Source organism: Camellia sinensis, chromosome 12 (genome assembly GCF_055761805.1).
Source record: "Camellia sinensis isolate YWXY chromosome 12, ASM5576180v1, whole genome shotgun sequence".
NCBI lineage: Eukaryota > Viridiplantae > Streptophyta > Magnoliopsida > Ericales > Theaceae > Camellia > Camellia sinensis.
This window is the reverse complement of record NC_138972.1, coordinates 105,526,725-105,598,813: the sequence shown is the minus strand read 5'-3', so window position 1 is coordinate 105,598,813 and position 72,089 is coordinate 105,526,725. Positions and strand designations below refer to the sequence as shown.

The following is a 72,089-nucleotide window of genomic DNA, read 5'->3' as shown; positions in this document are numbered from 1 at the left end:
CATCCACATTATTCTCATTAAATATTTCCAAGCCGTCAGATTCCTCTGTTACAACAGACTCAAAAGAAAATGAAAATGACGACCTAGACAGGACTGTGGCATCCGGGTTATCACCCCCAAGAATACCGGACTCAGACTCAGTCGAGCTGGAATCTGATTCCGACGCACGAGATTCTGTGGAATCAGATTCCGGCTCACTACCTGACCCGGAGCTGCTAGATAAAAAGCCTTCTTCATATTGCCAGATGAGAGAAGGTGCGATAGATGCATCCAAGATCGGCGCTGGAAAGCCCGCAACTATTTCATCTCCAATCATAGAAACCGAAGAGTTATCCCCCAAGCACTCTTGGTCGATCGGAGGATCTGAAAGTAAACACGCCAGTGCTACCCCCATTTCAAGCTCTGTGCTCTCAGGATCCACTGCTCTACACTGCTCAACCTCAGTTGGTGGGTCTGTCTGCGCTTCGGCAACGTCATCCCCAGGTAATTGTAAATCGAAGAAGATTTCGAAACCAGGCACGCGCTTCTTCTCCGCGTTCAGCCATGGTTCTGGGAAGCCGCAGAATGGAAAGTCTTCCCCCTCCCGGACGAAGCGTCCGTTTAGGGTACCCCAGATGGGCCTATGCATTAACTCAAATGGCTTCCCAGCCTTCTTTGCTCTGGCCCTTCCGGCCATTTCTTTCCTTTTCCTCACCCAGTCCTCTTTGGTGGGCAGATAACCCAATCCAAAGGTGTGAGGGTTATGTGGCACTTCGGCCGATTCCGCGACGCCCTTCCGGCCGCTTCTTCCTAATCCCATTCCGGGGATATATTGTAGCTTGTTCATGAGGTAGACAGATTGAGCACTGACGTACATACCCTCATTCACAGCCATGACATTCTGCACCACTTGAGCCTCGGCCAAAGTGAACCCCGATAAAAACACATCCTCCGTGCCGTGCTCGAGCATAAGGTATGCTAAATTAAACATGCCCTAGTCTACCATCATAAACAGGTAAATAAAATGGGAGAAAGACGTGGGATTGGAAGACATGCACACACGCACTCACACTTATTACAATTTTGCCCTCGCTCGGAGGGACCAAATAAATATTACAGATAATTAACCTACAAGCTAATTAAATATTACAGGCCATCTAATTAGCTAAGCAAATTAACTAATCTAGGGAAAGCAGATAAATCGCCTCGGGAAGAGAGCCCAATGCAATGCATGCTCGGTCCTGCTCGGAAGTACATTGCCATGCGCAAGCTGCCTCTGTTTTCCCTGCTATACTCCTCTAAAGACTGCCAAAGTTTCAGGATGTGCTTACTGGATGTCGAGGAGTGCCACCGGCTAGAGGGAATCATCACCGGCTGTGGTTTGGTGTCCTTCAGCACACAATGAATCCATCGGCCACCTATTTATTGCCGGTCGGCACTCTATGCAGTCGATCGGCAAGAAGTTCCTGCAGAACTTGTTTGACAGCAGCAGAGGACAGAACTTTGCATGGCAATGCAATTCAAGCCATATATGCACCAATCATGTCCCTTATCATGTGAGTGACTCAAAGGGACATGGTCCTTGGTTCTTGGACCATCAATCGCGCATTTCCATGCGTGATGGCCCAAGGGACCAAGTGTGCACACTTTGATGTCAAATGCAATGCAAACCAACAAACTAAAGCCCAATTCTTATCACTAGATCAAGGAACAAGACATGCATGCTAGATGCAATACAACCTAGGCATGCAAGCTAAGGATGCAACATGGGAATGCAAGATGTACATGCAAGCATGCAAACAAACATGCAAGGTAAGCATGCAAGCAAGCAAATGATGGACTTAAGCATGATTTAGGCAGCTCTAATTAGGCCCAAAACAGTGGCCATAAGTTCTATGGAATGAGGACTAATGGCATGCAAACATGCATGCAAATGATCTCCAACACTTCAAGCATTAAAGAGCAATTCTCAAGCACACTTAAGAGGATGCAAACATGGACATATGGTATGCAAGGTAAGCATTGAAAATCATGTTACAAAAGGTGCTAAGCCAATTAAACAAGATAAACAAGGCATGCAAACAAAGCCAAAAACCCAAGACAAGCCAAGAGGCTTAAACCAAGACTAAGTCAACCAAGCCTCACAAGGCTAAGAGGACTTAAAATAGGTCTAATGCGAACCTAAACAACACCCAAGGGACACCTAGATGGCATCTAAGTGGCTCAAATTCAAAAGCATACACAATGACCAAAACATGGAGCATGCAAGACAAGCTTTCAAAGCTTCAAAGAGGCATCCAAAGCAAACATACAAGCATGTTAAAGGGACTGAAATATCATGGCAAATGGTCCCAACCCACTAAATGAAGGCAAGGATGCATGCAATGCATTCGCACACTTAAGGCCAACAAACCAAAAATCCAAAAGGGGCTATACTAAGCATGCCAAAGTCGACCCAAACAACTAAGGACAGACCTCAAACATAGCAAAATAAGCACAAAAACTTCACAAAGCCAAGCCTAAAACATGCTAGAGCAATGGTTTACAACCTAAGGCATGTTAAGGCAACAAAGTGGCATTACAAGGCATGTATGCTAAGCAACTATGGTGTACCAAAACCAACATACAACAATGCTATTTCATGGCAAAATAAGCATAAATAACAGCCAAGGCATGGTCAACATGAGGCTTAGCTAGGTGCTCATTAAAGAGGCAAAAATGGCCCTTTTCAAGGACAACAAGGAGAGGGGGTGACCCTCTCCTTCTTGGGACCTCAAGGCACCATCCTCACCTCTGAAATCCCTCAAGATTTCAGTGGTGAGGAGGCCCAAACACCAAGGTCTCGAAGCTTACATAAAATAGCACAAAATGGAGCCTCTCAAGGCTTAGGAGGGGTCAAACACCTCCAAACCACAAAACACTCTAAACAAACTATTTAGAGGGCCTAAAAATAGAAATTTTTTATATTATACACTAAGCTCAAAAACAGTTCTAAGATAGGCAAAAATACAATGCAAAAATGGAGAATAAAGGGACAAACTTCTTACCCTTGAAGACCTTCTTCACAAATGGTGGACCAGCCCCTTCCTTGAGCTTAAACCAACCCCAAAACTCCAAGAACAAACCTCTGGCCCTTCAAGAATCAAGAAAAGGTGTAACACTATGTGTTTATGTGCAATAGTAAGACACAAATACACTTAAACACACACAAGAGAGAGATATAGAGATAGGATATGTATGAAACCCTAACCCTAGAACTCAAACCCTAAAATGGCTGTCTAAAAAATGTCTAACCTAAAGCCAAGAGGGGAGGGCTCCTCTTATAGAGTTTTTTGTCTTGTAAAGCTTACAAGACAGGCTTCTAAAGAGAGAGATTCCTCCATACAAGCCAAATGCAAGACAGCTGTATTAAAATATCTGCAAAAGCAGATGAACAGTAGTCGGCTGCTCAAAATTGCCATTTTGACAAAATTGACTGCCGACCGGCAACAAAGAATGCCGACCGGCAATATACATTGCCGATGGCAACAAAACACCAGCCGGTGGCCTCTGGCCATGGCCGGTGATGTGTGGGGATGCCTCACAAGGCATTCCCTGCCCCTTCAAGACAAAACACAAGTGTTTGGTGCAAAACCAGACACTAAACAGTCGAGTTCGGAGATCCTGAGGCAAGGCGCGTAGCCGAGACCTCCGGGAACTCTAAACGAACACAAACATGGATGATCACCGGGTATTCAAACGGTGACGTCCAAGTCTTGAGGACGGACAAAAATGGGGTGTCTACAACGAGTAGAAAATTACTTTGGAATCAAACCAGAGAAAATTGAAAATTTCTCTGCATAAAATTGTTCATTTTTGAAACTAGACTTTACAAATACAAAGCAATTCACTGTACTCCATTTGGAATACTTGTATATTCACCATTACAATGGCCCAGAGAGTAAGAGAGAGAGAGCTTTACATCAATGGTGTTTACTTACAAACCAAATTTTTTTTCTCTGATTTAATTTTCTTTGTGTGATGACCAGAGAAATTTGTTCTTTTTCTCTGGCCAAATCACATCCTCACCCTGTGATTTTCTCTGGCCAGACTACATACTCATCCCTCATCTCTGTATTAAACAACAATCAATAGCAAATATTGAAATCAATTTTCTTTTACAAACACATTCATATAATCAAATCCTTTATTTTTGTAGAATCAAAATCGATCAACAACAAGAACAATTCACAATTCATCAAACACAAATAAGTCATCAATTTACACAAACATAAAATTCCCTATTTAAATTTGAATACACAAAACATATTCAAGCATGTTTTTATATACAAATTTGTATGTTAAAATGCAAAATTAAAAACTATGGTAGCAAAAGCAATTAGAGGAAGAGCTGTGTGACCTGGGTTACTTCTGCAGAGGAGACCCAGATGATAACAACAACAGCAATTAGGAACAAACCAGCTTATATCTCCAACTCGTCATGAATCCACCAAAGACCCAGAAATTAAATTTGCAAATTTAATCAAAACTAACAAAGGTTTGTGTTTTTCTCTCCGATATTTGAGTAAATTCATGATCTTTCACTTTTGTCATCGACACAAAACCCAAGTGTAACAAGCCCGCGGGGGACCTCGCTACAGCTCGGACTCGATTTGTAGTCACGGTTCTAAGTCTGAAATAAAGAGTCCAAATCCGGCAAATCGTTTTGAGAAAACAGATTTTTGAAAGAAGTGCCAAACATGGACTGCTTTGCCAGATACAGAGTCGCCACCTAAATATTTTATTTTGGGAAATTTAGGAAACCCTGACTCGGTGCCAAAAGGCCACGTGTCCGTCATCACCAAAGTTGCCTCGGCTTGGGAACTTGGGTACGATTGGGGAAGGTCACTTCGTGAGCACCCCTGCTCGCCCGATCAAAGATCGGCCTCTACTAACCATGATATCTATTTTTGAAAACATTGTGAGTTCTTATTCCGGTTATTAGCCTAGGTTACTATGTGATGCGCACAACATACAAGTATAGACTGGATCGCCTAAATTGGAACAAAACATTTCATGTTCGCTTTTTGAAAAAGATTTGCTACCCGCAGGTAGGCTTTAAAATGCAGATTTTGCCACCCGCAGGTGGGCTTAAGAAAAGATGGTTTTGCCACTATCTAGTGGGCTTAAAACTCACAGTCAATGATTTGTTCCAATTTAAGTAACCCAACCTCCACCCACAGGCATTCAGGCAGATATATCACATAAGCAATTAGCCTCATGGTAAGCATGCTATTCATGGCAGTCACTCACACGCATGCAAGGATGCTAAAGCATAAAACTTACCGAGTACTCCAAGCCAAAACAAAAATTCATTTAGAAATCATGCATGAATCCTAAGTATACAGAAATGCCTAATGCAACACATGCAAGAATGCAAACTATAGCAGGCTCGGCTATTCTAAATATGGCATATGGAATGCTACAGCTAACATGTATTCAACTTGAAATTCAAATACAAATGCAGTTAGTATGATGCGCCGAGCCCGGTGCATGCAAAACAGATGAATGATGCAAACATGCTGTCATACTGTATGCTAATTGAAATATGCCCTAATCTAACCATCGTAAGTAGGTAAATAAAAGGGAAGAAAGACGTGGGGTTGGAAGACATACATCACACTCACGCACACTTATTACAATTATGCCCTCGCACAGAGGGTCCGAATAAATAATACAGTTCCGAATAAAAGAATATTACAGTCCGAATATTACAGTCCGAATAATATACAAATTCCTAATTAATTAACAAATTAACTAAGAAAGCTGTAAAACTGGCGTGCAAGCCAGGGACTGCCTTGCTTCTGATGAATGATGTATGTTTAGGCAGCCTTGCGCGGAAATCCACCGGGATGCCCCAATTAGCCTCTGTTTAGCAGTTATTCTTGGAAAGCGTGCCAAGCTCTGAAAAGTTACTGATTCTTCATTTTGCTGCAACAGAGAGCAAGAAAGGGGCATGGCAATGTATTTTCACAGATATATGCATGCCTCGATCCTCGTGCCACCAATCACGCATACCGAGGCATGATGGCAGAGGAGTCGAAATGCACAACTCAATACAGAATGAATGCACATGAAAACACAACAAGACCTAACTCCATCATGGATGGTCCGGAGTGTCGGTGACTGGGGAATTGAGATACATTCCGTCAGTCGGAGTACGAAATGCACCTCGTTTCCCGTGCCCTATCCCGAATACGATGCAATATGCATGACATGCATGAAATGCAACTAAGATACAATCCTAACATACACAATGCTATGGAATGACATGTCTCGAAATGCGTGCACACGGGCACACAAACCGAGAAAATGACAGAATGCGATCTAAGATACAACCTAGCATGCACTATGCTGTAAAAATGAGATGTCTCGAAATGTGTGCACACGGGCACGCAAACCGAGGCAATGACATACGCAATGCAAATGACATGAAAATATGATATGGGCTTACACTAACATGAGAGAGCCTCAGCCACACTCACATAAGAGGCCGATAGATGAAAATGAAGTGCCTCGAAACGCGTGCACACGGGCACGCAACCCGAGACAATGGCATACGCAATGCAATATGGCTAAAATGGCATATAGAATGCAACATGGACTTATACTAACATGAGAGAGCCTCAGCCACACTCACATAAGAGGTCGATGGATGAAAATGAAGTGCCTCGAAATGCGTGCACATGGGCACGCAAATCGAGGCAATGGCATATGCAATGCAATAATGGGCTTACACCAACATGAGAGAGCCTCAACCACACTCATATAGGAGGCCAATGGATGAAAATGAAGTGCCTCGAAATACGTGCACACGGGCACGCAAACCGAGGACCGACCCTCAGGCACCGAAATGCCACTCTAATGAGACATGGCAAAGACATGGAATATGATATGCAAACATGCAATTTTCAGTAGCAAAATGAGGGGCAAAACAGCCCCAAAACGAGGCGAAATGATACCCAATGCATGGAATTTCTCCCGAAATGCAAGATTAAGTATGTGAAATGGCTTACAGCTATACAAAGCATGCATAATATGGACGTGCAATGAAAATACAGAAGCAAGGCAATCCCAAGATAAGCATTTTTCCAGTTCAAAACATGGCCAAATAGCAAGCAAAGACAGTGCAAAACTAGCATGCAAGAAATGGCCCTAAACATGGGATTAAGAAGCAACTCACAGCTGCTGTCCTCAAACAGGTTAGGGCCCTTCAACAAAGTTGAAGAGGGGGCCAAAATATGATGTTTTCCAGAACTGTAAAAACCCCCAAAACAAACACAGGTATGGATGCACTCCCATGCAAGAAAAAGGGCCAAAAGGTGGCCAAAGAGGCAAGTGGTATATGCAAAGCCCAAACTGAAAAATTCCCTTCTACAACATTGAAGAGGGACCAAAAATATGACTATTTACAGAACTGTAAAAACTCCAAAACAGTATAAAAACATGCTAGAAATGCAATGCAAAATGAGGCTCAAAAGTGGCTATAAGACAAAGTATGCAAAATATTCATCAAACAGCCAAAGACCCTTAATGAAACATGAATAATGGGCCAAAATAAGACTATTTTTAGTACTGTAAAAATGCCAAAAACCGAAGAAAGATAGGCTAACAAATCATGCAAAAATGGGGATTAAAAGAGAGATATAACATGAAGTGTATAAAATATGCCTCAAACCATGAAAGGCCCTTAATGAAACTTGAAGAATGGGAAAAAATAAGGACTTTTCTAGCTCTGTAAAATGACCAAAAATGGAACCCAGATGGGCTGCCAAGTCATACAAGAATAGGGGACCAAAGATGGATATAAAGACAAGTGGTACATGGAGGTCCCAAACAAAGATGAGCCCTTCTTAAATGTTGAAGAGGGGCTCAAAATAAGCCTAATATCAGTTCATGAGAAACTCCAAAATAGATCACACGTAGGCTAGAAAAAGCATGCAAAATATTGACATACAAAGAGGGTATTGAAGCAAGTGCAAGATGGAGGGCTCAAACAGGGTTGAGCCCTTAATGAAAAATGAAAATGAATTCAAAAAAATGACCTTTTCAGTTTTGGTCGGAGCTCAAAACAATAAGCATGTATGGCTTGCAAAAGATACAAGAAATGGGCCAAAAGGGGGAAATTGCAACTCACCCTTGAAGACCAATTCTTTTGTTGCTTCTTGGACCAAATTTGTTGCCTTTTAGCTGCTGGAATTCCTCCCCTTGCTGCTGGATTGGAGTGGTGGTGGTAGAGCTTGGTGGTGTAGAAGAAATGGTAGTGTAGAGTTTGAAGGTTTTCAAGGAAATGAGGGAGATGGAGAGGGAGTTTTGTATTCAATCTTGAGGAGCAAATTTTCTAACCCTTGTATGCAATGTTGCCAGCTGATTATATGGACAAAAAAGGGGGAGTAAAGGAGGGGCAAAAGGTGGGGGAAAATAGGCAAGTTTTCCCCCACAAAATATCCCCCGGATTGGGATATTTTCTGGGGGAAACAGCTATACAGCTGTAAAGTTGATGTTGCAAGGAACATGGCCGGCCCCTTTTTGGAGCTCCAGGTGGCCGGCCGGCCACCCCACCTAGCCGGCCGACTAGGGGTCAAAACGGTCAAGTTGAAATAGTGGCCGGCCACCACTTTTTAAGGTCCTCCCATGTGTGTACATCACAGGTATGTGGTTCAAAGTTCAGGAAAGTGGCTCCAAGGTGTTCAACATTAGCCCGGAAGGAGGGGTTCAAAAGGGTCAGGAAACATTACTGGCCGGCCATCAACTTTTAGGATCCTCCCAAGTGTGTACATCACAGGTATGTGGTTCAAAGTTCAAGAAAGTGGCCCCAAGGTGTTCAACATTAGCCCGGAAGTGTGAAAAACGGGCGTCGGAGGGCGTCGGAGGATATATAACTGGTTGCTGCAACAATTACTGGCCTCCCACCCTTCAGTGACCTTCCCAGTGATAAAACAGAGGTACCTGCCAAAAATGAACGAAAACCGTTGCAAAACGAATGTTCGGGGGCCAAAACGCGCAGTTCGGGGCCCCGAAAATGGGCTGTTAAGCACCGAAAGTGGCATTCGGCCACGAAGTGGGTTTCTCAGACCCCAGTGTCCCTCAAAAGGGAGAAAATAAGATGTATGCCAAAAATCAGAGCAAATGGAGATGGTTAAGCGGTCCCGAACCAAGGCACACGGCCTAACGGCTCCGAAAACCGGGAATCGGGCCCCGAAATGGGCAAAATGGCCTATAGCCACAAAATGTAGCCCACGGCCACTGAGAGATGGTCTACGGGACTTCTCCCTCCCCTCAGGAAAAGAAACAGAGAAAACCGAGTCTGGTTCGCAAACCGAGGCAAGGCACAAAAGAGGGTTCGGAAGTCCGGAGGCAGGGCTCGCGGCCGTGACTCTGAAACTTCTGAACGAGCACATTATGCAACATCACCAAGCGCTCAATCAGCGACATCTGAGTCTTAAGGTCGGTCAAAAATGGGGTGTCTACACCAAGAAAGAAAAAGAAAACGAAAACCCAATGCTAGAATAGTTGGTGGTTGATTTGGGCTCTTGTTGCCGCTCTAGCTAGAGAGAGAATGAGAGATTTAGAGAAAAAGAAAGAATGGAAGTAGGAAAGGTCGACAAGTAAAGACGCCATGATCGAAACTCTAGTTTTTACCGTCTCTATCAAACCCTAATCTACCACTCCTTTCTCTATCTTTTCTGTTGTTCTCTCCGATCTCTCTCCACTCTATTCGATGAACATCTTCGAAATCTCCAACCAGACTTGTAATTCTCGAATTTGAAGACAAAAATATATATAGAGATCGAAGAGGAGAAGGAGGTGGATCCTTGAAGTCGGAGATCATCGGTGCTTTGTTGGATCGGAAACGAATCAACGAGGCATTAGATAAACAGTTGGACAAATTTCTCTGTAATATATGGGTGTAGGGTTGAGGGATCTTAGACATCATAAAATAATATTGTGAATTTTTTCCATTACTAAAAATGGGAGAGGAACCTTAGACTAATTTTCTTAAAAATTAAATCTTATATCTAGATTCTCTCTCTATTCCATACTTAAACACAATTTTATTCCCATATAAATTTAATCATATCTATACTATATATAATTTTTTTTTAAAATCTCACAATTTATTATTTTTTATAATGATTCCATAATTTATAATTTAGAAAAGGAAAGATGAAAAAAATTATTTTTATGCACTCTTTCTCTAACTAATTCTTTAATCTATCAAAAAATCCTAACCATTATACATTATATTTTTTCCAAGTCATTCATCTCTTTCTCGCCCTATAAATATTACATTCATGGAAAGATGAAACTCATTATTTTTAAAATTTCTTTTTATGAAACAATTTGGAGGATAGTTTATGTTTAATCTATTGTACTATTTAAACAGACTCTTTTATTCTTAGGTACATTATTTTTTCTTCTTTTTTATCTATGATCATTTTTTTGTTTTTGTATTTCATATTTTGTGTGTCATTTCTTCCTCCTCTCTACCAACCATTATCTGTTTTTTGTTTATAATTATTTTTTGTTGGTTAATATTGTTTTACTAGAATTTTTATACAAAAATGGCGTAATATGGTCTTTTGTATAATAAAAAATATGTCACTCATTATAAAGTGATAGATCAAAATCTAAACATAATCATTATTAATACATTTTTTGTATTGATTTTATGTTTGTATATCATTACTTTTTTTTTAAAAAAAAAAATTACTTTTAATATTTTTTTGATATCATGATGTGTTAATTGACGGTTGGTGCAGAGCATTACTTCAAAGGCATATAATAGTTTTCCAAAGCTATAAAAAGAAAATATTAATTTTAATCAATTTTTTCAAAATTATTAAAGGTGTTAGTCAATTATTTAATTATTTATCTTTAATATGTGTAGCTTCTCTCTTTCTTTATAGTACTTCTCTCTTGATGCCATTGTGAGTTCATATGTTTTTAGAAAAAAATCATATGTAATTTAAAATTTTGAACCTTTTTATATAGGAAGTTAAGAAATAAATTTTGAAATCTAAAATATAGCTAGCTATACAAAACCATATCCTTTTAAATATAGTTATATTTATAATTAATTTTAATCTATCTATTACCTATTCAAAGTCCTAGTGTATTTTTTTTCAAAATTTAAATTTGTTAAAATGCATATGTTGCAATATCATTAATTTCTTCTTATTATAAATCTTTTAAGATTCGTTCAATGACTATATTCAATTTTTGTAAAAGAATTCAAATATATTTGTCCTTCCAAAAGTTAATATAGCAAGTCTACAAAATCATATTTTAAAACTCAAAATTATTAATATTTTTATTTTTGTTTTAAATAAGCATGTTAAATTATAAATAGATATTCAAATGAAATTATACTTATTAATAAATATGACATTAGTTTTAATTGTGATCACATCTTTTTAAAGTCTTTATTCATTTTTTAACTTTTTATTTGATATTTTAAATTACATGTTACGTGATTCTTTTTTACTCATTCAGTTTTTAAAATTTCTCTAATTATGTCCCTTTCAAAAACTAATATAACAATTTTTTAAAATTCATATATTTTTATTCTAAAATAGTGAAGTATTAGAACTATATCATTTTTTTTAATAACAAAGCATAATTTTAATTGTTAATTGTCAATACAACAATTTTAATCTATCTATATTATATATTATAGTAAAAGAATATTTGAAACAAAACTCTTAAACTTATATATGAAATTTTATTTATGAGAGACAAAATACAAAAAATTAAATATAATTATTGTATTATTAATAAATAATATATTATTTTATCCCGTGTATAGCACGGGTGACCAGTGGCGGAGCCACATGGGGATTAGGGGGTTCACGTGCCCCCCTGGATTTTTCAATTTTTTTTTTACATATGTATATAAATAAAATTTTAAACAAAAATAATATTTAGAATAAAATATTAAGGGTATTTTTAAATTTATGAAAACAATAGTGATTGTTTTATTGAAAATGAAGTGACTACAACAAATTATATTTTTATGTATGAAATTTTTTGTAAAAAATCTCAATATAAAGGTATTATCCATCATTATTGATATGCAAATATAATTAATTTCACTATATATATGTAAAAATTACTAGAGTATTAGTTATATTTGCATGCATAGTTCACCCTTTATATGTTGCTTTACTATTGGTTGGTGATATCATATGTCAATAATGACGTGATATCACTATTATCTAAAAGTTTACTCAAAATTTGTAAAAATTTGATTTACCTTACCATTATATAATTTATTTTATGACTTAAATATATGAATTTTTTACATTGTTCATGATACACTAGTTACACGCAATACTTTCTTTTCGATTTTATTCGAAGTTCATTGTAAAATTTGATGTGAAATACTTTTATAACAATTTATTTAATTTTTTGTATTTAATATTAATTCAAAAATTATTATTATCTTCTTATTGTTGGTTATGGAAAAAAATAAAAATAAAACTGCAATTAATAAGTGCCCCTTATGATTTAATTTTTTGACTCTGCCACTACGGGTGACATACTAGTTATGTTATAAGTATGAGACTAATTGTATTTTTCTCAAATCTCAAGAGCTGTGAGCGCAATTTACCATAAACTTTTTTATTTTAGTTTGATCGGACTACCAATTTTTCAAATTTTTTTTTTTTTTTTTTACTCTAAGTTCATCAGTATGTCAAGCACTTGTTGAATGAAATATAAAATAAGAAATGATATGCATGCCTAATTTTATACATAATAATTTAAGGAAAATGGCCTAGACCCCAATGCGGGTGACCCCTACCACCCCCACTGTTTTTTTGATTGGTGAAAAATTATTTATTTATTTATTTATTTATTTATTTTTAAGTCCTGCTATCACAGTCCCCCACGTGGAGGTGGGGGTGCTGGGGGTCACCCCCACCGGGGTCCCCAGCAGTACTGATAATTTAACCACACACTCGTATAACTCTAGCATTGTCCATAAAAAATAGGACACTTTTATTGTGTATCCAATGTGTGTCCGTACCTAACAAAGTTTTTATTTTAGCTTAATGGCACTAACAATTTTGCAAAAATTAGTTTTGACCCAGCTTGAATGTATTCCAATGTATCTTTAGTATGTCTGTTGCATGTCCCTAAGGTGTTTGCGTGTCTGTATCCCAGTACGTGTCAAACACCAATAGGTAACCTCAAGAGTTAATAATATATTGTCACACTAAAACTTCACTAAGTCCTAGGTATAACCTCAAGAGTTAATAATATATTGTCACACTTAAACTTCGCTAAGTTCTGGCATGCCTACACATGATACATACAACTAGTTGTTCGATATTCACCACTCTTAAGGAAGTTCACTCCATCTTAGCCTTCACAAAAGAGGAAAAATGAGTGGCAAAAAGGATATGTAGAAGGAAATGGGGGTTTTGATATTGAAAATTAAGAAATAGTGATAAATAGACAGATTTGAGACAAAGATCTAAAAGAGATAAAAAAAAGTGAGAGAGACATACATGATTCAATTAAGGGTCTTGAGTGGTCAATGGTAGTCGATGATAGTGTTAGCATGAAGGTGAAGTTGGGGTAAAGATGGATGGGTGAAGGTGGCAATGACTAAAGCTTCAAAGAGAGCTTTGAGAAAATGATGGCTATATGAGAAAATGAAATGGCGGTAACTCATGATATGAGGGATATTATGATTAGAAGAGTATCTCAAATAGTTATGTTAAAATTGTTTGTTAGAAAGTGTGTTAAAAGACACAAATATGCAGAATTGAGACTTCATTTTATTTACTAATTATTTGCCAATTTATTCAGTGCATGGATACTTCAATACATATATGTTTAAATGTGTATTAGGTAAGAGTGGATTCCAATTTAGTATGGATAAATGTGTATTTATAGATAATAAAATGAGTGAATTTTTACAAAAAAAAATACGTTCAACTCATTGTGTGTTATAATGGGCAGGGCAGGCTTGATGGTAGGTTGGGGCCCGAAACTTTGCTCAAAAAATAAGACTCCCACCTTGGTGAAACCCTTATATGTATACTGATAAAAATATTTTTATTAGATCTTAATTAAATGAAGGGCCCCAATTGAAGTGAATTATTTTAAAAAATGTATGGTTGTTTCTCAAATGTATATATTATTTATAAAATTTTATTATAACTATAGAGGCTACAATTTTCTCTGAAGAAAAAAAACTTGTTAATAAAATATTACCTTCAATTAATATTATCATAAAGAAGATTGACAATATTAATTATTGTGTCTGCTGAAAAATAAATGGTTGATAAGATAGATTATATAAGTTTAATCATAAAATACAAGAAAAGTAATATTTAAGTGTTACTTTCCTACCATTGATTTGTTTTTATTTAGTGTCTCTAGATTTTGTTGGTATTTTATTTATTGTTTAAAATTAGATTTGAGTGGCTTTTGAAATTGCCTTTAAAATCACATCTCTAAATTACGATATTTTACTTACTTAGCCAAATTCTAACTTCACATCTTTACTAACATGACCAAGGTGAAAAAGTATGATATTAGTTTCAAATCACATGTTAGATTTGAAAATTTACTTTGGTATCTGAACAAGGGTAGAAGGGCAGAATTTAAACAGTTAACCTAATTGTGGGAAGGCACCTTTATTAGGCAAATAAAAAACATTAAATGAACTTGGGTCAAAACCCAAGAGAAATGGGTTAGCTAGCAAACCGAACCATATTCGACCTGTTTGGGCCAAACAATCCAAGAGCAAGTGTCTAAGGAAAGTTAGTAAGGCCTTATTTGACGCAGCTCAGTTACTGATGCAAACCCTACCTTAGTCTCGCCATCCTATCAAAAGATTATTGCAACGCTACCTTTGATACTTGTTGAGGGAAACGAAGCCGAGGCAATTTAAACCTCCGCAACTATCTTCTGAGGTGCAGCTCCCCAAGGTGATAGTAGCCTTAGAGGGAGACCTCCTCCATATAGAGCAGCGTATAGATGCTTGACGTCGATAGCAGACCCCAAAGCATTAGCAGCGTAAGACTGATAGCAGGTCGGAGACACATATAGATTGGGACTTATAGTAAGGCCAACGCTTACTAGTTGGAGTCGACAACAGCCGCCAGAGACACCAGTATACTGCGGCGACCCCGCGAAATACAAAAGTGCAACACCCACCTCATATCATTCCTCTCTTATTTCTCTCTCTTTCGTCTAAAAAATTCATGTATTTTGACTTCATTCCATTATTCTCTCTTTACAAACTTGATAACCACCAATTCTTTCTTATTCAATTTGTCTTCTTACCACACTTCATTTCTATCTTCAATGTCCTATTCCCTTTCTACGAACCCACCTCAACTAAAGTTAGGGGTGGACATCGGGCTGTTGGCCCGCCCAATCCAACCTAACCTTATTTTTTTAGGACTTGGGAATGGTACTTTTGGCTAATAAACTGGGCTGGATTACTTGTTCTTAGGCCCATTGCGATTGATGTTTCTAGTTAGGCTGACCCAACCCACTTATAAAATTTTATAAATATATTATTTATTAAAAAATAAATAAAATACTTATATGTGTTTAGTTCATTTTAGATTTTGCCTTTGTTTGTATAACAATTTTACAAAATGAGAACATGTGGAATTTTTTTACTCATAGAATAGATCTATAGATCTAAATTTGAAAGTAAGGATTCGTGTGGACCTACATTTTTGTTTTCTTATACGACTATAGCCCTTATTTTGCCTCCCCATCTCTATGATACTTGTAATGCTCCTTCTCCCTCAAACTCTATGTTTTGTTTTCATTAATACGTTGTTTTTTTTCTCTTTGCATTTGTATGAATGGTTGTTACACCGATGTTCGGTTATGTCTGATCGATAGTTAAGTCAAAATCAAGTGTCAGTTATAAATTTTCTTGTGTATAGTTCAAAAGGCACTATGTTTTTAAATGTCAGTTGATACATCATGCCTCATTAAGGATTTTGATACATTGCTTGGTATTTTTGATGAAGTTGTTCAACTTGTGCGACTAAGTAATATTGTGTAGTCTATTACAAATAAATTTTTCTTATAAAGCTGTAGAAAAAAAATTGCAAGCAAATTATGAAACCTTCTTTTGGTCCCCTCGTGCAACTCATTCTTGGACTCAATGTTAACTTTGCCAAGTCAAACTACTTTCTTCATATTGACGTTACCATTCAAATAGTTAAACATATTAGCAAATATATCTACAATCATGCATGGGTTTTTAATATAATGAGGAAATATTTCACAGATGGTAGAGATTTGTGTTACTCCGACATTACAAGGTTTGCAACCAACTTTTTAAGTCTCCAATGTTTTCTCACTTTTAAGAAAGAGCTTAGACAAATGTTCATAATTGATAAATGGCTTGGTTCTCGTTATGAAAATGTAGTATGGAGAAGGAGATTAGTAAAATTATTGTGGAATCTAGTCTTTGTTTGTTATAACTTGAAACTTCGAGAAAGGTATAATTTAAATAAATTAATTGTTAAAAAACTTGAACAATAAAAGTATTATGAATATCAATGTAATGAAAAATGTGATCTTATGTTTGCAAGAATATTAGTTAAAGATAAGACGCCCTTGATCCAATTAGTCTTGACAACATTGATGTAATGGAGGATTTGGTATCCGAAGAACATACTTTACTTGATGAAGAGGACCTTAACCTTGAATGAGAGACAATTGAACCACCACATTTACAAACATTGACATTGGAGAATCGCGAACCTTGTTTTGATGACACTGATGACGACCTTCCAAATGGGATGAGAGCCAATATGATTGGGGTGGTGAAAATGTTTACTTTGATGGAGAGCAAGATCCTTATAATTATGTTGATTGATATATTTTTTTTCCTTTCTTATCTCTCTTTCTAGTAAGACTTGTTTGGTGATGGCTTATTATATTAAATGGTGGGAACTGGTTTTGGATATGTACAATGGTATGCGTTTTGGTCTTTTTGAGGTACTTGGAACATATTATTGGTTGTTTTGAAACCTAATTTTGGATATGTGTTTGTGTGTGTTTTGATAATTATTTATGTTATGCATAAATTATTCAGTATAAGGTAATATGTTTTTATAAGCATATAAAATTTATAGCGATAAATCTAAAACGATACAGAAAACTCACCAGTATTGGTATATACCGTACCACTAAACAAAATGGAACCTTGAGCGTTATGATTTTTGAAACCTAAAAAGTTAAGGAAAATATATATGTTGTAACAATAATTTGATTTTTCTGTTGACTGGTGTAGAGGATTGATCACATAGTTGTTGCACAATAGGGTTATCCTCAATTTATTAGCTTAACCAAGTGCTACTTGTATCATTTTATTAGATTTGACACAACATTGTCTTATTCATTGTAAATTCAAGGATATGAGCTATACAATAACAATTGAAACTATCAATTCTACGGCTAATATACAAAGTAAAGCATGCTACAAGTGTTTTAAGATGATCTTTTAAATTTATTTTTGATACTATATTCACTTAACACCTTTAAATGCCATGGGTAAGTTAATCAATAAGCTTCCATCTAATTGAAGGGAAAAAAATTAAATGCTAAACATTTTCATAGGCTTAAAATTGTATGTGAAAAATACAAAATAATAAATATATTTGGTTTCATAAGTTAAAATTGTGATTAACGACGGGGTCATGAAAGATAATGGATGAATTCACTCATTTCAACCATAACACTATCTTCTATATCTTAGATCTCTCTTACACTGTTTTTTACTTTAATATTTTACTGGAAGTAAAAAAAATTGTGTATTAATTATTGTAGGGTGGGACGATTTTGAATATGAATTATAAATTTCAAATTGCGGATTAGACCAACCTGTGATTAACAGCCAGATTAACAGCCAAATTTGTGCGAATTGGGTAGTTTTAGTGGATTGGCCAATATTTTGCATAACCCTACTACATTTCATGAAGTAGAATGGTCAAACCTACTACAATGGAAATGTTGTTTCCATGATCATTCAACTTAAGATATCCACAAACTAATATTCTTTGATCTAGATTGATCATAGTACATACAATCAAAATATAAAGGATTCACGATTTTTTTGGTTAATGAGACATTTATCAAAAAGAAATACAAGCATACTTTGTGAAGATGTTCATCTTCTTTAACATTGTAATCAATAATTTTATAACCAAATCGAATCCGATTTTCACGATTCTCAATCCACTAGATTCATATACAAAGCTATTATCACATTTGATTCAGAAATTGAATGATGGTTCCAAGCATTTTTCTAAAACAACTAAGAACATCAAATTGCATAATAGGCATACTTTGTGAAGATGTTCATCTTCATGACCATTGGAATCAATAATTTTACAATCAAATCTGGTCCATTTTTTGTGATTCTTGATTCAATGGATTCATCTACAAAGCTATTATCACATCTGATGCAAAAATTGTGTGATGGTTGCAAGCAATTTTCTAAAACAATTCCGGACATCAAATTTGATATTAGGCACACTTTATGATGTTCATCTTCATGACCATTGTAATCAATAATTTTACAATCAAATCTAATCCATTTTTAGTGATTCTTGTTTCAATGGATTCATCTACAAATCTACTATCACATCTGATGCAGAAAATGCATAATGGTTCGAAGCATTTTCCAAAAACGTGTCAAAACCTCAATAAACTCCAGGTAAACTTCCATCCCGACCATCATAGCTTTAAATTCAAAATTCTCCCAAATGGATCATCATCTAGATCCATGTAAATGCTCGTTAGAAAGCTTACATAATTTCCTAAAAAACCATCAAAATCCCATAAAAATCCATTCAGTGTAGCCCAAGTTATTCCAAGATCAATTGAGCACAAAAACACACCTCAAAGTCACCAAAACAGCATACTTTCCAAAATACCCATCCAAGGCTCACATATCTAGCACTCATAACCGTCGATAGCAACTAATCTAACGGCACACATTTAAAATCCAGTGATCCGCGTGCGAGTTATTCGACCAATCAGCATTCAGCTTCTGGGATGGCCTTTCGTACCCTTTACTATTTAAATCAACTCGTTTCTATCTTCGTCTCACACCAACGAGAATACCAGTAAATGCTATACGGTCTTATAGATCTAATCCCTCTCTCTCTATTCTTCTCTGCTTCACTCTAGCCCGAGCCGTAAAGTTTCCGATCGGAATCATCAAATGGCGACCGAAGAAGTAGCTGTAGCGGTTGAGTCTGTTCCCGAACCGGAGGTGGCTGAGCCGGCGGCGGAGGAGGAACCGGCGGCGAAGGGTGGAAAGTCGAAGAAGGCGAAGGAGCCAAAGGCAAAGAAACCGGCCGGTCCGAGAAAGCCTAGAAACCCGCCTTTGCATCCTCCATACATTGAGGTACTGAAAAAGCTTAAATTTTTTCTGAATTTGTGTCATTTGAGTTTGTGGTTTGAGGTTTTGGATCTGAATTTGTTGTTTTTCGTGGTGTGTAGATGATTACCGACGCAATTGTGACGCTGAAGGAGAAAAATGGATCGAGTCAATACGCGATTACGAAGTTCATTGAGGAGAAGCAAAAGCATCTTCCACCTAACTTCAAGAAGCTTTTGTTGGTTCAGTTGAAGAAGCTTGTTGCTTCTGATAAGCTTGTGAAGGTTAAGAATTCGTTTAAGCTTCCAGCGACTCGGGCTCCTGCACCGAAGCCAGCTGCTAGTGCTCCAGCGAAGAAGAAGCCGGCTGCTGCAAAGCCGAAGGCTGTAAAAGCAAAAAAGGAAAAGAAGGCTCCGGTTAAGACAAAAGCTGCTGCGCCAAAAGCTAAAGCCGCTGTGAAGCCTAAGCCAGCGGCAAAGGCCAAGCCTGCTGTGAAGCCAAAGGCTGCCGTGAAGCCGAAAGCTGCAGTGAAGCCCAAGGCTGTGGCGAAGCCCAAGCCAAAGCCGAAGGAGAAGCCGGCTAAAGCGTCGAGGACGTCCACTCGGACATCTCCGGGGAAGAGAGCCGCGGCTCCTAAGCCGGTGCCGAAGAAAGCCCCGGCTAAGAAGGCGCCGGCCAAGAGCGCGAAGGCCAAGACAGTGAAGTCGCCGGCGAAGAAAGTAGCCACCGCAAAGAGGGGAAGGAAATGAGAGGGTGAGAGTTGTATCTGTAGGGGTAGTCATGTAAATTTCTTTTATCTTTATGGGTGTGTTTGGGTTTATACACCCATGCAAATTATAGCATCGGATTTTTATTTCTTTTGTTTAATTTTCTCTATTTAGGTTTTGTTAATCCAAAATCAGTTCTAGATGTACTAATCAGTTCAATCAATTCTGAAGCGATTCAGAATTTTCGTTGTTATATTGCAGCATTTCAGTACTTTCATGCAAATTCTGAGTGATATTGTTGGTGTCATGTGTGATTATGTGAATTTGTTGTTCTCACTAGAAAGTTTGAAAAATGTTCTGAATGATAAGGGTTTACTTTGTTAGATCTGAATTGAAGCGCATGCCAAGTGGTTTGACGACTGATATGAGCTGGTGGAGGTCGCTATTGGTTTATGGAAGGTAAATAATTATTTTCAAATTTTTGGTACTTGAAATGCCTAGCTTGAAGCTTGGGAAAAAATTAATTTATTGTGTTCTGCTTTGATTGTCAAGTATATGGAAGAAAAGAGTTGAATTTCGGGGGCTGTGCTGCAAACAATCTGTAAGGATTTCGCATCAAAGATAAGTGCTATCAATTTCTTTATCTTGGTTGTTAATAACATGTTTGACTGACTTAAATTTATTTCATCCTGGGTTATTGGTACCTCTAACAAATATTTGATTCATGCATTGCTATATATAGATGAGATTTGGATTTATTTAGTTCATAGTTATCTTTTTTTTTTATTGAAAAAGACATATATTCATTCAGTGAATTTTGGGCAGTTTAATAAATAGAATTAATGGAAGATTAAATTATTCAATTGCAACTTCACATTTGATCAAAAGTTGGATGTATCTTGTCTACCTTACTTGCATATGTTCATTTAAGGATGGATCTAGGAGGGGGTTGCGGGCAGGGAAACTGCCCCTCCAAAAATTTGAAAAATATTAAATATTATATTGAAAAATTTAAAATTATAAGGGTTTTGCATCCCGCACCCTCGGTGCTAATCCTGGACACTTCCTTAAAAGTTAGCGGGGTGTGTGTTAATATTATGGTTACTACCCGTATATATATACCCCTAGTTAGGGTATTATGGTTAATATGGTTAATATTATGGTCACTGTCCATTACCATATATATATATATATATATAAGTATATCACTCGTGTTATGTACGGATTATTTTTATAATTATCTATATATGTGAATTGTAATTTTTAAATATTTTTTTTTAAATGACTTTTTTTTTTTTTTATATTATATTAAAGTTTAATATTTTAATAATAATCATATGTGTTAGATTTTTCACAAAATTTTTTTTATGTTTGTTTTTAATGGATTAAAGTGTTATTATGAGTGATAATAATCATATGTGTTGGGAATTTTAAAAGAATTCATGTGTTGGATTTCAAAGAATTTTTTTTATGCTTGTTCTTAATGCATTAAAGTGTTATTACGAGAGTAAGACTTGGGAGTTGAGAGAAGTTACTAAATGTTAAGAATTTTTTTTTTAAAAAATCAAAAAATTAAGAAATTTAGATTAAGAGATTGGAGCTCCCACAAGGCTTGGAGTTAAAAACCCTTTTTACTTAATATATAGTATAGATATATATATATGTATATAAATACCCTAGATCAATTCAATGTGATTATAAAGTTATGAAGAAGATCAACAAGCCATTTAATATGGAAATCCCTACAGAAGCTGATTACTCTATACGAAAAACCGTGATCCCAACACCTAAATCAAATGAACTAATGAATGAAACAGTTACTCAAGATGAAGGAATTACAACTTGTACCCAAGTTTACCTACATGATAAAGTACACCACAAGCTTTACCAAGCTTGATCTCTACTTTGAAGCGGCTTTGACGGCGTCAACTTCTCTTGATTCAATAGCATCCATGAACCTCCTCACTTTGATATTTGTTCTTGAATGAGGCTATTTATTACCCAGTGACTATGGTATTAAGAAATAAAAGAAGTGATTGAACATTTTTGTGTGAGATGATACAATGAAGACAGACAAATCAAAATCAATTCATGATCTAAAGCTTTAGATTGATGAACAACTGAGATTGACATTTCAAATTCTTGATAACTGAGTAACGAAACGTTACATTCCATTTGAGAACTTAGTGAACTTAGGATATAAGAAAAGAAATGATTACATTAAGTAGGAGACGAAACAAAAAGAAGAGAGAAGATTGTGTTTTCTCTCCTATCTTGTTTTGACATAAAAGATAAGAAAAAAAATTATTTCATGTTATATTACCAAAGTAATTTTTTATGGTTGTTAGTCTTTTTATTTTTCAACGTTTATAGGGATAGTTTTGGTATTATGAAAAAAAAGTAATTTGTTGGCTTCTTTTTTCTCCATCTCTCCTCTTTTGGAGAGACTCAAAATGAGGGTTATAAAGAAATTATCTATTTCTTACCATGTCGCCCCATTTCTTTTCTCTTTACTAATCCAAACAGGTAATGTAAACTAACAGAAATGCATTTAATTTCTTTCCAAATCACTGAATTCAAACGGGTTAGAGAGCGACAAATTGCCTCTTAAATGCCCATTAACCATCTCTTACTTGTTTGGCTTTTTACAGCTCAATAACCAACTGACGCTTGAGCGTTTGTCGAGCATTTCTGTCAGGGCTTTTAGAGCTTGAGTCCTTATTGAGTGTGTGCGTCAAGCGCACCTTTATGAGTTTGAGCTAGGGGTGTTCAAGGAACCGCAGAGCGTGACCCACCCAGCCAACCCACACACCATATGGATGGTTTCGATTGCAATTTTGGTCTCCTGCAATTTAGGCTGATCAAGTTTTGTGGGTTTTAGTTCGGAGACCGGGGTTAGGTATTTTGAACTCGTTGAAACCGAGCCAACCGCCATAATACAGATTGTTTTTAATGGCCACCTGCTTGCATCCCACCTAACCATATCTAATCTCTGACCTAACCATATCATCTAACCCGTTGGAGATTACTCCTCATTTACTCACTGAACCTTATCATATCTCACAACTTTCAAAAGTCTTACAACTTCCAAAAATTTGAAACTCTACAGATTCTACCGTATTACCATCTCTCTCTCTAACTGATGTATTTGTCACTTTCTATTTTTTTTGTTCAGAAAATATTATTTTGCCCCGCCCCCAAAACTATCACTCAAAAATCAATTTAATTTCTTTTCTTTTAATAATATCAATTTTTATATCTAAATTGAAAAACTTAAGTGATTCGTGATTAAATCAAGAACTAATTGTACCAATTCTCAGACAACAAAACTTACCAATCTAAATCATCAAGTACGTACGAATGTAATTTAGATTGTTGTTTCCGAAATAATAAATCGACACAAACAATTTTTACGTGAAAAAATCAAAATTGGACTCCAATTGTGATAAAAAAGCCACGGGCGAAACGTTACAAATCAATCCACTACTGAAGAAAGAAAGATTATAAAGATACCAAACAAATTACCCAAACGCTTTCAATTTGTCTTCAAATCTTCTGTATATCTTTCACCGCAACATTCGTCTCGAAATTGATTAGACTGATGTTGAATCCACAACATCCATTGTCGAACCAACGACTGCACACAACATCAAACTCCTTTGATTATTCTGATTTTGAATCATTCGGATTTCACTGAAGAAGAATACTCTCAAAGAAGATCAACCAAACTCCTTGATGTGTGCTTATAAGAACATGAGTTCAAAACTCAATCAAACATCAAGGAAAATCAGAAAAATATCCCCAAAATAAAACCCTAAAACCCTTAAAGAAGATCTACCAAACGTAACCCTAGATTTGGAGCAACTTAAGGTTTGATAGAATCTGAAATCGCGAGGCATGCTCGAGCGTAGAAATGGACGCTCGAGCGGGGACTCTATATCGCATGTTCCAAACCAGGGTTCAGGCTCGAGCGTAAGATCCCACGCTCGAGCGTAAAAACACACCACTCAGTATATTTTGCAGACAAACCAAAATACTGTGATAATGGAATCTCCGCTCGAGCGCTACATTCCCCGCTTGAGCGGGAAGACAAAAACCAAAGGAAAATTACGACTCAATAAACCCCAAGTTTGTCCACAAAATTTGACAACAAGTAGGGTCCTAACAATCTCTCCCTTTGTCAATTCCCGGACAAAACTTTTCTAACAATTTTCCTAACAAACACACCCACTAAACACACTAACTAACACAATCAACAACCCGGACGTTAACGGAAAAAAAAAAAAAAAAAAACCACTACAAAACCACAAGAGCTGAAAGCGAATATGAAACACTTAATCCTTGAACAATCCACTTGTGGAAACAACCATACAAACCAAAACCGTGGAACCGGATAAATAACCAAACATATATCTAAACATAATTCAAATATATATCTAAACAAATGTCAAAAGTATCCCAATATCCATGTATCAAAAATATCTCAATATCCATGCCCAAAACCCAACACATCTCAAAAAATACTCCCCTTTTTTGTTCGGGAGGAAAACAGAAGTGAAAATAGAAGTGAAAAAGAAACAAAAAACAAGAAAAAAAAATTGTGCAAAGAGTATACTAGCCAAGAAAACAGATATCACGAAGCTGGTGGCTGTGGAGGTGGCTGCATCTGAAGGAGGGACAGGATCTGGGAAAGATGAACGGAGGACTGAGCTTCTGACTCCTCAATGCGCCTGGATGAGGCCTCCAATGCTATGAGCCGAGCATCAGTGGTGGTCTCAAGATCAGTAAGCCGGGCATCGAAGATATCCATCCGGCTCTCCAGGCAATCAAAATGTGAAACCATGGACTGCTCGAATTGAAGCAGCTGGTCTCGGATAGTACGAACCGGAGGAAGCTGCTTCCCCCTTACTAGTAGCCTCACCTGCAGCAGCAGCATCATACTTGGCCTCCTCGGCCACAGCAGCATCCCCTGCACCTGCACCAGAACTACCAACTCCAGAGGGGACCCCCTAACATGAGACTGACTCTGAGAGACAGTTTTTTTGGTGAAAGGCCGGGAAGGAGAAGCAAAGTCATCCTCATCAAAAGAGGGAACCTCAAATTTGGCGAGAAGCTGGTTAATGAGGCAACTGTAAGGAAGACCAAGGTTATTTCGCTCAAAGGCAACGACCATTTTTTGAATGATGAAGGTGGCAAGGTCGATAGAACGGTGGTGAGCAATGCAATAAAGGACAAAACCTTGTTCTTGATTTATTTCGGAGCTGTGGGTGGTCACAATGATGTTGGCATAAACAATGAGATTGAGTAAACGAAACTGGGGAAGGAGCTCATTTTGTTTGATCAAAGAGCCCGGGAGCCACGAACGAGATGCACCACATAAAGCAGTGGCCACCTCGTTGAAATCACAGGTGGGTCGAATAGGGAAAGGATAATAAATAGGAAAGACTTTACCAATACCTAATAGCTCACGAATAAAGTCAGGGGTAATTGTGATAGACTTAGACTTGACTCAAGTCTTGAATGAAGGACCAACATCGTCAACCCCCTCCATATTACAGTAAAATTCCCGCACCCAATCAAGATTTTGACGGCCTAAGAAGGAAAGAACCAAATCCGCACCCATAGGATCAAACAAAGGGCGAATGTAGATGGACTCAAAAGTGTTTGGCTGGACATTGCGTTCAAGATGAATAGTCCTAGAGGGGTAGGACTCTCTAAACAACTTGACTTTTTCACCTGAGGGAAACCGGTCTGTATTAAAAGAGGGGCGAGAGGCAGTTGACTTCTTATGTTTAGAAGTGGACATGACTAAACCAAGGATTACCTATGAAAATCATTAACGGTTAAAAAAAATATATCTTTTACCTCTAATGCTTTCAGTGCGAGTGGGTCCCATAAGATCTATATGAACCAATTCAAGAGGACGTTTGGTTGTAAAGCTGTTCACTTTTTTATGAGGGGCACGAGTTTGCTTCCTAAGTTGACATGGTCCACACATGGTTCAAATTCTTACCCAGTTTAGATACTCTTCTCACAAGCTTTTTGTTGGCTATCTTAATTAGGGCATTGAAATTCATGTGACCTAATCTTTGATGCCACAGATCAATGTTACTTATGATGGCTGAGTGGCAAGTGAGATCATTAATGGTAACAATCCCGTAGCAGTTATCAGATGTGCGAATCCTATGCATGACAGTATTTCTTTTTTTATCTAAAATTTCACATTTATTTTTTGAAAATAATACTTCATGGTGGGAATCACACATTTGACTGATGCTCAAAAGATTTGCTTTAAGGCCATCAACAAGTAATGCATTTTTGAGCTTGGGAAGACCAACCACACTTATAGAGTCCTTACCAATGACTCTAGAAGTGCCACCATCTCCAAAGGTAACAATTCATTCTTCATATTTTTCAAGGGAAGAGAAGTAGGATTTTTCACCTGATATGTGACAAGAGCACCCACTATTAAGGTACCACATGTGTGAGTCACGTGCTTTTAGAGCAGTGTGAACAACAAAACAAGTCAAGTTATCCTTTTTCACCCGTATCTTTTTGGTCTTAACAAAATTAGGACTGACGGTCTTGGTAAATGTCTTAGCGTTGTGAACACCCTCATGAATCTTGGTGTTCCGCCTAGACAAGTAAGATTGTCTCCTAACCCAAAAAGTATTAGAATTTCTACCCTTTTGAGACACCTTACCAAACAACTCAAAGCAATAAGGACGAATGTGGCCATACCTACCACAATGATGACAAACAAAAACAGGTTTTACCTCATTTTTGTTGATCTTACCCTCCGTTAGGCAGATGATGAGAGGGATCACCCTGGTGCACCTTCAGCTTTCCCTTTGCTTGAGTCTTCAGGTCATGTGATGAAGAGGCCTGTCCCTTGTGAGCTGTTGCATTACCATAGCCTAGCCCACTTTTGTCACAACCCATTTGTTGAAACCCAAGGATGTCTTCTAATGACTTGGAACCTTTGTTCCACATGGCAATTGTGGCTCTAGCATCTCTGAGTTCTTCGTGGTTTTGACCAACCATCTCTTCCAATGTAGTTTGTGACATCTCAAGGCTTTCAATCTTCTCTTCATATGTGGCATATATTTTCAAAGTTCATTCCTTTCGGTCTCACAAGATAGAAGTTTCCCACAAAGGTCTTGCCTGTCATTAGAGATCTTGATGACATTCTGCTTGGCTGTTACAACTTCTTCTCTCAGCTTGACATTCTCGCTTTCACATGCTTTGAGCTTGAGAGTGAGACAGATTCAGAGATTCATCGTAAAGCTTTTCGTAAGCTTGTTGTGGATCATCACCATCAATCTCATTATTGTCGGCTGATGTTTCATCATCTTTTTTTTGCTCCTCTTTCTCTTGGACCCCAACCAGTCGAGCAACTAAGGCAGGAAAGGAGATAGATGGTGGTGAAGATGACTCCTCTTTCATGAAATTGACTCAGAATGTCCCATGCATCTTTGGCCTTTGTGCAGTGAGCAACCCGCTGCTGTTCTTCATCAGAAATTGCTCTACGAATGGTAGTCAGAACTCTCTGATTGCTCGGATTGTCAGTACTTTCAACATCCTCTTCAATGGCTTGCCAACCCTCAGGGTCGTAAGTTCTCAGAAATGCCCTCATTCTGATCTTCCAGTACAAGTAATTACTTCTATCAAAGGTAGGAGCATGGTGCAAATCCTGACCACGAGCAAATTCCACTGGCTCTAGAGGAGGTTGAGTGAAAGTGAACCAGAATGCCATGAAAGCACTATCTCCGTCTTCACCAGATTCGGTTTCTTCGGGTTCTTGCTTTGACGCGCCTTCATCATCCCAAGTCACTGTATAAACTTTTTTCGAATTCTTTTTCGATGGACATTCAAGAGCAATATGTCCAAACCCTTGACATTCATAACACTTGACCCCTTGCCCCTTCACAATCTTCTTTTAAGTTTTTGGAGCAAGCTTTGGTGGAAAAGTTTTGGGTTTTTCATTACTCTTTATCTTTTGAAATAGGGTCCTTGAAATTAGGCTTCTGTTTCTTTAATTTTTTTTTGAACTACTTAGTAAACATAGCCGTCATCTCGGACTCTAGATCAAACTCAGTCTCAGGAGTTTTTGTAGTCTCATGAGCACTAGTGAAAGCCATACTATCTTTTTGTTTTTTCTTAGAAATCTGGTGGGCTTCATAAGTCTGTAAGTTTCCAACCAACTGATCAAGCTTGAGGGTATCAACATTCTGAACCTCTTTAATAACTGTCACTTTTGATTAGAACTTCTCAGGTAAAGACCTCAAAATTTTTCCAACAACCTTAGTTTCAGGGATTTTTTCACCGAGTGTGAAACAGGAATTCACGATGTCACTAAGTTTAGCATAAAAATTATCAAACGTCTCATCATCATGCATAAAAAGAGTTTCAAAGGCAGAGGCGAGACGCTGAAGTTTTGACCTTTTAACAGAAGTAGTACCCTCGTGAATTGTTTCAAGAATGTCCCAAGCCTCTTTTGCTACCTCACACGTGCAAATACGACGAAACTCTTTAGGTGTGACAGAGCAAAAAAGGGAATTGAGAGCCTTACTGTTCCAACTCGAGTTGTGATAGTCGAATGCGTCCCATTTATCAAGGGATTTGGGAATATCAACACCATCAATGGTGACAATAGATTCACTCCACCCATAGATTACACAGTGCCAAATTTTCTCATCGATAGATTTTAAAAACGCTCTCATACAAACTTTCCAATAAGAATAGTTTGTACCATCTAGTAACGGAGGTCTATGGGTCGAGTTACCTTCGCGGATTGAATCCATATCACCAATCACACAAAATCACACTCGTATAGTTTTGATAAAAACAAAGAGTGACCTGCTCTGATACTAATTGAAAAACCTAAGTAATTCGTGATTAGATCAAGAACTAATTGTACCAATTCCTAAACAACAAAACTTACCAATCTAAATCATTAAGCACGTACGAATGTAATTTACATTGTTGTTTGTGAAATTATAAATCTACACAAACAATTTTTACGTGAAAAAATCACAATTGGAGCACCTTCAATTGTGATAAAAAAAATCATGCAACCTTCGTCTCGGAATTGATTAGACTGATGTTGAATCCACAACATCCATTGTCGAACCAACGACTGCACACATCATTAAACTCCTTTGATTACTCTGTGCTTGAATCTTTGGATTCCACCAAAGAAGAATACTCTCAAGGAAGATCAACCAAACTCCTTGATGTGTGCTTATAAGAACATGAGTTCAAAACTCAATCAAACATCAAGGAAAATCAGAAAAATATCCCCACAAGAAAACCCTAAAATCCTTAAAGAAGATCTACAAAACGTAATCCTAGATTTGGAGCAACTTGAGGTTTTATAGAATCTAAAATTGCGAGGTCCGCTCGAGCGTAGAAATGGACGCTCGAGCGGGGACTCTATATCGCATGTTTCAAACCAGGGTTCACAGTTGAGCGTAAGATCCCATGCTTGAGCGTAAAAACACACCACTCAGTATATTTTGCAGACAAGCCAAAATACTGTGATGGTGGAATCTCTGCTTGAGCGCTACGTTCCCCGCTCGAGCGGGAAGACAAAAACCAAAGGAAAATTACAACTCAATAAACCCTAAGTTTGTCCACGGAATTTGACAACAAGTAGGGTCCTAACATAACTTATTCGAATAAAATAAATTTTAGGGTCTAATTGATATTTTAAAGATAGTTTGAAAGGTAAAATGAAATTTCAAATGAAATTTTAGTGTTATGCTACGCGGCAACTTTCGTTTGATTATAAACGACAGTTAATGACAAGGTAAAGTTGATCCTATTTAGGTGTAAAATTGATATTATTAAAAGAATATGAGTTTGAGAGGGTGATTTATGATCTGGAGTTGGGCCGAGATATCGACCGAGCAGGTTGAAAGCCCAGCAGTGCATTGGGCCGAGATGATCGACTGTTCGCCCAGAGAAGGGCTGCCAGAACATTGGGCCGGGCAGAGTTCGGGCTGTGTGCCACCCCGGACCGGACAGAAACTGCTCGGCAAGGCAGTGCTCGGTCGGACCAGGATGCTCGGTCCGAGGATGGCCGAAGCCAGATAGGCCGAGTGACCGGCGCCCGGGAAGGCGCGGACATCCGAGGAAGTTGTCTGACCGGCAGAAAGGCCTACCCCAGGAGGCACCTCGGGCTAGGCTTTGCCGAGATGCCGCCTAGCCCGGTCCTCCTCAGTCTTGGCCAGTGGAGGCACCTCGGGCTAGGCTTTGCCGAGATGCCGCCTAGCCCGGTCCTCCTCAGTCTTGGCCAGTGAAGTGCTAGGGTATGGAGCACGGCATGGCACAACAACGGATAGGGCAGCTCGGCTGCCGAGCTCCAGCTGTGATGACAGGCAGTTGAGGTTAGGTGATGAATGGCATGGTTTATGCTGACAGATGGGATAGCAGAGCCACGTGTCAGGAGATGACTGGGAGTGGATATGGGGCTCAGAAGGTATATAAGCATGTCTGCGCCCCCCATACGCAACACACGAACATCTCTGTAAGGGATTCTTACACTCAAACACTCTCTCCCTTCTCTCTATCCATCCTAAGGTGTGTGCTAACTTGATCGTCGGAGGGTTTTTCCGGCCACACACCGCCGGGTAGCTCACCGTTACTTGCTCGCAGGTGATCGGACATCGACGGAGCTCGGAAGAAAGGAGTACGGGCTTGCCGGAATATTTGCTCCCCGTACAGAGTTGAATTGATTTTTGAGTGATAATTTGGAGGACAGAATGATATTTCCTCTCTTTTGTTTAACTATTACAATACCCTAACCCTAAAACTCCTACAACAAACCGTCTTTGTCTCTCTCTCTCTCTCTCTTACAAAATTGTAATTCTAAAACGATCCACACTATCATGAATTTGAATATTAAAGCCCCCTTAGAAGCTGAGTTTCAAAGCCTCCCAATCTCTCAATCTATTCAACAATCAAGTATGCCATTCATTTTCTCTTCTGGTGTCAATGGTGTATTCATCCTAGACTAACAAGAACCCTAGCGTTTTATTTATTTAATTTTTTTTTTTGGGGGTCTCAAATTTGATGTTCATTTTGAATCTTGGCTGTTGATGTAGGACTGACGAACCAGACCGTAAACTTGAACAGTTGGTGCGGTCAGGAGAAGTTTACACAATGGGCAACCCAATCAGTTTAGTTTGAGTAATGGGTAATAGCCAAACCCGACTCGATTTGAATTGTGTGCACCCCTAGTTTGAGCGCTTGTGAGTCTGTTGAGTGCACCTCTCAAGGTTTTAATGCTCAAGTGTCAAATGCATCTTGTAGGAGTTTGAGTCGATTGCTTGTTGAGCTTTGGGCAAGCGGGGTCCAAAAACTTTGAAACAACTTAATAAATTTGGCATGAAACTGAAATAACAAGTATAGATGTGAATGAAGTGCAAAGTGAGTTGTGCAAAGGTTCAAACAGATCATATACTTGAAAATCAACATCCAAGAAGACTTGGTTGCAATTTGAACTTCGTCACACTTGCTCAACTAAAAATATACCAGGCCTAAAAAGATTACGGAGTTTGAAAGTTTTGATCACCCAGCTAAACTTTTCACAACACTTTGGTTGGATCGGCCTCAGAGGGAGGCGGTATTAACCCTGAATATTGTCAGAAATGATAGATGGTTGTTTTGCTGGCATTTTGTACTTGGTGACTCGAGTTACTTTATTGAGTTGGGAAATACCACCTTCTTGCAACCATTTCTTTTGAGTGGGATAGCGGGATCTTCCTTGGAGATGTTCCTATGTGGGAATGGGAATGTGTTGTGGAGAGAAATGAATGTCTTATTTATCTAGCTTGATATATAAAACAGTTCATCAAATATATAAGCCTTATTCGAGTGGAAAGGTTTTCGAGAGCTCATAATGGTGACCACTCTCTTGTCCCATGTACCTTTCATGTATTGTGATAAATTGAGAGAATTACATCGTAATGGTGGAGCCAAGTGCATCTTACAATGGCATGGCAAGTGTTGTTGACATAATCATGTGATTTTTGGATGGAGAACAAATCTCTCCCACTATCAAGTCTACGTCAACATACTCCATTGTTTTGTGTACTCTTTCGAAACCCTTTAATAATTATAGGTTGCTTAACAAGGCACTTCTCAAGGAGTCTACGCTTGGTTTGGTTTTCAAAATCTGTATAGTTTGCTTTACAAGGCACTTTCTCTAACCTTATTTACCAGTGAGAATTTCAATGTTTTTTGGAAGTTAATAGATATATTCATGATGGTTATCGTTGATAATGAGAAACACAAGCACTTTTAAAAAAGTGGTGTGTCCTTGTTCAACATGTGGTGGACACTAACACTAGTTGGAGACTTGCTGACATGTGTCAACACTTTCCGACACATGCCAAACACTTGTCCAAACGTTTGTATTATTTGTTGATTGTTGTAAACCTAAACCCACTTCAGACACATTTATGACACTAATCCATTACTTCGACACATGAAACAAATTATAAGTTGGAACAAAATAACTTGAGATACAATGATAAAGAAAAACAATATAAATTTATATGATTTAGTTTTATGTTTTACCTTTTTTTTTAAATGGGAGGATTACAAATACCCCCGTGAGGTTTGCCTAAAATACTTTTTGACTCCTTGAGTTTGTAGAAATTATATTCCACCCCTTAAGGTTTATATTTATATAGCAAATTGGCCGTTTTGTTAGTCCACTGTAAGTTGATTTAAATATTAATGTTAACATCAATAATATAATTTTATAAAACACTCACTTTACCTTCATAACCCTAAAACCTGGGAACCTCTCTTCTCCTTGTATCTTAATTTTTTTTTTTTTTTTTTCCCTCAATAGCATATCCCTAACACCATCCCCACCCGCCTCCACCATTCCCCTACTTATCAACACCCCTCTTACATCCTCCACTGTCATTTTCTCACCTTTCCCAGCAACATCGCAATGAAAACCCATCTAGATCTAGTTGAATAATAACAAAGAAAGATAAAGAATCTGAAGAAGTGTGCTCTAATCATTGGCTTGGAGATGATGCGCCCAAGTGTTGTGCCAAGTTTCAAACAATGTTGTAGTTATGGTGGGTGATGGTCATTGTGTGTGTGGGGAAGGAGGGGTGCAATTGTCTGGTGATTGCTTGTTGCATGGAGGGGTAAGATTGTTCGGCAAACCAATTGAGTCCACAATGGGTTTCAATTGTTGGTAGAGGATGGGTTTCAATTGAACTAATCACATACCAACTAGACTAGGTGCTCAGAAGAGGAGGTGGTGCAAAAGCAAGTTGGTGGAACAATGATTGTGTTTTATAGCTGGTGGATAAAGGAGAATGAAGGTGAACAACAGTGTGTCAACAGTAGTGGTGGATGAAGGCAATGTGTTCAACGAAAGTCCCAAGATTACGAACAACCCAAAAGTCCACTAACCCAACTAGCACTTGTGTTTCTCTCTCTCAACAAAAGTCCCAAGATTACGAACAACCCAAAAGTCCACTGATCCAACTAGCACTTATGTTTCTCTCTCTCTCTCTCTCTCTCTCTCTCTCTCTCTTGTGCGTGCCCCCCCGGTTGCCTTTTCTTCTAGAATTTGATGTAGTTTTTCTTGGTGGTGGTTGTGTTATGGAAGTGGGTGTGGTCTTTCTCTCTCTAATTGTAATTTTGTGATTCTAAGTCTCTGACCGATTATAGTGGTTGTGGTTGTGGGGTGGTGGGAGGAGGGGGGGAGGGTAGGCAACATGATATGAGATTGATCGTGGTGGTGGGAGGTGGTGTTGAGAGTTGTGTAGAAATTTAATGTATAAAGAGAAATAGAGAATTGTATTATTGATTGATTTATATTGATATCTATTACAATGATTCATGATTCCTATATATAGAAGAGGGTGAGTGTGTAGTAGGTAAGGAGTAGGTGAAGTGGAGGTGGTAGTGGTGTAGTGGGTTAGGTTTAGTGGAGTAGGTGAGGTGGTAGTGGTGTAGTGGGTTAGGTTTAGTGGAGTAGGTTTAAGTGGGTGAAGTAGGTGGAGAGTAGGTGGATTTTAACAGCCCCCCGCAAACTCAAGGGGGATAGGAACTAACCAACTTGAGTTTGGAGAGAGTAACAAAACAAGAAAATACATAAAAATAAAAGAGGATAAGAGACACTGTATGGTCGTGTCAGACCATTGGTGAAGACACTGGATGGTGGTGTCATAACGTTGTAGATGACACTGTATGGGGGTGTCATAACCATGTAGAGGACACTGTATGGTGGTGTCATAACGGTGTAGAGGACACTGGATGGCGGTGTCAGACCGATGTAAAAGACAGTTTATGGGGTCATGTCGGACCGTTGTAGCAGACAATGTTGTGACAGTTGTGGTGACAGTTTACGGAGTCTTGCTGGACCCTTGTAGAAACTAACCGGAATCAATGTCGGGACAGTTTACAGAGTCTTGTCGGACCCATGAAGGAGCTAACCGGAATCAATGTCGGGACAGTTTACAGAGTCTTGTTAGGATCCTTCGCCTTCGGCTTTGGTTTGGGCTTCGCCACAGCCTTGAGCTTCACTGCAGCTTTCAGCTTCACGGCAGCCTTCGGTTTCACAGCAGCTTTTGGCTTCGCAGCTGGCTTGGCCTTTGCCGCTGGCTTGGGCTTCACAGCGGCTTTAGCTTTTGGTGCAGCAGCTTTTGTCTTAGCCGGAGCCTTCTTTTCCTTTTTCGCTTTTACAGCCTTCGGCTTTGCAGCAGTCTTCGGCTTTGCTTCCCTCTGGTGGCTCCCCAGGTTCCACCTGAGCTGCATGATTCATTTATAGCTGCAATTGATAAGGGAAGTATTAGAACAATGCCCAATAGAAGTATGCCAGCTGCTCCTTACCCTACTCCTGGAGCACTATTAATAGGTGATGCTTTCAACATGCGTCATCCTTTAACTGGTGGAGGAATGACTGGAGCCCTGTATAAGGTGTTTTGTGCATCTCCTGATCAAGCAAGGAAGGAAATGCGTGAAGCATGTTTTGATTATTTGAGCCTTGGAGGTGTGTGTTCAACAGGACCAGTGGCTTTACTCTCTGGTCTAAATCCTAGCCCATTGAGCTTGATACTCCATTTCTTTGCTATAGCCATATATGGTGTTGGCCGTCTCTTGCTACCATTTCCTTCCCCTAAGCGCCTGTGGATAGCAGCTAGATTATTTTTGGGTGCTTCGGCTATCATTTTTCCCTTCTTTCTCTCACATGGGCTTGTCCCCTCTCTCTCCTCCGTTTGATTTCAAAATCCATTATTTTTATTTATTTTCTCCAAACCACTTTCCTTATTTCCCCCATCTTTCATTTTGATTTCAAATATATTTTTATTATTTCTTTCTTTATTTTTCTTTCACATTATTTTTTAATCTTTTTCAAATTCCATTCATACCATATAGCTTTGCACACCAAACCATCTTTTATTCATCTCAGGGATCGACCCCGATCACAATTTTAACCAAAAAAAAAAAAAAAAAAAAAAAAAAAAAAAAAAAACAACACAAACCACAACACCACAAGATTTGTTTTCTTTTCTGCAGACGGCCACCCACCGACCTCACTTTTTCGCCTATTCCGCCGGTCTTTTCTTCTTGCCTCCGTCCTGGGCGGTCCTTGACGGTGTTGCCTCCGTGTTTCCCACTCCACTGGGCACGATCACTACTCCCTGCTCCTCCACTGCAGCATATGGCGGCCCTCCAAATCGGAACATCACGGTGGCCTTCCGCTTCAGCTCCTTGTTTTCTGCCTTTAGCACACTTATCTCTGCTCGCGCATCCTTATACATGCGTTGGAGCAGAGCCAGCTGGGAGTTTAACTGTTGCACCTCATTTGTCCTGCTCTGCAGCCGGTGCGACAAGTTTGTGACTGCCGTCATCGTCTCCACACAGGACTTCAAAGTATACTGATTGGCTTCAATGTCAGTTTGCACTGCCATTTTTTGCTCCACAGACCGCATAGGAAAGTTCAACGGAGCAAACCCTAGGGCGCTTGGTTGAGGTTCACTGGCCCCCGCACCAGTTATCTCTCTTGTTGACTCGTTAAGGTCTGGAAAGAGAGTGAGCAGACCACGGGAAGACGAAGCCATTTTCTGGACAACAGAGTGTTACAGAGTATCTCTCTCAGAAATCTCTCTCAGAAAACAGAGTGTTACAGAGTATCTCTCTCAGAAATCTCTCTCAGAAAACAGAGTGTTACAGAGTATCTCTTTCAGAAATCTCTCTCAGAAAACGAAGAGTTTTTCAGAGTTTTTTCTAGCAGTTTTTTGTCTCTGCTTCCAAGCCTCAGCCTCCGCTTCGGTTTATAAAGACCATGACAAAGAGGCCGACATGCGTTCTGTCGATCACGTGCATCGCCGCGTGTCTGGCGCACCTTTTGATGGCACGCCTTTTTATGGATTGGGCACGCCTTTTGATAGCACGCCTTTTGAAAGATTGGGCACACCTTTTGAGGGTGCGACTTTTTAAGGGTCCGACAAGAGGCAAATGAGTATGGAGGAGAAGCATAGATTGAGTGTTGGGTTGCAGAGTTTGCCCCAGGAAAAGATGCCAGAGTTAGTGCAGATTATGAAGAAGAGGAATTCACATTGGCCTCAAGAGAGAGGATTTAGGCAGTGATGGGAAGGTATGTGTAGAAAATAAGCGAAATAGGTTGAGGTCCGGCGGACGGCCAAGGCGAGGTTGCCGCCCGCCGGTGAAACGAAAAATACTAAGTGCTTAACCTTGCTCTGATACCATGTAGAAATTTAATGTATAAAGAGAAATAGAGAATTGTATTATTGATTGATTTATATTGATATCTATTACAATGATTCATGATTCCTATATATAGAAGAGGGTGAGTGTGTAGTAGGTAAGGAGTAGGTGAAGTGGAGGTGGTAGTGGTGTAGTGGGTTAGATTTAGTGGAGTAGGTGAGGTGGTAGTGGTGTAGTGGGTTAGGTTTAGTGGAGTAGGTTTAAGTGGGTGAAGTAGGTGGAGAGTAGGTGGATTTTAACAAGTTGTTAACATCTTTTGGGAGATTGGGCAAATGAGAAAGAATGGGGTAACAAGATAATTTTGTTTTAGTATGGAAAGGCAAGAAAGTTTTTTTTTTTGTGTCCTGTTTCTTCTGTTAAATGACATACTCTAACAGGGGTTAATGGTAATTTCTCAAACCATAGTAGGAATTTGTATTTTAGGCAAACCTCAAGTCAAAGGGTGTGTTTGTAATTTGCTCTTCTTATTATCTTTGAATGATATATTTATGTACTTCTTCCGTCCCTTTTGTTTATCTATCTTTTCATTTTGGAATGTCCAAAAATATTGTCCACTTTGAAAAGTCGAAGCATAAAGTTTTCAAAACTATCCTTCATAAATAGTTATATGTATATTTGAAAGTAGAAAATAAAGGGTCAATTGTTGAAAATAAAATGCCATTGAATTTGAATTCTAGTGCATTTATTACATGTCCCCTTAAAAAGTTGGAATTCCCAAAATGGACAAACAAAATGGGATGGAGGGAGTATATGGCATGCAATAAATTTATAAAATTATATATTTTGTGTGCATTTCTCATGTGTCATGTCTTGTATTTTTTGAAAATTGCAGTGTCGGCATGTTCGTGTCGTGTTGTGTTGCGTGTTCGTGTATGTGATTCTTAGGTTCAAGAATCAAGAGAACCAGGGATATTGAGGTTGTTTGCGATTTAAGTTGCCAATCAATTTCTTTAATTATGGATTTTTGTTTGACAATTCCAATGTATCATTCTTTACAGTGATGCAATAGGATGTAATAAATTCATATTAATCATTTTTATTGCAATTATTTAAGAGGCTACCAAAATGGTTTTCCTTTAATATTTGTAGCATCGTTTGCAATTATTGTCTTTCCCCATTATATGAATTTTACAACGTCTTGTTCACTCTGTCATGGTTTACTTGTACCCTAAATTTAGGAAATATTGGCATGGCCAAAGTACCTATCATATTGGATATTTGAACATATTTTATTCATTTTTGTGAACTCGGTGCTATTTTTGGGTTGATTTATTCATTTTCTTCCTCTCCATCTGAATGATTTTTGGTATGTATCCAGCACAACTGCGTTGAGTTTACACACTGGACTTGGGTTGTGTTTCGCCTTAGGGTACCCCGAAATGTACTTGCAATAGGAGTTTTAAATGAAATGCTATTTTGAGGTCTCTCGAATAATTTAGCATTTTCCTTGAGATTTCTTTCATTTTTTCTTTTTTGTTGGCATTGTAAGTTTCTAAAAAAGTTGTATATTCAATTATGTTTGTAATACAAGAGTACATCGGTTTATATAACAATCTAACTTAGGATTGAAAAGGAAATAAGAATATTTACTCAATCCCTAATATATACAAAATATATATACTACATATACGTAAAACTGAATATTCTCACACCCCTGCTCAAACTTAAGGTGTTTTAGCAAAAAACATTGAGAGTTTGCTAAGAAGAAATTGAAACCGAGCAGTGGTGTGAGTCTTAGTAAAGAAGTTAGCAAGTTGCAGAGCCGAGGAGACGATAGGAAACGAGATAGAGTCAGACTGCAGATGCTAACAAACAAAGTGACGATCAATCTCAATGTGCTTTGTTCGCTCATGGAAGACAGTGTTATGGGCAATTTGAATAGTATTGCGGTTGTCACAGTAGAGTGAGGTTGGAGAAGACTGCAGGACATCCAAATCAAACAAGAGACAGCGAAGCTAAACAATCTCAACAGTAGTATGAGTCATATCACAATACTCAGTTTCGACACTGGAGTGAGTAACAATAGTTTGTTTCTTGTTTTTTCAAGAGATTAGGGAATTGCCAAGAAATATATAGAAATAAGATGTTGACTTGCGATCAGTAACATTACTAGCCTAATTAGAATTAGCATAGGCCACCAAGTCTAAAGAGAAAGTAAAAATAGTAAATCCTGAAATATAATATCTTGGAGATAGCGAAGAACCCGAACCAATACAGCCTAATGTGTGGAGCGAGCAGCAGAAACAAACTGGCTAACTACATGAACATCATAGGCAAGATCAGAACGCATAATCGTCGGATAGACTAAGCAACGCATAAGCTCTCGATATAAAGTAGGATTATCCAGAGGAATTCTATCAGTGGTGTTGAGTTTCACATTAAGCTCAATGGGGGTATTAGCATTCTTAGTGTCAATAAGACCGGCATGATGAATAACTTTATTGGCATACTTGGCTTGAGAATGAAAGTAGTCTTGGGGAGAAGAAACTATCTCAATACCAAGAAAATACCACAATGAGCCCAGATCATTCATTTCAAAAATGTAGAAGAGATGTTGCTTGACCTCAGAGATAGCAAAACAGTCAGAGCCAGTGATCATTATATCATCCATATATAGTAATAAGGCAACAAAACCAGCAGATGTGTGAGAGAGAAATAAAGCAGAGTCTTGGGCACAAGGACGAAACCCAAGTTTAGTAATAGCTATTTGAAAACAATCATACCAACACAAGGATATTGTTTCAAACCATATAGAGCATGCCAAAGATGACAAACCTGTCCAGAGAAATGAGGAAGGCCAGGAGGAGGATGCATGTAAACCTTCTCAATGAGATAGCCATTAAGAAAAACATTCTTAATATCCATTTGATAATAAGGTCAATGACAAATAGCAGCGACAGAGATTAAAGTACGGACAATAGTCATCTTGGCAACATGGACAAATGTTTTCTTATAATCAATATTGTACTCTTGTGAGAAACCTTTAGCAACTAGGCAAGTTTTGTAGTGTGCAAGAGATCCATCATAGTAAGTCTTGACTTTGTTAATCTATTTGCAACTAACTAGATTCTTACCAGCAGACAAAGGAACTAGCTCCCAAGTACTAGTTTCTGTAAATCAGACAACTCATCAATTAAGATCCTGACATGCTTCCTTGTAATACTGGATTTTTGAAAAGGAATGAATAGCAGACAAGAAGGTACGATAAGAAGCAGAAAGACACGTATTAAAAAAACCTAACCTGTTCAGGGGATGATGTTCACGATTAGGATATCGTCGGGTGGCAAGATCAATGTCTTTAGAAATAGAGGGAGCATTAGTAAGGAAGGAGACAATTGGTGGGGGAATAGCCTTGCGACGAGAGTAAACTAACAACGGAGGAAGTGAAGGAGCAGGATGAGGAGTAGAAGGAGAAGAGGAAACCAACTCAGGGAGAACAGTAGAAATGTATTCATTAGGAGGAACCTCAAAAGGAAATGAATCAATAAGAACCTAATCCTTTTTGGAAATTGGGGTAGTGAGAGGAGAAAGTTGAAAGTAAGACATACTTTCCAAGAAGGCAGCATAGGGGGAGACATAAAGGTAGTGGGAAATAAGATTGTAATAGCGATAGCCTTTTTTAGTAAGACTGTAACTTAAAAAAACACACAGGACAAAGTAGACACTAAGTTTTGTCATATCTTTCTGGGTAAGAAGGATAAAACACGCAGACCCAAGAACTTGAATGATAGAGTAATTGGAAAGTTGGGAAAATGACCAAAGAGTGGGAGTAGGCATACGATTGAAAAGAAAAGCAGCTATAAGAACTGCTTGACTCCAAAAAGGAGTTGGAATAGGTGCAAAAAGAAGGAGATGACAGTGTTTACGCTTAGCGTGACCATTTTGGGCGCGTGTATCAATACAGGAAGTTTGGTGAATGATATCCAAATTGGCCAGATACTCATAATTTAGTTTTAAAATATTCCTCATCTAAGTCGGACCGTAATAATTTAATGGTAGACCCAAACTGTGTAGTGATCATAGACTGAAAGGTACGGTATATTTGATAGAAGTCAGATTTATGAGTCATAAGATAAATCTAAGTATAGCAGGTGCAATCATCAACAAAAGACACGTAGTATGCAAAATCCCTTTAGTGAAAACATGAGTGGGTCTCTAGACATCAGTACGCACAAGAGAAAATTGGGAAACAGAAATAGAAGTACTTTTATTAAATGGTAAAACTGACATTTTGGCAAGTTTACACTCCTCACATTCATTAATTTGACTAGGAGAAATTTTACCCAATAATCCTGACTGAGCTAAAAATTGTAAGCAGTCAATAAACAAATGACCTAGGTGAGATTGTCATAAATAAAACTGACTCGATTGAGAATTTAACTGAAACGAGGAAAGTGTAACTAGAGAGGTGGATAGAGGGAGATGCAAGCTTTCTACCACAGTGATCTCCAACTCTATGGCTAGTTCCAATCTGCTTTTTAGACACCCGATCCTGCATACAACAGACAAAAAAGGGAAAGATAACATCAAAAGCAGAAGTATCAAGTTGATTGATAGATAATAAATTGACAGATAGCTGAGGAATATAAAATTATTAATAGCAGACATGGTAGAGGGTAAGACAAATCCAGTAGATAGAACATACATACTAAACCCATTAGTAGTATTAATAGTAATAGGAATGGGAGGGGAAATACCATTTTGAAGTAAGGAAAGGTGAGGAGTCATATGATGAGTCACTAGAATCAAAAAGTCAGACAGAAGATGGGATACATGAAAAGGACCCAAGCAAACTTGAATGAAGAGAGGTAAAAGTGGAGGTAGATGGGGATGACTGAGAGGTGGACAAGATATGTTGAAGTTGAGCAATCTGAGCAATTAAGGAAGCCAAATTAGGATCTAGAGTCGGAGTAGATGCAGTATAAGCGGCAGGGGGCCGATAAGTACTCAGAGTAGAACGGCGGAACTGTGTTTGAGGTGGCTGACAAGATGGAGTAGGCTGATGTCCCTTCTTGGGACAGTTGTACTTCCAATGACCTTTCTGACGATAGAAAGCACACTTATTCGAACCTAATGGCCTCTTCTTGGGCTTCGCAGTGGCTTGAAGCTGATGAAGAGGTGGGGTCGATAACGGAGACGGCTTAGCAGGAGCCAAGAAGGCGGAGGGAGGTTGAGTCTAATTAGCCGTCTTAAGATGGGTTTCCTCGGAGAGGAGCTCACGAACAATAACATTCACAGAGAGAAGAGGAGATCGGTGAAGATTGCCACCACGGATAGCCTCTTACTGAGGGGAGAGAGCCATTAAGAATTGCACAAAACGATCCTGCTCCCAAAACTCAACATAAGCATCCAGTATCTTGAGACTAGGTGTCTCAATATAGAAATCCTAAATAGTCTGATCTCGAAAACAAGCACTCTGAATAGCTGTTTTCAACTCATATTGCTTGACAAAGTTGGACTACTGATAAACACCTAGTAAATAATTCCATCTCTTTGGCAGTACTGTACTTGAAAAACATCATTCCAATATGGTCATCCGTAGAATTATGAAACCAGGTCAGAACTTGGGCATTGTCACAATCCCAAGTGTCACAGGAAGTCCGATAGTCTTCCTTTTTCGGGTTCGATGGACGAGTAACAAATCCAGAAACATAGCCCATTTTTTCTGACCAAGAAGAAATTTTTTCATGACATTGGCCTAATAAGCATAATTGTCACTGGTGAGTTTGTATTTGATGGCTTGGATTTTGGTGTCCGATATTGTAATAAACCAAACACAAAATAGATATATGATGGAACAAAATGTAATAAACTAAGAACTAAGAGGTCACACTGTAATGAGCCAAGATTCTATCAATAAATCAATACATGAACCAGAGAAGACAAAGTCTTCATGAGAGAGAGAGAGAGAGGGGACCAGAGAGCTCGATTGCAACTCAGAAGAATTTGAGGCTCAGTTATGTCGAAGTTCTAAGGAGAACCAACGAACAGATGGGTCACAATTTTGGGTTAATCACCAACTAGAGAACCAAAGGGCACGAGGCAGAGGCAGAGTCAAACTCAGATGAGTCATGAAGCAGAGGCTGGTGTCGCGACCTAGGCTGAATGTCGTGAAAAAGGAACAACCATGAACAGCAGAGATGGAAGCCACAAGATGGAGTTTTGGTCCTAGGGTTTAGTTGAACCAGACAGACAAAAAGGAGAAGAAGAAGTCGATTCAGAGACAGGGTTTTGGCTTAGAGACGGCTCTGATACCATGTAAGTTTTTGAAGAAGTTGTATATTGAATTGTATTTGTAATACAAGAGTACATCGGTTTATATAACAATCTAACCTAGGATTGAAAAGGAAATAAGAATATTTACTCAATCCCTAATATAGACAAAATATATATACTACCATATATATATAAAACTGAACATTCTCATAGGGATTTCTGTTTTTCTTGGAATATGAAAAGTTGCAATTAATGTTTTAACTATAATTTGTGTATGCACTATCATGGTTTGATGTGCTATGTGAACTTGGGTCATTGTTAGCAGATGGTTACGAAGCTTTAATGAGAACTTTCTGCTTTAACAATGAAATATATCTAGAGATTTTATTGAGAACCAAATTACCACTTGCACGTTATGATCGTTGAGCAAGTGCAGGAAGCACCTAGTGATTGAGTTAGGATTGCACACTTGCTGACACTGAGTTATAAAGATGATTATTCTTGTGCATGTCAAATTTAAATGTTTTTAGCTGTAAACTGCTATTATAGAGAATAATTGTATGATTAAGGTGCATATTTTGTTTTCTGAAATGCTATGCAGTTCCATTGTTTCTGTTTCTACGACAATCCAAATATAGCCATCATGGTCCGTGAAGCAGCAGTTGATGCAGCTATATAACTCTGCAACAAAGGTTAAGAAACAAATGAAGAAAGGGTGAGTCGGAAACAACAAAGAGGTTAGTTTGCGACTTCCTGTAGCATCTGAGAAAATAAGAATTTAACTAGTATCAATAATGGTGTATAACTGCTTGTTGGTTTGCTGCTCAAGAGTGAATTGCAACCCGATGAAGTTTCAATGACAGCTTATGACTTGGAGGATGTTCTTAAAATATTCAGACATTAGTGGTCATATGCTTGTTTCATTCAAGCAATTCCCATATCGAGAATTTTGATGTGTATTTTATATTAGGAGCATCCTCCAAGTCTCCAACAATAGACAAAAGTTCTCCTTGTCCATTGAAAGGATAAAACCAATGGAAACTCCGTAAGTTGGCTTAAGATTGGCTGTTGGTTGTTTTCTTCTGCTCTCTTGTCCAATTCGGATATCATATTTTTGTATGATATACATTAAATATATGCATGTAAGATTGCTCACTCCTAAACACCCTCAACATCAGAGAATTGCTGTTTAATACTCAATTGCTATTTTTTTAAACTGAATTTTGAAGTTGAAATGAATTTTACTTTTAAGCTGTAATTTGTTAATACAGAGCAGGTAAAATAACTCTGGTGATGATACTAGGTGAAAATCTAAAACCTCGTCAGCTTCCATCTTTTTGGACATGCAACATAAGCAGTTTGCAATTGCAACCTTGCAGTATACATTTATCCTTTCAATCTTTCAACTTTCTGGATGGAATACTTGAGCTCTTGTTGAATGTTCAACCTTGAAGGTGACAAAACAATGTCTTTCCAAATTGATCCAGCTTCATAAGCTGGGTTTGGGCTTTTGTAGAGTTCGTATATGGAGTTTGCTTCATCATTCAACCTGCCTACCGTCTTTAAACAGTTTATTTCGTCTGGATCAACCAGTAAAGTCTTGTCTCTATCTTTCCACCCTATCAACTTCACAACCAAAGTTTGTCAGTACCACACATTTAATGAAAGCTATTACTATAAACAACTGCTTAGCAAAACATGCAATATAGTAAGATGGAATTTGGCTCAGTTTAAGCTCATTCTAGCTTTGGTAGGTTTTGGTACAATGAAGCATTACTGTATTGTGTGGCCGATTCAGACCTTTGAACATTTGAACTGCCTAGTTCGAAGCTCATGGAAATAATAGCCCTTGTAAAATGAACAAAAAAAAAAAAGGAAAAAAGGAAACAGATGTAAACTTTCTATCTACAAGTCAGATGGACTTTAACCACTTCTAAACAGATCTAGCTTGTCACAGGCTGGATATGCTAGAGACTTTAGTAGGTAGCATATCAATGCCTTTTTCCAAATCCTGGGTTCCAGGTGCTGAATTCTCTGCCCCATTTAGTCTTCTGGTCAAGAAGAGTTCAGAAAAGCTGAAAAAAGAATGAAGAAAAGGAAGGGTTGAGAGTTGTACCTTAGGCGGGCCTTCCAAAGCATTGGTGGAGTATAGCCTAGCATTGTCTACTAGTTGGCAGTATTTTGTAAATGCGTTGGCAAATCTTTTATGCGATTTTAACTGTGATTTCACCCTCACAGCTCTTCTGATCATGATAGCTCTCCTGTAAACACAAAATTCACAAATGGGCCATAACAAAATTTTCCATCTTTTATTAGGGTTAAGAACATACAACTGTCAACACTTTAGGTTTCATTTTGCAAAATGTTAGTTTGTTTTAAAAATGAAAAATAAAATGGTATGATGTTATTTGAAGCAAATCAGGAAGATTGTTCCTGGAAATGCTTCCATTCAAAATTTAAAGGAGAGTTCACAAATTAGAGCCCAATCAAGAAAATGATTCAATTAGAGATTTATGTGGTTTTACCGGTAGGAAAGTTCTAAGGAGAGGGGAAAAAAGAAAAGTGATAGTCTCCCAAATTCAGCATTCTCTAAAAAATTTGGCTGTTCTCATTCTAGTAAGTTCATATTTGTTCTGTAATGTTGATAATAATGGTACAATAATCTGTGTCTGATAGCATACCTTATGCCTCTAATAACAGCTAAATAAGCGTCACAAACGACTCCAACCAGCTCTATCCTGTATGGTCTTCTTTTCTTAGTTCCATCTTGGTCACTTTCTTCGTCTGTCTGTTCCCAGTAATTTTCAGTTACAACTCCATCTTCACCCACCTTGTAACCAGCTCCCATGCGGTACCGGCGACGGTGAACATTCCTAGCCATGGTTATTGTCTGCACAACAAAGGGGACCCAAGAGAGAGTGCCATCCATGATCACATCCCTCCCTTCATTGAGTGCTGTTACCAAGAGGGATGATGCTGCGTCGGTGGATGATTGGTGTACCTATTTGGAGTAGTATTTGTTGAGTTTTACTATCTAAGCTTATTATGAGAACGTAGTGTAATCAAGACTAAGTTTAATGATAATAATATACACATTTATAGTGGTAACCATCTCTGTTTTTCTTTTATGCCAGAAAGGTGTAACAGAGACTGGAGAAAAGATTTTCAAAGTGAAGACGGTGAATGGGAAGTACCAAAAACACTTGAAGCATTTTAAGACCGTGAATCAAAGTGGCAAACTAGGGGATATTGGCTTCTTTTTGGAGGTTATTTATCAAAACTATGATGCAAGAGACAAAGTTTAGCCTCAAACTAGCCACTCTTGATAAATGAGACAGGCAGGTTTCAAGCTGGGGGCTCAAATGTACTTGAATTTGATGCCATGTCCGGTAAGCTTTCATCCAAATATTTTTCATATTATTGTCTAATTTATGCAATTATGCTCAAGTTTTGTCCTTTAAAGGGTCATGTATTTGATTTAAAAAACTCTGTGAAGGCTTCTTCTTCTCTTCTCATATTGATTCTTTCTCAGGCTCTCGGGAATCGAGGGGTCAAGAGCCTAATAAGGCAACCCCAAGCCAGAGCTGCTACTCACTCAGGAGCGGGCGGACCTATGAACAGGAATTCCTCTTGTTTTCAGTTGAAATAACTGGAAGTGTCTATTAAGATCATTCATTATAAGAATGTGCCTCAATCCTGGGCTGGTGAACCTGAGCAATTTCACTGTAAGCATAGGCATACAATTTTGTACTAGCATGGCAATGTCATGGTGAAATATTCATTAATTTGAAGATGGACATGAACCAAGCTTATGGTTTTCAAGAAGAGCTTGTATCAAAGGTTGTAACCCTTTGTTTGATAACTCAGGGTGTTCGGGCTAGCTTGCGATTCCACCGTCCATTAGCGGGGGGTCCATTTAAAGCTAGAGCAAAGTTCTGTATGAACTGGTCCAACACAATGATTGATAGCACCTAAGAGGTTTTGAACTTGAGATCTAAAGAGGAGCAAACTCCTAAGTCCCAAGCCTACACCACTAGGCCAATCCTTGGGGGTTGGTTGTAACCCTTTGTTACTGTTAAGGTATGCTTTACTCATAAACTGTGAGCATATATGATTAACTAGAAATTGACGAACATGCTATGCATATGTATTATTGGTTATATTAAATATAATTTATTAAAATGATTAAAATTAATAAAATAAAGAATAAATAGAGATTAAAAAGAGAAACTATGCAATTGAGTATGAGAATCGTAAATTGTGGTTAATGGCAGCTTGTGAATCATGAGTTGTGCCATTGTAGCTACAATTGTGACTTATTAAGAGTATTGGTGCTCTAAATTGCGTAGTTACCAAATGAATTTAAAAATAATTTGGATAAATTAGACTGTCCTCCTTGAGAAATAGAGACTATACATGTAGTCTTCTAGTTTTAGTATAATTATATTAACCTCTATTCTACGAAGGCTAAATTATTGAAATTAATGCAAATAGTGTGAAATTACAAAAATAGATAAGGAAAAATATGCATTTCACTATAAAAACATATGATATTATTATTTTTCAATCCATATGACTAACAAATTATTAATGGAAATGTGACTAAGTGTTATGTGAATATAAATTTTAAGAGAACTCAGTATAATTATGTCAAAATTGTGAGACTACTTTAGGAGGTACCGTTTGGTAACACTTTCGTTTTCAGTTTTCAGTTTATATTTACAAGAATTTTAAAAACTCAAATAAAAACTTATTTGATAAATTTTTAATTTATAAATTAGTGGTCTCAGTTTATAAATTTGGCCAAAAAATGTGTTTCCGTTTTGAGTTTTGAGTTTTTTTTTTTTTAACCACCCAATACTAGCCATCACCCGCCATCATTTTCCACCACCGTCTTTCGCCGCCGCCACCACCTACCACCCACCCCCCACCACCAACCACCATCACCCCCCTATCACCCACTCGCTACCACCACCACCACCACCACCACCACCTACCCGCTACCATCCACCACCCGCCATTACTATCCACCGCCCGCCACCACCACCCGCAACCTACCCGCCACCACCACTCACCATCCACCTACCACCACCATCCACCACCCGTCACCACCAGCCACCCACCCGCCGCCACTACCCACCCGCCACCCACCTGCCACCACCACTCACTCACTACCACCTGCTACCGTCACCCACCCACCCACCACCACCACCACCACCCGCCATCTGCCATCCACCTGCCACCACCACTCGCCACCACCACCCACTCGCTACCACCCACCACCCGCCACCGTCACCCACCCACCCACCATCACCACCCGCCACCACCCACCATCACCCGCCATCCGCTACCTACTTGCCACCACCACTACCGCCACCACCCACTTGCTACCACCCACCACCCGCTACCGTCACCCACCCACCCGTTACCACCCACCCACTTGCTACCACCCACCTACCATCACCACCCGCCACCGCCATCGCCACCGCCACCACCACCCACTTGCTACCACCCACCACCCACCACCGTCATCCACCCACCTACCTACCGCCACCACCCACCACCACCCGCTACCCATCACCCACCGTCACCACTTTCCACCACCGTTTTCCACCGCCACTTGTCATTTCTTACTCTTTTTTATATTTTTAATTTTTTTTAAACATTTTGTCAATTACCAAACGCGTTTGTAGTTTATGTTTTTTTTAAAAAAAACAAAAATCAGTTTATAAATTTTTTGTAAATATAAACTGAAAACGTAAACGTTACCAAACAGACCAGCGTTTGGTTTGTGTTTAGAATTATGATTTGAGTGTGGAGTTATATTTTAAGTTTGTGAGTTTTGAAATTATAATTTGAAAAGAGAAAATTTGTTTGGTTGTGAGTTTTGAAAAGAGTTTTGAATTAAGATTTGAATTGAGTGTTGAATTTTTGAAATGAGTGTTGAGTTTGTGAAAAGCTATTTGATTGTAAGTTTTGAAAAGAGTTTTCAAAAGTTAATTTAAAAATTTATAACTCATAACCAAAAACACAACTTAAAACTCTATTTAAAATTCTATTGGAAACTCATAATCAAACTCTTTTTAAAAATTCAATTCAAAAAAATATTTATTCACAAAAATAACTTTTTTATTTAAAAAATTAAAAAAATTTTGAAAATATTTTTTTATTTAAAATATTTAAAAAATATGTTATTTTTTTTTTTTAAAAATTACTGTGATAAATTAATTTTTATTTCAATTTTTTCCAAATAATTTGTCATTTTGGTCTCAAGCAAATATTTTCTATATTTAAAAAAAAATCAATACCAAATATAAATGTTTTTTTTTTTTTTTTTTCTCTTTCAGATAACAAGTGCCAATGGCTAAAAATAAAAATAAAAATAAAAAAACACTGTTCCAGTTAACCGGCTGGATGACCGGCTAGACGTTTCAGGGGATGTCAGGGGGGACAACTGGGGAGACCAAAAATTCAAAAATTCTGTGGTTTACCAAACATGTTTTCAAAATGTGTTTTGAAATTGATTTGGAATCATGATTTGAAAACTGGAAGCAAACAGAGGATTGTTTATTAGTGTGGAATCATGGTTTGAATTACAAACCAAACACAGTCTTATATTTTCTTCAAATCTTAGGGGAGGTCAATTTAATTTACCCAAATAATTTTGATTTTTAATTTTGTGGCTTATTTACCAAATTTAGTGTTTGACATTTAAATATAACGTAGGTAGTATAGATGGTGGGCAAGTGATGATGTATGGTATCTTTTATCCTGATAAATTTTGGAGCAGTTTCTCACATGTACACGGCTGTTTAGGTTTAAGATTTGTTGTAATTGTTCAATTGTTAAGTGAGGCCTTGTTGAACTTGTTTTTCATAGCCAAATTAATAGTGCAATACATACCTTTTAGAATCGTCTTGTTGCTTAATCACAAGACAATCGGGCAGAGTTCTGCTTTTGCATTAGATTTTGTTTTTCCCCTAGCTTTAGCAAGTTATTAACCTTCTTTAATGTTTCAGTGAGGCGTGCTGCTACATTTTAATTTTGTATGGAGTCAATGAAAAATTCAAGTTTATTAACCACATAATTGGTTGTAGTTTTCATCTAAAAGGTAGGCTTAGTCACTGAAGCTGTAAGAGACATTTTTTGGGGTTTTATACTATTGTCACTTGATAGATGAGTCAAATGAGAAGCTTGTGGCATTCTTTTGTCATTATGAAGAGCACATGTTCAAGAGAAGTTTTGAGATGTTTAGTCGATTGTTACAAATTTTGTTTCATGATTTTTCTATAAATTTATATGGAATCTGTTGGTTGATATCAATGTTCTCTTTTTATCCTAAAATTCAATCAGCCTGTTTCTATTTTTTGATTTTATCTTCTATATTCTTTCCAATTTTTCTCATTCTTACTGGATATGATTTTCATTGAATTATTGTGCATTGTAATTGAAAGATGTCCAACAAACACAAGTGGCTATTTCCGGATAACTATTTATTTATTTATTTTAAGGCACATTTGATGGAGGGGATTGAAATAGAATGGAGTGAGAATGTATGAGATATTGGAATCGTTTCAAGCAGAGTAGAAGCTTGTCTCTGGAAGATGAGGACACCAGGGCTACCAAGAGTGATACGATGGAATATGCTGTATCATTTTTATCACCAAGAATGCAATATGCGATTCAAGAGGAGTCTCTGAAGAACACTCAAAATGGATATGTAGTATTCTAATCTTTTGTGAGGAAAGAGATCGTGTGAAGCCCTGTTACAACTGCACTGCCTACAGGTAAATTTCTTACCTAGTAAACCCCACGAGGAAAATGATGTATACTGCTAAGTAGATAACATGTACTGGATAAAGTTTAAGCTGCTTATTTCATCCTAGTACAAATGGTGAATTAGGCATGCAGGCTAAGTTGACGTCAAGAGCATACCAGAGAGAACAGAGAAAAATACCAATTCAGCCGTTTGAAGCATGTCGTGGTGGCCCCTAGAGCTAAGGGCTTTGTAAATGACATCTGACTCTTTGAAGGCATCTGCTTCTATTATCACCGAATTCCACGCTGCACCTGCCCAGAATGGTCTGTGCACATTTTAGTATGAAGCCCATGCATTTTGTCATTATTTATCATGATGCGTAATTGCACTTTGCATTGCTACAAGAGAGATCTGAATTGTATACTACATTCTATGTTTGGAACTTGAATTTTTCAAGGGCAAATGAATGAAAAGTAATATGAAAGCTAAGGTCTTGGTATTGTTTTCAAATTTTTGTTTTTGTTTTTTGTGTTTTTCAAAACAAAAATAATCAAAAATGCGGAAACACCACTCATTTTCATTTTCATTTTCATTTTTGTGCAGAAATAGTTTTCAAAAAAAATGAATAAAAAGTAATTTAATATTGTTTCTTGAAAAATGGTCTTTTTCAAAAAACCTTTCCAAAAACAGGTTTTGAAAATTCTTTGTCAAACAAGTATACAGTATCAGTTCTCATTTTCTATCTTTGAGAACAGAAAATAAAAAAGATGGAAAACAAGAAGAAAATGACTGACATTAAATATTGATAGAGAGAGAAAGAGAATAAATTGTATTATTGATGGATATCTTGATATATTACAAGATTGATAAATTACAATTCCTATACAATCTATATATAGAAGAAAATGTGGTAGTAGGTGTAGTGGAGGTGATAGTGGGTTAGGTGAAGTGGAGTGTGTGGTGAAGTGGAGTGTGTAGTGGAGTAGGTGTAGTGGAGGTGATAGTGGGTTAGGTGAAGTGGAGTGTGTGGTGAAGTGGAGGTAGGTGAAGTGGAGTGTGTAGTGGAGTAGGTGAAGGTAAAGATGGGAAATTCTAACAGCCCCCCGCAAACTCAAGGAGGAGAGAAACTAACCAACTTGAGTTTGGAGAGAGTAACAAAACAAGAAAATACATAAAAATAAAAAAGGATAGGAGACACTGTATGGTCGTGTCAGACCGTTGGTGAAGACACTGTATGGGGGTGTCATAACGTTGTAGAGGACACTGTATGGGGGTGTCATAACGTTGTAGAGGACACTGTATGGTGGTGTCATAACGGTGTAGAGGACACTGGATGGCAGTGTCAGACCGATGTAGAAGACAGTTTATGGGGTCATGTCGGACCGTTGTAGAAGACAGTTTATGGGGTCATGTCGGACCGTTGTAGAAGACAGTTTATGGGGTCATGTTGGACCGTTGTAGAAGACAGTTTATGGGGTCATGTCGGACCGTTGTAGAAGACAGTTTACGGAGTCTTGTCGGACCCTTGTAGAAACTAACCGGAATCTATGTCGGGACAGTTTACAGAGTCTTGTCGGACCCATAAAGGAGCTAACCGGAATCAATGTCGGGACAGTTTACAGAGTCTTGTCGGACCCTTGTAAAAGCTAACCGGAATCAACGTCGGGACAGTTTACAGAGTCTTGTCGGACCCAGAAAGGAGCTAACCGGAATCAATGTCGGGACAGTTTACAGAGTCTTGTCGGACCCCTTAAAAAATCGCATCCTCAAAAGGTGCGCCCAATTTTCAAAAGGCGTGCCATCAAAAAGCGTGCCCAATCCATAAAAAGGCGTGCCATCAAAAGGCGTGCCCAATTCATCAAAAGGTGTGCCATACATGATGGCGAGGCACGTGGACGCCTTGGCTTGCGTGCCCGTTTGTCGGCTGGCAAGAGGCGCGCGATGCGCGTGGCTGGCCCTGGCTATTTAAAAACAAGGTTGAGGCGAAGGCTGTGCATACGAGTCTGAAACCTCTGAACGCTCGGAGAGCTTGTCTCTGCAAAGCTTGAAACACCCGGAAACCAACCCTTCTCTGAAACACTTAGCAACTCAAAAACATGGCCTCTTCTTCCCGTCCAGTTACCCAGAACCTGCTCACGCTCTTTCCAGAACTGAACGAGCCCACAAGAGAAATAACTGGTGCGGTGGCCAGTGAACCGCAACCAAACACCTCTGGTTTTGCTCCATTGAACTTTTCGATGCGGTCGGTGGAGCAAAAAATGGCGATGCAAACTGATATTGAGGCTAATCAATATACTCTGAAGTCATGCGTGGAAACCATGACGGCGGTCACAAATTTGTCAAACCGGCTGCAGAGTAGGACAAATGAGGTGCAGCATTTAAACGCCCAACTGGCTCTGCTCCAACGCATGTATAAGGATGCGCGAGCAGAGATAAGTGTGCTGAAAGCAGAAAATAAGGAGCTGAAGCGGAAGGCCACCGTGATGTTCCGATTTGGAGGTCCACCATATGCTGCAGTGGAGGAGCAGGGAGTAGTGATCATGCCCAGTGGAGTGGGAAACACGGAGGCAGCACCGTCAAGGGCCGCCCAGGACGGAGGCAAGAAGAAGAGACCGGCTGCAGAGTAGAGAAGAAAAAAATCCGCCAGTGGATGTGGTTGTTTTGTTTGTTTGTTTTTTTTTTTTGTGTGTAACAATGTGATCGGGGTTGATCCCTGAGATGAATAAAATATGGGTGTTGTGCAAACTCGAATGGTAGGTGTGGTAATGCAGAAAAATCAACAGAAAAAATTGTTGCTCCTTAAGTTGCTTGGCCACATCTTTAGCAGAAGATCCAGAAACCTCAATCCAAGTTTTTTGAGAACAGTGCACAGGCTGACAGCATGAACTCTAAATAGAAGAGAGCATGAAAGGGATTGGCTGCCATGTCTGCCAAGTTTGATGGTGCAGTGACATAGTAAGCAAGACCACCAACTGGGATAGACTGGCCTGAGGAACAAACATCAATGACTGGAATATGAACAATAGGGTCACACATTAGAGGTGTGAATGGTAGGATCTGGGGTGAACTTGATCTAGATAGTGGCAACCTGACCAGTGGCTCAGGCAGCAAAGTAGGAAAATCCAGAGGGGGGAGATCAGACACATTAAGAGGTGATATTGGTGTCAACACACTAGAAGACCTTGTAGCTGGTAGTAAAGAAGAAAGTGGAGGTAAAGATAGTGATTCAGTGAATGACATAGGCAGTTGTGGAGGTTTTACTGTGTATTGAAAAATTGATGCCATAGGAGGGCACCAACAATAATAGGGAGAAAAAAGGGATGAGCCCATTGAAGGTTCTTGAGATCCTGGGCATAAAAAGGGTGGTGTACCAGACTTGCCAAGTGATTCCAACAAATTTGGAGAGAATAAGCCCATTCCAGTAGCTTCTGGATGTTTATCCTTTCCAGAAAGATTTGAACCAGATGCATCCATGGGGCTTACTGGTGAAGAAGCAACAGACAGGTTATCAACAACTGAAAATTGGATGTCCCCACGTCTCCTCAGCTTTTCTCGGGTAACACTTTTCAAGGAAGTTGAGTTTCTGAGAAGGTAGCAGATTATGTTGCTGAAAATCTGGGAAAGAACATTGTGAAAGCACTTGAATTTGTCAGAGACGAAGAAGATCAGTTAGAAGCAGCCATACATAGCGGCTATTTGGACACTGATAAGGAATTTCTTAGTCAGGGAGTAAATGGAGGAGCATGTGCAGCAAGTGTACTGTTTAGAGATGGAAATCTATATGTAGCGAAAATACTGTTTAGAGATGGAATAGGTAGAGGTCCGGCGGGCGGCCAAGGCGAGGCTGCCGCCCGCCGGTGAAGCAAAATGAGTAGGTTGTTAACCTTGCTCTGATACCATGTTAGAAATATTGATAGAGAGAGAAAGAGAATAAATTGTATTATTGATGGATATCTTGATATATTACAAGATTGATAAATTACAATTCCTATACAATCTATATATAGAAGAAAATGTGGTAGTAGGTGTAGTGGAGGTGATAGTGGGTTAGGTGAAGTGGAGTGTGTGGTGAAGTGGAGTGTGTAGTGGAGTAGGTGTAGTGGAGGTGATAGTGGGTTAGGTGAAGTGGAGTGTGTGGTGAAGTGGAGGTAGGTGAAGTGGAGTGTGTAGTGGAGTAGGTGAAGGTAAAGATGGGAAATTCTAACAATTTCTTTGTTTGGTAATCCATATAATAACCCAAAAAATTGAATCAGTTCAAGGGTTTTTTTTTTCCTCATCAAATTCTTGGTATCCAAACATAGAACTGAAAATTTGAATTCTCCATCTGTTTTCTTGATTACTTTGTAGGGGAATAATCAAGTGAATATTATTCTTACTCTTTGAGAATGTCCTTAAGCACGGTACTTTTCCCAGCTCCCATCCCACCACCCATGAAGAGTAGAACTGGACTTCTGTCTTTGTGATCCACCGGAGCCATCACGTCTGTACATTGTAAATCATCAACTGATGGAGCTCCGATTGCTTTCAACTCCTCCACCAATGTATTGAAAACTCTTGCCACCTTGAGGTTCTTCATCACCCTTTTAAATCTATGTTCCCTATGTATCTCACCAACAAAAAAGAAGAAGGGATTCTTTAGGACTTACTCATAAAATAGAAACAAAGAACGCTCTTGGCAAAGTAGTTTTCAGTTAATTGTTACTAAAAAATAATCATTTGTTGCATAGTGGTTGATTTTTTTCTTCCTTCTCCTTTTGTTTGCTTAAACTTAATTACAAAGTGCTTATATAGATTTGTTTTTTCGGGTTCTGCTTACATGAGAACCAAAGATGTAATCTACACCGGTTGACGCATTTTTCTGTTTGTTTGTGAACAACGTGGTATTTGCAATCTGAAATAAAGGAAAAATAGAAAAACCCACCTTGTTGCTTCCATGACAATGTGCTTGAGCTTCTTTTTTTGCTCAGCATCAGCACCCAGCACCTGAATGTTTAATTTGTTTTTAAACAGAAGATGATCGATGTTAATTCCCTTAACAAAATTTGCAAACTTTTAAGGCAGTGCATTTGAATTTGTCTATTATAGTTGTATTTCATATGAAGCTAAAGAGTTCAATTAGTACTTACCTGACTAATCATTTGATCTGCTTGGCTCCAGTGGAATGCAAAATAGCTAAGAGTGCACCTCTCAAGCTCCTCAACTAGCTTTATGAACAAGGAATCTGCATCTGGTTCGTCAGCAAAGAATGTATATATGTTGTCCTCACACCCTTCAGCTTTTCTGATGTAATCAGAAGCTAACTTGCAAAGGTGTTGACATTGCCTTCTATCTGTAAAACCCATTTGCCTAGCTGCAATCATTCCAGAGAGACACAGATCAAAGGACAGTTCAATGCACGAGACGGAGACCACCATCACAGGGTCTAAGAAGGGAGGATGAAAATAAGACGAACAGGCAGTTTAGTGCACAAGAATTTTGTCACTATGGAGTCTGAAGGAGTCTGAAAAAGGTTTTTGTAAGCTGTCTATGAAGCACTGAACAATATGATATCGATACGCCACAATATGATACAAATATGCCGAAACAGCCAGATTTATTAAAAAATAAGATATGGGTATGTTCTGGACATGCTCTTATTTTTATTATTTTTTTTAAAATTTAATTATTTATTTAAATTTTTAGTATTGTATTACATATAAGCTCAAAAGAATGACGTGAATTTATTTTTAAGAATTAAGTATTAATCTAAGAGGCTAAGGTCTTAAAAAACGAGGCACTGTTTTAACTATTTTTCTCCCTCTAATATTATTGTATTTCTCTTAACAATCATATTATAATACTATGCAAAAAATATTATAATTTAGACATGTAACATGGAGTATCTAAAAAATATTCTATATTTCTCAAAATTAAATTAATATCAAGTATTGAATATGTATTTGTAAGTATCATGGTACAAGTATAGCTACTTGAGACAAGGGAAGAAAATAAGATGGAACGACCTTATTTTAAAAGTATCTGTGCTTGAAATGCGTTGAAAGGGAATGTTCATTTTCGTTTTGCATTTCTTTTTCCTTGTTTGGCATTTGATATACTTATGTAAGTAGGAATAACTATTCCAACAAAACGTGATAAAACTAATTTTTTTCTTCTGATTTAAGAAATAGATATTTCATCCTATCATGAAATCATTTTAAAGCGAGTGTATAACCACAATTTGCTTGCTCCCCGCAGTGCCCCTTCTACCATCCTACCATCATCGCCTACCACCACCACAGCCAACCACATCCCTACCACCGCCACAACTACCATCCTACCCTTACCCCTACTACCATCATCACCAATTACCTCCACCATCCTACTATTGTTACCATAACCATCCTACCCCCATCAGGACACCATACCAACTTACAACAACCACCAATGTTGCCACTGCAATTACAATCACTACTCACACCACTTCTACAACTACTAAAATATTATGATCTAAACAATTTTAAATTAATTGTTACTACTCATTGAATAAAAAAATATTTCATTCCACTATTAATGAGTATAACTACACATGAGAATGAAAAAGTGTCATTCTATTCTTACATCATTTGATGCTACTCTATTCAACATTTTCATGAGATGAATAAAATCCAAATCGGTATTGAAAAAAAAAAAGGATCACATAATATAAATATTGTTGGAAAAATTGGTTTATTATGGCATATTTTGGGCAGACTTTGAGGCCAAAACTGAGTGGGCTCCAAATGTCTTTTGGGGTGGGTCTGAAGAGGTGATGTGTTTCTTGTCGCGTGGCAAGTCACACGGTGAAGACGGAATGTCAAAACCATTTATGAGTGAATGGGAAGTTGACGTCGTTTTCGGGTCTAACATTAATTTTTTAGATAAAATTCTTTTGAATTTTTTTAATAAAAATTATTGTGGGAATTTAATTTAATTCTAAATTCAAATTTTAGGTTCTTAAGTGATTTCCTAAAGTTTGTACCTCTTCCTTTATTTATTAAACTATTTCAATAGTTTAATATATATATATATATATTTTAAATAGTTTAATTAATAAAGTTCTAACAGTTTGAAACAGTTCCACTAACGAACCACTTTTCAATTGTTTGAATTTTAGTGTTCCTGTTCAAACGGTCAAAATTGTTTGAATTAAAAAAGTGCATCTGTTCATTCAAATGTGTTGTACCTGTTCGGGCTATTAACTGTCACTATGTTGCCTATAAATAGAGAATCTATTCTAGCAGTCTATATACTTAGAGAAATCCGAAAAAAAAAAACAGTCTGAAAAATAGATATTGTTGTCCAGAATTTTTCCTTTGCATTTTATTCTTCATTCTAGTTTTAGAATAAATATTCAGAGAGTTAGATCACAGGTTTGGTTCGCCGAACAATTTGTTTTGGAGTGCTATTACAAATTGGTTAAGATCATTCTATCCTGGGAGATAGACGCCACTCAACCGTAAACACCGTAGCAGGGCGAATCTGTCTTAAGGACAGAGTGTCACACACTCGACTTGGTCTTTGAATTATTTATTCGGTTTAATAAAATAAATTCTGTAAGTTTTATTTTATTTTATTTGAATTATTTCAAGTTATTTTATTTTACACAGAAGATTGTTCCAACAAATATTACCTACATAATGGGAGAACCTCTCAACCTTCTCGACGTGGCCATCATCAGAGAGTTTGATACGGGGAGCGATCTTTCGATATCTTATGTTCTTGAGACAGTAATGCATGGCTGCTGCCATTATCACTCCAATGGAAGATGCTACTAGGATCTGTGTCCCACTTGGTTTGCTATTGCTATTGAGACCTGTTCACACCAATTATTATTTTATTCATTAGATAAATAATAAAGATGTACAAAGTTCTGTCCCTATGAAGAATTACAATATATATATATAGAGAGAGAGAGAGAGAGAGAGAGAGAGAGGGGTTACCTTTCTGCATGTCTTGGATAACCAAGAAAGAGATGAGTGAGAATTTTGTTTATTATGATATGGAGATTGAAGAAGGTAGTGATTTGTTCATTGGTATGCTGTTTTGCCTGTTAGAGCTGCTGGTTAATCGTCATATTTGTTTTGGTTCAAAGGTTACAGTGACGTCTTGGTCACTGTTTTCTGAAATAACAGCTAGTTTTCGAGATGACATGTGGGTTTATTAAAAGATTATCCAACATCAGTACTGATATATAAATTTTTATTCTTATAAAATAAATGGATAAAGAGGTTTACTTAGAACATCTTCAAAGGTGTATTAATTTTTTTTAATCAAATTTGAGTAAAAATTTTCTTTGATATCAAGTGTTTTAACGGAAAATTTTGAAATTTCATTAGAACACCGGTCGACTGGCCAATTTAATTTATTTTTATTTTTTTTGCCTTGAGGTGGTCGACTGGGAGGACGACCGGACAGTCAACCGGTCATTGTAATTTTCTTACAAGTTTTTGCTTGAGATGATCATCCACAGGGACATCCAGCAACGGTAATAACAGTGATTTGATGAAAAACACATTGATCCTTTGTTTGATGACAGAAAAGTAAAATTTTCAATTTGATACTTATTTGATGCAACTGTTAGAGCAACAAAAGGACTCAGTTTTCATCAAAAGGTTTGAGTAACCATTGGAGATGGTCTTATAAGACAGATTGTCTCGTATAATTATGAAAGTTTTATCTCGCTTCATTAAATCTATAATTACATAATAAATGATACATTTTATTAATAAATCATTAATTCAATTAATAATTTTTAATAATATTATAAATATATTTTAATTAACAATTCGAGCAATTTAATTGTTGTATAGAAAGGTTGTTAGGAATTTTATTTTTTCTGTTAATTTTGTTGAATGAAATGAATAAGCATCAATAAATTTCAAAATGTGATCTTGTAAACTGTTTAGCTTATTTTTTTTAAATTTTATATATATATATATATATAAACTCAAAGGTCCCATTAAAATGAAAATTATTCTAAATGATAGTCATTTATACGTTTGGGTTTAATTTTTGAGGAATAAAAGTGGATTTCTCTAAATATAAAATTATATGTTTGGGCAATCCGCATAATAGAGGTTTTGAATTTTTTCTCATTCTGGAATAAATTTCACATAACGAATAAGAACGTAACATTTCAATAACGTAACACTCCAATATAACACACTAAAAAAAATCTACAGTGTATTTTTTTCAAACGTAACAACGTAACACACCAAAAAAACTCTTTAGTGTACTTTTCTCAAATGTAACACTCTAATAAATGTAATTCCAAACATAACACTCAAATGTAACACATATAAAAAATTTCTTAGTGTATTTTTTTCAAATGTAACACTTACAGTTTGAAATTATACATCTGCTAAAAACTTACTAAAAAATTTTTGTACTTCTTTTGAAATAGTTTGAAGAATTCCATATGTGGAATGGTTTAAAGAATCCCACATACACTAAGAAGCTTTTTTTTATATGTTACATTGGAGTATTACACTAAGAAGTTTTTTTGGAGAGTTAAATTGTAGTGTTACGTTTGGAAAAATTATACTAAGGAGTTTTTGTGTGTGTTACACTAACGAGTTTTTTTGGAGTGTTACATTTGAAAAAAAATATACTAAGGAGTGTTTTTGGTATGTTATATTAGAATGTTACGTTTGAGTGTTATATTGAAATATTGCAGTTTGAAATTATATATTTACACAAAGCTTACTAAGGAGTTTTTGTACTCTTTTTGAAATGTTTGAAGAATCCACTTCTTTTTAGAATGTTTAAAGAATCTCATATTTCAAGTCATTTTTGTACTCGTTTTGGAATGTTTGAAGAATCTTATATTTCAAATCATTGCAAATAAAAAGGATTTTCATATAAAAATTTATCCCAAATTTGATTCCCATAAGTTGTGTATCTTACTTTTCTAGCACAAAAAAAGAAAAAAGAAAAAGAAGAAAGAAACATAATAGAAATAAGGATATAATTGTAAATTTAATTTTCAAATAATATATTAAATTTATTTCTCTAAAATCAATGAATTAATTGGTCTATAAAAAAATTCTTGAGACTAAACGGAACACCATTCCTTAAGATGGAATTTATAAATAGATTTTTCAAATGAAATTTTTTTGATAAGAAAGTATTTGTATTTTCTAAAATCATGACATAGGACAATCTATATTTTAAATAAATTTTAATGAGTGTATTTTTAATTTACCTTATAAATTTTTACATTGAATTCTAATGCATATAGTTTCTGAGTGTTTTCAAGTAGGGTTCATATAAAATTATGTGCAAATTACGTGAGTCATGCTTATAGTTTGGTTATTATGTTATTTTAGTTTCTATAATTTTAATTGGCTCAATGTTGATCATGAATTTATAATTTTTTTTTTCTCAATTTAGGTCTCGTTTGGAAACCCTCCCTTTTAGCAAAAAAATCAAAAAGTTATTAAATTAGTCAAAAAGTCAACAAGTCATACTAAAAAGTTAAAGATTCTCTTTTCTTTCTATTTTTTGCACATCTTTTCGTAAAAACCCAAAAAGTCATCCCAAACATACTATTTTTTTAGCTCATATTTTAGCCAAATAGCCAAAAAGTTACTAAATTAGCCTGTTCCCAAACGAGGCCTTAGTCCAGTTGATTATAATTGTTAATATTTTTAATGAAAAATATACACTTAAATGCCATATCTCATGATTTTAGAAATAATTATAAATTTGCTCAACTCAGTAAGTTAAACTCAATAAATTCAGTGGTCCTTGTCCATGAAAAACACTAAAGCATATCAATTGGACTAAATAAATACAAATTCTAAAATTAAGAATTAAAATAACTAATTGAAAATGTAGGAACTAAAATGATACAGAGTAAAATATAAGAAATACTGATATAATTTGCCTAGAATTAGGGATCATTTGGGAAGTTAACTATTTTAGCCTGACTAAAAAAATTATGTTTGGAAAGTTTATTGACTTTTTTTTTTTGTTTTTTTTTGGTAGTTAATTTGATGGTTGTAAGAGACAAAATAAAATAATTATGATTTGAATGTGACATTTTAACTTATTAACTATTTTAATTTATTTTATCTTTATTAAGTATTTTAATCCAAAATCATCTTCCCAAACAGGGCCTTAATCCATCATGTTGACTATGATGATATTTTAGTTAACTTTTTAACTTTTCGGCTAAAATGTGATGTAAAAAAAGCTAGTATGTTTGGAATAATTTTTTAACTTTTTATGAAAAGATGTGCAAAAAGTAGAGAGAAAGAGAAATCTTTGATTTTTTGATATGAATTATTGACTTTTTGATTTTTTTAATAACTTTTTACCTTTTTGATTAAAAAAATTACTTACCAAACGGGGCCTAAGTAGCAAATTCAAAGCTCAACTTCAATGGATCTCCCTCCCTCTCTACCTCTCCCTTTCTCTCTGTGTATTCTTTGTAAATCTATGCAAAGCACACATGGTAATTCAACACTCCCAAGTCCCCAACAAATAAAGAAAGCTAAAGATTATCAGCACCAAATTTCACATTAACTGGATACTGTCAGCATGTAAGATGAAAAGTCTCAGTTTAAAAAAAAAAAAAAAAATAGAAAAAGATTGAAAGTGAATTGCACCCACCTGCCGCAGATCACTGTGATATCTGGATTCGGGTAACTCACCACTTCACCTTGCTTATGATGCGTACTTCATAGTTCACTTGTGTGCTCCGATTAATTTGTGCTATAATTACATTTTAGTAGCCATCATTCACATGTACTTGCACTTTGGGCCTTGCCAATGGAGTTTCTCCCGTTGAGGAGAATGAAGCCTGATCCGAAATCATTCAGATAGTGTTAGAGCCTTACATGAATGATATTGAATCAGACAACATTCTCCTCAACTATTTATCATAAAAAAGCGAGAAACAGAGAGAGAGAGAGGGAGAATTTTTTTGATTCGGCCATGCATTATTTTTCATGGGATCCTTCTATACTCAAGGATGAAAAGAGATCCTCTCTTTGGATCATATGACTTGGAGTCCACTTTCTACACCACCCCTAAACATGCTTTTTCACACTTAGGAATGTAGCTTAAACTTTAGAGAAAAGAAAGGAACTCAAAATTTTTATATGATGTGTTCATAATGTAAATGCATTTTTTTTTTCTTCAATCAGCGAAAAAAAAAAATCTAAGGTAGCGTTTGGTAGAGTTTTAGAATTATGATTTGATAATAGAATTGCATTTTGAATTTGTGAGTTTTAGAATTATGATTTGAGTGTAGAAAATTTGTTTAGTTATGAGTTTTGAAGTTTTGAAAAGAGTTTGAATTCAGTGATGTGACATATGTTATTTGATTAAAAAACTTACAATTCATAACCAAACACACAACTTAAAATTCTATTCAAAACTCATAAGAAATTTAAAAAAAAATCAAAAAATAATTTTTTATTTAAAATATAAAAATAACAAGTGTCAAAAAAAAAATGAACACTGTTCCGGTCAAAGAGCTGAATGTCCGGGGAGACGTCCAAGTAGACGTGTTTTCAAGCGCAAGTGTGAAAATGATTTTTGAAAACTAAAACCAAACGTAACTTTCAAATCAGTGGGTGAAAAATTGATTACAAAGCCCAACCAAACACAATCTTTATTGTTATAAGTTAACAAACAAAGATGAAGCACATTAATAGAAATAAGGGGAGATGAGTTTAAAAAATATCATAATTACACAAAACAATTCTAACTAAGCCTCTGTTTATAAAGATAAGTTTTGGATTTTTTTGGCTAAAATAACCACAAAAAAACAAAATAGACTTTTTAGTCTAATAAGATAAAACATCACATTCAACTAATAATTATTACATTCTTTCTCTTACAAAAGTCAAAAAAGCTAAAAAATTCACATCAAACGAGACTTTTTAATCCTAAATTAAAATAGTTGAAAAATTAAAAAGTTAAAAAACTAATCCACTTCCCAAATGAACCCTAAATTGAGACCAAAATGAGAGCACAATATATATTGACATACCACCGTATTGGAGAGGACCCAACCAAACAAGAAAACAGAGAAAAAGCCAAAAACAATAGACAAAGACAAAAGTAAGCACTCCACCATCCAAAGACTAACTTATTGGAAAATATATTAAGTTAATAATTTTTTAATTTTTATGAAAAGATATAAAAAAAATAATATAATAATTTATAATAATTTTTTGATTAAAATGTATAATTGACAAACGAAATCTCCCAAGCAACTCATCAATGTAAATGCAATCTTGGTGTGTTAGCACAATTTAAATTCTACGTAATTTTCGGATTATGAAGTACTTCTGTAAACTTTATGCTTTAATTTGTACTAATCCATATACACGTCAATTCACTTGTTCTCGTTATAAAAAAATTAGGTTTTAAATAAATAATTAGCAATTAATTTTAAAATTAAAATTAAACAATAAAAAAATCAAATTAATTAAATTTTAATTATTTTTATCACAATTTCGCTTATGGTTTCCCCCCTACCATTAATGCTATGTTTTAAGTTCTAAATAACAATAACATGAATTATAATGTAATTAGTAAAAATTAAACAAAAATTATGATAAATTATAAAATTACAATTTTTAATTTTTATTTTTAGGAACAAAAATTACACCTATGATACAACATGAATGCATTATTATTTTTTAAGGGTTTCATAATTTTAATTTGCCATATATTAGAATATCGTAAATTATGTGAAACTCAATAATAATAATAATAATTATTTACTAAATACATTTTTTTTAGTTTGCCATATAATAGTAATAATAATAATAATTTTTTTTGTGAAACTCTCTAGCAAAATTTGTTTAAATCAAAAAATTGAACAACAAAATGAAAATGATAAACAATGAGCTATCAGTGACCTTTATCCTCTTATTTTTTTTGAAATCAAGATTTATCTACCAAGTACAACTTTTAAATTTTCTCACACTCGCTAGTTTTGGCATCTCACATTGGGCCTTTTTTCTTATTCTTCTCTTTTACTCATCTTTTTTTTTAATCAATCTTCATAGTATGGGTGTAATTTTTAAAATTATTTTATAAACTATAATACCCCTGCATAGCACGGGTTTAAATAAATAATAAAAAATTAATTTTGAAATTAAATAATAATATAAAATTTATTTATAAGAAAAATAAATAAATTATGGTAGAATGCATTTTAAAAAAAGTGCAATAAAATTACAAAAACTATATTTACAATGAAATATAAATGCTTTTGTCTTATAAGTTTTGCAATTTAATTTATTTTATGTTGGAGATAGACCAATCATATAATAAATTATATTTGTCAATTTATTAACTATCCATTGTCTATTTTGTAAAAGTTTAAAAATATGTCTACTTAGGCATAAAATTATAGTTTCTCTTACGCTATAATTTACGAATACAAAAGAATAAGAGTTGGTTTGAGGATTTATAATTGTGCTAGACACTAAAAGTAACATAAACTAAGGGATTATTTGGGATGATCTAAATAAGTGTACTTTTTGTCTTTTTATGAAAAGATGTGCGGAAAAGTAGAGAGGTGATGTGATGAAAAAAAGATAAAAAGATAAAAAGATGGATTATTTTAGAGTTGCCAAACTTGGCCTAATTGATTCAACATTTATCTCAATTTGGCCACGATCTAATCATTAGAGAATTGTCTTAGTTTATGCCTAAGTATGAACCACTTAACTCATTTATTTATTAAATTGGTGAATAAATATATGTTAGTATTTTTTATTATAAAACAAGAAATATGTACATGTTTATGCATAGTTATTAAAAAAAGGGCTTGGCTTCTGTCCAGTCCTTAATCAGACTGGACTGTGCTGTTGGGCCTGTGGAGGCCCACCACGGGTCCCGTTTTGATAATCTGAACCGTTCAATATGTAGAACTCGTCGAGTACTATAAGCCAGCCTATGAAAAATCACGTTAATCGGATATCGGTAGCTATGTGATCAAATCAGTTTTGTACAAAAAAAATGGACGGTGAATAAATTAACGGTTGACAAAAATCTGATTTGATCACATAGCTACCGATATCCGATTAACGTGATTTTTTACAAGCTTATAGTACTCAACGAGTTCTACACATTGAACGGTTCAGATTATCAAAACAGGACCTGTGGTGGACCCTCACGGGCCTAACAGCATGGTCCAGTCCGATTAAGGATTGGACAGAAGCCAACGCCTTAAAAAATTTCTAGCTTTTATAAAATTTATATTTGTATTAAAATTATTACATGAATAGTTAAGTATATTTATGTGTGAAAAAACTATCAAAGGTCAACCTAAAATATAGGCATTGTTCTAACCATACTTTGAATTTGATTTGAAATTTTGATCAGTCAATTAATAGAAATAGTTGGTAATAATCAATTTAAATTTTATGATTAAATTATATTATAATTTCGTTGGTTTTGAATAGTACTTGCATTAAACATTAAAAGTAGTTTAGAAGTTACATTAAGATCATTTTTATGCCAACAACTAAATTCTTGGAGAATTATATATCTTCATTCATACCCAATTCATGATCACTTAACTCACTTATTTTTTTATTTTCAAAATTGGTAAATACATTCTGATTATTTTTATAACCAAAATAAGAAAATGTATGTATATTTTTGGCATATTTATTTATTTATTTTTTTTAAAAATTTATATATTTATATTGAAAATTCTTACACAAATAATTAAGTATATTTATGTATGAAAAAATTATATAATACTGGGTCGACCTAAAATATGGAGGTTGTTCTAGTCTTACCTTGAGCTTGATTTAAAAATTGATCGGTCAATTAGTGAAAATAGTTAATAATAATCAATTTAAGCTTATATTAATAATTTCTTAAATTATGATGGGTATGAGCTAATACTGGATCAAATATTAAAAGTAGTGTATAAATTGAATTTGGTTGAATTTTATGCTAGACGTCAGTCCAATTTTTAAATAATCGTTTTGGTTCATATCCAACCGTCACATTGCCCACTTATTTATTTTTTAAAATAGTAAAAATATTGTAAATTTTTTTATAAGATCAGAGTTGGATGTGATATTTTGTCTTATTGAGCTAAAAAACTTATTTTGTTTTTTGTGACTATTTTAGCCAAAAAAAACTACAAAACCTTCTTCCCAAACATAGGCTTAGTCTCAAGACACACTATTAATTGGTTATTTTTTATTACAATAATAACTTTACATAAAATGACCAAAATGACCATAAAAGAACATCAATACACCCCCGTCCCCCCCCCCTCGCGCGCGCGCACACACACCCCACCACTCTCCACCATATTTATTAATATTCTAAAACTTCAATTATGAAATTATATATATTCTTAAAATATGTCTAATATTGAATTATATTTACATCTGAAAGAATTATTTAAGATCAGATTAAGGCCTCGTTTGAGAACATGCTTTTTTAGTAACTTTTTGACTTTTTTGACTAAAATATCATGTAAAAAAACTTGGGATGACTTTTTAGTTTTTTTTGAAAAGATATACAAAAAATAGAGAAAAAAGAGAATCTTTGATTTTTTGGTATATGTTGTTGGCTTTTTGACTTTTTTAGTAATGTTTTGATTTTTTGGCTACAAAAGCCATTTGCCAAAAGAGGCCTAAGTTAGTTCATAAATTTTATTTTTAGCACAGAACTTGACCAAAGAACTGAAGTCTCGATGCAAATCATAATTTTCAATTTAAATTTTATTAAATTTTTATTTAATACTAATTTTCACATAAAATGTTTTAATATTTTAAAAATAATTAATTATTTGTGAAATGAAGTTACCATTATAAAAAATACTAAAAAAATTATTTTTTAGTAGTGTGAAAATTAATTAACTAAAGAATTAAATTGATGAGATATATAATTTTTTTAAAAAAAAAAAACAAAATCAATGAATGAGGCTAATATGAAGGGTGCTTATAATTATACACACTTAATTTCTTTTCACACCCATCACACATATTTAAAATTTTATAATTTAGGCATAAAAAAAAAAATTAAATGTGTGTAATTAAATCAAAATATTTTGAAGGTTTCTAATTTTTATCATGAATTTTAAATATTTGAGAATAGTTATATATGGTATGAATAATTTAGTAATATAGTAAGGAACGAGTTTTTAATTTTTATTAAAGGAAATAAAAATCAATTGGAAAGGATTAGGTTCGAAATATATGGAATATTTTTTAATCTTTCCTTTTGAAAACTATAAATTAGTTTTATTATTAATATTTTGAAAATTATTACTTTAATGGATTAGCCAATACTACTTTTAAACTTTATTTTTTAATTTAATAAATTTTCAAATTTATTATGAGATTTTATAACTCCCACAATGCTACTAACGAAAATCCCATTTTTTAAAAAAAATATAATATCTAGATATATAAATGGTTATGTAGTTCTTGGCTGCCATGTGCATAAATTTAAAATACAAAGAAGTGCATAAAAAATGCATTATGTAGTTGAGATTATTTTAAGTGTAATCTGCATTATACTAAGAAGAAATCTGACTTTTTGTGTTCTTTTTTTTTTTGTAAACCTAGCATTTTTTGGATCAAATTTTACTTAGGCTAAGTTTGGCATCTTCAAAAACAGCCAAAAAGTCAAAAAGTTACGGGAAAATCTACAATGTGCACCTTATAAAAGGGCATATAATATGCACTTATTGTATGGTCCATATTGTGCCACATCATAAAAAATGACCTGCTAAACCGGTCATGTAACAGGTTACAGAAAGAATCATAACTTTTTTTCAAATATCATAACAATACTAGAATTAATCATAACAATGTCATAATATTCACCAAAGTGTCATAACAAAGACAATATGAATCATAACAATATAATGACAACTCATAACAAATATAGTTATTTCTAATCAATTATCATAACATTTGAATCGTAACATTTTTTATTATGATTCACCATGACAAATCATAACTTTTGGTAGTACAAATCATAACTTTTACTAATGAATCATAACCACAACTTTTTTCTCCACAATCATACTAAGATTAACAAAATGTCATAACTTTTATTAATGAATCATAACCACAACTTTTTTCTCCACAATCATAATAAGATTAACAAAATGTCATAACTTTTACTAACGAATGATACACTACAAGAATTTTCACTTTTGGCGACTAAATTTTTAGTCACCAAAAGTTAATTTTTAGTCGCCGAAGGGTTTTAGCAACTAAATTATTTGATCGCAATAGTCGTCGTCAAAGAATTGTCGGTAAAGGTAATTAGCGACTAAAATAAATTTTAGTCGCCAAATGTATACAATTTTTGACTAAACTTTTAGTCATCAAAAGGTTGGACATTAAATTAAATAAGACCATTTTCGGCGACCAAACTTTTAGTCGCCTAAAGTTCTATATTTTTAGCTACTAAAATTTTAGTCGGCAAAAAGTTCTTCTTTTGGCTACTAAACATTTGGTCGCCTAAAGTCCCACATTTTTTACTACTAAAATTTTAATCGGCTACAATACTCTCTATTGCTTTATAATATTAAGAAATATGAATATTGTCCTTGGACATGGGAATTGGAAATCCAACTGACACTACACGTTAGTATAATGGATGGTTTAGTGTATATTCCGACTCCAAAGCAATCAGTAAACCCCATTTAGATTGTATTTCTGAAGTAACAAGTGTTTTACTACTCTGCAGAACTAAGTTGCTTTAAATGTTGAAATATAGTGTCGTATACTTAGCCACAGTTGATCTGAATTGTTGTACCTTTGTGTAACAGTTGTTGGAGAGCTTTCAGAAGGCTTTCCCCACATTATCTTTTCCCCCCCTTGCCCGAACGGGAAGATTTTGATCTCAAAGATGTATTAGAGTCACCCTACTTCTTCAACTGATCTGAACCAACAGCAACTCCTTCTCTTACTTGTACAGTGACACGGTGACTTTGATCTGAGAAATGTACTAGGGTCACCCTACTACAACTGATCTGAACCAAAACCTACTCTTCCTCTTATGTATACTGTGACATGTTGCCTCTGTGCATGTTTCATGGTCTCTGGTCTTTCTGTTTGCTACCGTATATGGGCATGGCAAAGTAAGAGGGCAATCTCTGCTTATAATCTGGTAGGAGGCTTGAGGCATGGATCGTTTGAGCATTGAGATGATCTCTCCAAGGTACAATACTACTATATACACAATTCAACCTGCAGCTGCAAACTCCAGTTTTCCGAATACAGTCAACAAAGTGATTCTTTAGCGGTGCATGTCTGCTCTGATATGGTTTAGAAGATTTTCTAAAGTAGAATCATTGTGCAAGAAGCTTCAAGAGGTCACCAATGTACAATTTTGCAATAGTACACAATCTTCCTCAGCAAATCATGTCTTCGAACATGAAGGATATTAAGCTTTCCAATGGATACAGATCTGCAGAATCGGGTTGACAGGAGAAATTCTGAAAGTTGCGGAACCCATTCAGGATAGCTGACCTTGCATACACAGATGAATTACAATTTATAGCCTCATGAGGGGTTTTTGAGTGAAGTATGGTCCATATGGCTCACTAATTGTAATATTATATGCTTCTCCTGTCATGTAAATTTGTGTTAGTATTATGTTAATTGAAATTAATAGTTTCGGTAATGCAATTGTTGCCAGCAACATTATGTATTAGTATTATGTTTTTAGATTTTTTTTTCTCATTTAAACTGCAATGAAATCAAGAGCATACACAATCTTTTCAACCCCTTCCACTCTACAGGTCTATACATCTTTTGGGGCACTTAGTCAGCTTAAGTTACTAGCCAACCAGGAGCTAAATCAGATTGATGAGGAAACCAATTTAAACAACTCTACCAAGAATATGTTAGCCAGACATAAGCAGAAATTTTTATTCAGTAGAGCTCTAGGTATAAAATGTCCAAGCTTAATTCTAAAAATCTTTTGATCAGAATAAAATTTTTGTTCGGTGGAGCTCTAGGTATAAAATCTTCAAGCTTAATTCTAAAACTCATTTGATCAGAATAAATTTTTATTAAGTGTGGAGCTCTAAGTATAAAATGTTCAAGCTTAATTCAAAAAATCATTTGATCAGAATAAAAAGCAGTGGGCAGAGCTCTAAATGTAAATGCAATGACAATTCAGCTCCGCAGAAAAGCTAAAAACACAGCACAAAACATAATTTTCGTCAGTCATCATGATCAACACAATGGGCTGAAGAAAAATTGTGAAATATATACACTCAACGAACAATAGTTCTAAACACCAAAGTTCACAGCCTAATAACTCTGATGAGTGATAATTGGCATAAAAGCCGATACACCAAAAAACTCATTTTTATACACAGTAACCAAGTAAAACAACTAAGCAGCATATAACTCTCCCTTACAGGAATTCCTTCCTCTGATGCCGAGATTTCAGTAACCAAAACGATCATTTAGTGAAGTCCGTCCATCGCCTGATTGTCCTGGATGAAGCATCACAAATATACGATCAGCAACAATAAGTTGCAGAGAGAGAGAGAGAGAGAGAGAGAGATACCTTCAGGCGAAGTCGAGGGTAGGTCTTGCTCGCAGGGATGATCTTCGAGGATGGTCTTCGAGGGCGAAGAAGAGGAGAGTGTCTCCGTGCTGTCTCAAAAACAGGGGCTTTGGAAAAAAAACTGAACAAATTTGAAAAGAGGTAACCGGTTGAAGGGGTTGTCAATATTCTTAATCAAATTATTCAGTGGCTGAGATTAATTTGTAAAAATCTAATGGTTTAAAATAAATGTGTATATCATGTGCACATCTTATTGAGGTGCACAACTTAACAGCTCCCAAAAGTTACTATTCTATTTAAGTCACATCATCTTATTTAAGTCACATCATCTCTCTACCACATCACTTCAAACCCAACCTATATTTCATAAAAAGTCAAAAAATGCACTTATTTAGAACATCCCAAACAATCCCTTAGTGATGGTGAGGACAACCCAAACTAGGAAATAAATTAGGTGTACTTAAAAAAAAAAAAAAAAGTCTATCTTAACACAATAGTAAGATTGCTTTATTGCAATCTAAGTGTGTAAGTTTACACAAATAATACTTTTGTATGCGAAATAAAATTAGGTACTCCCTCCGTCCCAAAATAATGGTCCCTTTTGGGGAATCCAACTTTTTTTGGTAGTACAATTATTGTACTTTTAAAAAGTTGGCTTTCCAAAATTACCCTTTGATAGTACACT

At 36.3% G+C, this 72,089-nt stretch overlaps 2 protein-coding genes and 2 long non-coding RNA genes across 4 annotated transcripts; 2 read left to right on the top strand and 2 right to left on the bottom strand.

The window, feature by feature from the left end:
• Window positions 1-19,092: 19,092 nt before the first annotated feature.
• Window positions 19,093-20,386, top strand: LOC114290461 (histone H1.2). Its single transcript, XM_028234388.2, has 2 exons — window positions 19,093-19,423; window positions 19,519-20,386. The coding sequence occupies exons 1-2, from the start codon at window positions 19,238-19,240 to the stop codon at window positions 20,143-20,145; spliced, it is 813 nt and encodes a 270-aa protein (XP_028090189.2). The 5' UTR covers window positions 19,093-19,237; the 3' UTR covers window positions 20,146-20,386.
• A 9,686-nt stretch (window positions 20,387-30,072) lies between these two features.
• Window positions 30,073-30,824, bottom strand: LOC145804700 (uncharacterized). Its single transcript, XR_014346955.1, has 2 exons — window positions 30,348-30,824; window positions 30,073-30,281 (listed from the first exon to the last, which is right to left on the bottom strand). It is a non-coding gene; the product is annotated as an uncharacterized LOC145804700 (long non-coding RNA).
• Window positions 30,825-44,246: 13,422 nt separating this feature from the next.
• LOC114290445 (calmodulin calcium-dependent NAD kinase-like) lies at window positions 44,247-58,816 on the bottom strand. The gene is given in 9 exon segments (XM_082897138.1): window positions 44,247-44,715; window positions 45,206-45,350; window positions 45,771-46,090; window positions 51,047-51,173; window positions 55,225-55,446; window positions 55,770-55,837; window positions 55,915-56,198; window positions 58,497-58,679; window positions 58,807-58,816. Coding segments are annotated over 9 exon segments (1,599 nt in total). The 3' UTR covers window positions 44,247-44,475.
• Window positions 51,649-52,900, top strand: LOC145804699 (uncharacterized). The gene is made up of 2 exons (XR_014346954.1): window positions 51,649-51,791; window positions 51,861-52,900. It is a non-coding gene; the product is annotated as an uncharacterized LOC145804699 (long non-coding RNA).
• Window positions 58,817-72,089: the final 13,273 nt, after the last annotated feature.

What these genes read in the sequence shown, in the direction of transcription:
- LOC114290461 (XM_028234388.2), top strand. Translation starts at nt 19,238, where the DNA reads ATGGCGACCGAAGAAGTAGCTGTAGCGGTTGAGTCTGTTCCCGAACCG. An exon ending in TGCATCCTCCATACATTGAG is followed by an intron (nt 19,424 to 19,518) that starts GTACTGAAAAAG and finishes CGTGGTGTGTAG; the next exon opens with ATGATTACCGACGCAATTGT.